Below are 72089 nucleotides of genomic sequence, written 5' to 3'. Positions count from 1 at the left end.
GACCATGGTGCTTGCCTACGGAGCTGTGAGGGGAACGGCACCTCCTTACCTTCAGGCTCTGATCCTACACCCAAACGAGGGCACTACGTTCATCCACCTCTGGCCTGCTAGCCCCCCTACCTCTACGGAAGCACAGTTCCCGCTCAGCCCAGTCAAAGCTATTCGCTGCTCTGGCACCCCAATGGTGGAACAAGCTCCCCCACGATGCCAGGACAGCTGAGTCACTGACCACTTTCCGGAGACACTTGAAACCCTACCTCTTTAAGGAATACCTGGAATAGTATAAAAGTAATCTTTCTAGCCCCCCCCCATAAAAAATCAATAAAGTGGTTGTCCCACTGGCTATCATAAGTTGAATGCACCAATTTGTAAGTCGCTCTGGATAAGAGCGTCTGCTAAAATATGTAAATGTAAAGTGTTGGTCCCATGTTTCATGAGCTGAAATAAAAGATCACAGAAATTTTCCAAACACACAAAAAGGTTATTTCTCTCAAATTCTGTGCACAAATGTGTTTACATCCCTGCTAGTAAGCATTTTGTCCTTTGCCAAGATAATCCATCCACCTGATAGGTGTGGCATATCAATAAGCTGATTAAACAGCATGATCATTACACAGGTGCACCTTGTGCTGGGGACAGTAAAAGGCCACTCTAAAATGTGCAGTTTTGTCACACAACACAATGCCATAGATGTCTCAAGTTTTGAGAGAGTGTGCAATTGGCATGTTGACTGCAGGAATGTCCACCAGAGTTGTTGCCAGAGAATTTAATGTTGATTTCTGTACCATAGGCCGCCTCCAGACCACGTGTATGGCGTCGTGTGGGCGAGCGGTTTGCTGATGTCAACATTGTGAACAGAGTGCCCCATGGTGGTGTTGGGGTTATGGTATGGGCAGGCACAAGCTACAGACAACGAACACAATTGCATTTTATCGAATGGCAATTTGAATGCACAAAAATACTGTGACGAGATGCTGAGGCCCATTGTGAGGCCCATTTTTTTTTTTAGGTATCTGTGACCAACAGATGCATATCTGTATTCCCAGTCATGTGATGAATTTATTTCAATTGACTGATTTCCTCATATGAACTGTAACTCAGTAAAATCAATGAAATTGTTGCATGTTGCGTTTACATTTTTGTTCAGTATAGCATCGCCGCTGATGACGTCACTGTACTGTCTCATTACCATATGACAGAGGGAAGAGAGGTCATGTTGTGAGTGTGAGTATGTGACCATCACTGTTTCACAATGTTTACATAAGAGTTTGTCATTCACAGCATGAACACATCATCCACAGAGTGAGTCACAAACACACACTATTAATATTCACTCTAGCACACACACAACAAAACACATTTTTTTTCTCCAAATGCCAAACACACACAAGGGAATACACACTCTGCATCCATTTGGACAGAGTTCTCACACCTCTGATTTACTATGTTTCTATTAAAACATTAGGTCCAATACATCTGTTCCTCCTCTAGTAGTAAAGCTCTGTTATATGGTTATGAGTGTTGTCAGCCAGAAGATATCTGCATAGTGAGAGGTTCCCCAGGCCTGAAGGAGCAGGTCTGAAGACTGCAGGAGCCAGTTTTGTGTAACAGAGTGAGAGGTGGTGGACAGGAACAGAGTTCCCCCTGTGACTGCCTCTCTGGTGACACAGAGTGGGGCGCTCACTGAGCCAAGGCCTGACGGCAAGTGACACATGGTAGTACTGACGCAGTGTTTTGGACTCCCACTACGGTGTGTGTGTGTGAGTGTGCGTGTGCGTGTGCGTGCTTGTGTGTGTGTGTCTCATACACTCTAAGGACCTGTCATCGTCACAGCAATTTTCTTTATTTTTGACAGTGAATGTTGTCAGATCTTCAACCAAAACCTAATATTAGATAAAGGGAACCTTTATTTAATAAACACAAGTTATGCAACACCCAATTCGTCTGTGCGAAAAAGTAATTGCCCACTCAATAACTGGTTTCGCCACCTTTAGCTGGAATGACTGTAACCAAACGCTTCCGTAGTTGTTTATCAGTCGGGCCAAAATTCATCCACAGCGATGTGGTTGCAGTCATTGCAGCTAAAGGTGGCACAACCAGTTATTGAGTGTAGGGGGTCAATTACTTTTTCACACAGGAGCATTGGGTGTTGCTTAACTTTGTTAATTAAGTAAATGAAATTAGTATAAAAATGGTGTATTATTTGTTCACTCACACAGTAAATCAAAGAGAGTTGAAATCACAGAGTAAAAAAATTTAGGGTTAAATTGACTCAACTGGAGTTATCTTATCATTAGTGTTGATAACCCATGGGGCGGCGCACAGGGTAGGGGAGGGAATGGCCGGCAGGGATGTAGCTCAGTTGGTAGAGCATGGCATTTGCAACGCCAGGGTTGTGGGTTCGATTCCAACGGGGGGCCAGTATGAAAAACATAAAATATTACGTATGCACTAACTGTAAGTCGCTCTGGATAAGAGCGTCTGCTAAATGACTAAAATGTGAGTACTTTTACAGTGACTCCATTCAGAGCAACCAGATACAGGGAGTTAAAACTATGGCGTATCCACAGATGTGGGAGGGGCTTCATTGTCATATTTCCCAGCATGCTCTGTTGCAGGTAGATTAAAAAAATATATATTGTTTTCGCATGTACATTGATTGTTTTTGATCTTATGCTTCACAATGATATGTAACAGATTTTCCTAAACTAATCTGTAAGTGGTTGGATTTATCGCAACCGTGACTGAGAAGGCTGTTCCAGTTTAGATTATCTAGATAGTCTCTAACAGCAGAAATCTACTCTTTGCTCTGACATGTATTCTGAATGTAAGTTGTTGGTGATGTAAATTTGAATATGTAAATAACACTTCACGCCCTTACACCTTAAATGAAAAAAAATTGTGTAGAGTTTGACTCCATAGGAGTTTAATGAACTATTGTGAGATTAAACATTACACCAAAGAATTAACTCTAGAATACTGAACAATACTGCAGAGAGTTAAAAAAGTAACATAATTATTTTCTATTAATACTGTACGCAATGACTGAGAGTTAAATATCAACACTAAATTGAGCATATACAACTGAAAAACTAACTCTGTTGCCAGAGTATGTTTTACTCTTTTTAGACTGGGACCAAATGTTATCTGTGGCATTTTCTTCAGCTAGAGTTACATTTACTCTGTCATTTTTACTGTGCAGGTTCCCTTTATCGAATACTAGGTTTTGATTGAAGATCTGATAACATTCAGTGTCAAAAATATTTTAAAAATATGGAAAATCAGAAAGGGGGCAAATACTTTTTCATGGCACTGTAACAGGTACTCACCGACACCAGGAGTCCCCATCTGGATCCCACACACACACCGTCTGACTCCACATCATCATCACACAGTCTATTCTGGCAAGGCTGTGGAAGGGAGAGGAGGGGAGGATGAGAGGGGTAGATGGGTGAAATGACTTATATAACATTATTTCAACTAATAAATCAACTGTGTTAGAAATTACATTAACTTGTTGGAAATTTGAAAATATCGAAGGATATACTGAATGTATTCATTACACAACTGTGAGAACACTCACAAAGGGATGAAAAATGACCTTGGTGAAATATTGGATCAAAGAGTCTTTTGGCATCGTGGCTGTTTTCTCAGAAATTAAATGCTGATTAATGCTAATGAAGAGGCATGGGTTCTTTCTTTATCAACACTGTAAATTGATTACTAATACATACATCACATGGAGAACTGCAGAACGTTCCCTCCACTGCTGGCTCATGGGGGATTTCTCTCTCTGATGTGGCCATGGTTCAGATGATGTAACCTGTCAATTGATAGCCTACACATCACAGGCGGAAAATACATTAATAACAAGGCTTTTATACATGACACCAAAACAAAGCATACATATTCATTCATTGATGCCACGCATGTACGCATCCACACAGGGACAGACAAACACACACACACACACACACACACACACACACACACAGGTCCTTAGTGTCTGATGACAGGTCCTTAGAGTGTCTGAGACACACACACACACACACACACACACAGGCGTGTTATTGATGACACCAGACATTTGATGTTAGAAGTTTTTTTTTCTGTTCAGTTTTCCACTTTCAATGTGTCTCATAAAGGTTGCTAGACAGATTACTTTCTCTATCTCTTTCTACTGATTATGGCCTACTATTCATTAATTACCTGTGGGGGTGGGTGCCTTTTAACAATGATGATTTGAACACTGCCGCTATACCTCGCTCTCCAAGGTAGGCCTACATAAATTAATTAAATTGAGGAACCAACTGAAGGGAAGAGAAAATTCATCACCTCTTGTGGGACAGTGGAAGTTGATAAGAGTGCTTCTATATTCTTAAAAGTAAAACCAATACCAACATGTTTTCGGCCCACCCCGTAGTCTTCTTTTGACAATCCCCAAGAACCAATCACAAACGGAATACAAAACAAAACATGATGTAATTGGTAAATGAGTTGATCACATGGTTCTGTTCAAAGGAAGCCGACAGGTGTGGATATCACGTTTGCACGTGCAGTGTTATTTTGTTAGTTTTAGTGGTAAGGCGTGTTACAAATGTATGTTCTCTAGTCTAGGTTTAGGAAGAGAAGTAGCCTAGGTCCTAGGCTAAATTGATGACTTTTTATGCTAATGATAGCACCCGAGACAGTATTTATTGGAGAGGTGAGAGTGAGAACGTATCACAGGAAGCAGTAAATCTCCCTGAAGACAGAAAAGGTTATCCGGGATTCGCAGATGTCTTAAATATTTACATAAGGTGCGCTCTGACATTCAATCTCTCTTCGCTTTCTCTTTCTCTCTTTTCCTTCCCCTCTGTAAAATAGTTTACATCCTTCCTCTATTGGAAAACACTGGGGAAACATTATAAATAGTTTTATTAGATATATCAGAGGAAGCCAAATATTTATGCGAGGGAAGGGCGATAGTAGGCTTAGCTTCCCTCGCATTAATGTAGGCCTGTCTCCTCTATGGGGAGAGATGTAGAGCTATCGAACCCAGAAATGTTATGCTTTCCTGTATTTTTCCCAATGGTTCACCGTCGCTCTTCTTCCTGCATCTCTCTGTCGTCATCTTTCTCTGTAGGCTTACAACCAACGGCAGGGAATGGCGGTAGGCCTAGCCTAGATATCTGCACAAGTGGAGAAACAGGGGAAAAAAATGTAATGGATCAATAGAAAAACTGTCATCAGCAGCAGTACAGAAGCAAAGGTTTCCAAGAATGCTGTCATTTCCTCGATAACACAGCTGCTATGTGTTGACTGTGTCCTGTTTGCCCTCTTTTAATCCCATGAATGTTTCCATAATATCTGACTGTAAACAATGTGAATGACCATTCTGCACTGTGAGCCCTTACTTTTACACAGTTAATAGTTTTAAAAAATGTTAAAGGGGTTTATTGGCTACATTATCATCTGCTGCACCTCTGTAATAATTAGATTGAGATTGACACAGTAAATTACCCCTCTGTGGACCTTCCATATTATTTACTCATCAGGTAGTTAATTGTCACTTAACACTTATAACCCTTCATTCGATCGGCTCAGAGGCTCAGAGGCACATAGAGGAATTTGGATCAGGGTGGGGATAATGGGGCGAAGGTCAGGCTGTGTTGTGTGTTGGCTGGCTGACCGGTTTTTGGTTTGTTGTTGCCCTTGCTGTGCTTGAGCCCCTGCCATGTGTGTGGTGATTTGGGCAGGGTGCATAGAGTTGGCCTGGCAAGCCAGTTATCTCCACACACTGACCACCATGACCTTGTGTCTGAGGGTCTTGAAAACGAAAATCCACCACACCAGCAGAAGTAGCTGCTAACTTCATGTGTGGTGGCAAGGGCAGCTGAGCTGAAGGAGCTGTAAATACACAGACGCAGGGATGGACGCAACGCACACACGTGAAACAATCTTGCGGCACAAACACACATGAAACAAACTCTTTTGTCCTTTGATAGCTCTCCCTGTAACAGGTAAAAACGTACCTTTATAACAGTTTACCTACTCAGAGAAAATACTAATACAGAGAAAAGTGCCCCGAGGGGATCGATAGATCTGTACCCATTCTCTCTATATCTTTATAAATACATTTCCTCCTGCAGGCCGCCTGTCCCGCATTAGAATCAGTTTTTCTCTCTATGCGGTCTGATGTGTTGAACTATTATGTATGCCATTATTATGTATGATCCAAATTCCTGTAATTCTCTATATTAGCTCTACTGTTGTAGCAGAGCTGCCTTTGGGGGCAGTGGTGTAGAGTAACATTCCTTTTTCACTCCCTCATTGGCCAGTCTGACGCAGCTAATGACATCATCACCAGGGACATTGTGACCCTGTTTCCCTCACTGCAAACTATAACTATAGCACCGGAACCAACCCACGAGTTTTCAGCAACTCAGCATAAATAAGTAATTAATGCACTATATTTTTCGAGAGTATCTCTGAAAGATTAACTTCTATGTTTTTTGTGCTGCGGCGTGTGTGTGTGTAATCACTGAGTCTATGAACAGCCTAAATGAGTTTCATTCAGCCAACTGTTTTGTTTCAGAGAAACTAGACCAGCATTCTGTATGAAACCCACCACCTCTTTTTCTCTCCTGCTGATTCCTGCATTCTTCCCTCTTTCTCCTTGACGGAAACTTTGATCTTACATCCCACCCTGTATTGTTGATCTTTTTTAACCCAAAGCCCACTCTGTCTCTTCCAGTAGACTAATATTTGTATTTCCTCCACGTCCTTCTCGGCCGCGAACAATCTGATTGGAGCTTTTCAGAAACATTAACTTCCCTTGATGATGTGTGTCACTTGATTATAAATAGTTAAAGATCCTAAACACAATCCCAAATAGTTAACTTGACTGTAAATATTTATCTTTGACCACCATCGTCATGCCTGCTTAGTGGAGTAGTTATTATTGTCATTATTCATATGTGTTATGTTGGAAAGCACCGGGACAGTCATATACTGTAGTTTGCATGATATTCACAAAGGGAATTTCACCTCTAGGAAACACAACATGACTACCTAGATTTAGTCTCTTTCATCAGAATACTGGATTATTTCATTTTCAAATAATCATTGCCTTGTTTTAATTTAATTTTGTATGATGCAGAAACAGACGACAACAAGAGAAATACAATGGTAAGGCATTCTGCTCGTATTCACCTGGGTAATCAATAAATCAACTGGATTAAGGATTTGCAGTGATTTGTTCAGTCAAGGACCTATTGGTCATTTGGCCCTGTGTTGTTCCTGGGCTCTAATAGGCTGTCATCCAGGTGATGGCTGTTACCATGGTCCCCAGGCAGTAGACTGGTTGGTAGAGGGGTCTGGATGAAATGTAAATAGATGGTTTAAGAGGCTCCACTTTGTCATATCATTCTCTTATGTGTATTTATGGCAGTCAGTGTGAGGGTGAGCGTGCGTGTCTATGCGTGTGCGCGTGTGTGTGAGTGCGTGCAAATGTGAGTGTGTGTGTATACTTGAGTGATCATGGAAAGGTGTGTGTGTGTGTGTGTGTGTGTGTGTGTGTGTGTGTGTGTGTGTGTGTGTGTGTGTGTGTGTGTGTGTGTGTGTGTGTGTGTGTGTGTGTGTGTGTGTGTGTGTGTGTGAGTGAAAGTGAGAGACTGAGTGTGAATATACTGTATGTGTGTATCCCTTTTAAATATGGGTAATGTGTGTATGTCATTGTGTGTCGCAGGTGCTGAAGTTGAGTCCAATTTAGCCGGTGTGATGGAAGTCATAATAGTTGTGGAGAGCAGGTCTGATTGAAGTCTGTGTGTAACAATGGGCCCCTGTGAGGCACAGCGGTGTGTGTATGAGTCAGGTCTGAGCCAGCCGGATGGGTAATCAGGATTGAGACTGGAGGATCCGTGCAGGGCTTGTTCAATCAGCAGGTATATGGCTATGCATTTAATGAGCAGCTCATACCACAGATAACTTTCTATCCCTCCCGGAAGCTTGGCCAATATTTCTCACTCTCTTTCTTTCTTTCTTTCTTTCTTTCTTTCTTTCTTTCTTTCTTTCTTTCTTTCTTTCTTTCTTTCTTTCTTTCTTTCTTTCTTTCTTTCTTTCTTTCTTTCTTTCTTTCTTTCTTTCTTTCTTTCTTTCTTTCTCTCTCGCTCCCCCCTCCATCCATCTACCACACTCACACATTCAGAGAGAAAATGACTATGATGTGACACTGGAGGAAATTGCACTAGAGCTCTGTAGATGGCAGTGTAGCACACAGTTCATGCCTGCCACAGTATATACTGTATGTCTGTATGTATGTGTGTGTCTTTGTAAAAACAAACAACTGATAACCAAGATAAATCATTTTACGGGAGGCATGCCATGCATTCCTAAAATAACAGTGTTTAAGCTTACCATTTAGCCTAGTCCTCTTGACATCAACACACACACACAAAATCTAACCCATTTTTTATTTTCTATTATTAGATTTTTTTACAGGACAAATCAGTGGGGGCACGTGCCCCTGTGCCCACTGTGGCTCTGCCTACAGTGGCTTGCGAAAGTATTCACCCCCCTTGGCATTTTTCCTATTTTGCTGCCTTACAACCTGGAATTAAAATTGATTTTTGGGGGGGTTTGTATCATTTGATTTACATAACATGCCTACCACTTTGAAGATGCAAAATAATTTTTCTTGTGAAACAAACAAGAAATAAGACAAAAAAACTGAAAACTTCACCCCCCCAAAGTCAATACTTTGTAGAGCCACCTTTTGCAGCAATTACAGCTGCAAGTCTCTTGGGGTATGTCTCTATAAGCTTGGCACATCTAGCCACTGGGATTTTAGCCCATTCTTCAAGGCAAAACTGCTCCAGCTCCTTCAAATCAAATCAAATCAAATCAAATTTTATTGGTCACATGCGCCGAATATAACAGGTGCAGACATTACAGTGAAATGCTTACTTACAGCCCTTAACCAACAGTGCATTTATTTTTAACAAAAAAAGTAAAAATAAAACAACAACAAAAAAAGTGTTGAGAAAAAAAAGAGCAGAAGTAAAATAAAGTAACAGTAGGGAGGCTATATATACAGGGGGGTACCGTTGCAGAGTCAATGTGCGGGGGCACCGGCTAGTTGAGGTAGTTGAGGTAATATGTACATGTGGGTAGAGTTAAAGTGACTATGCATAAATAATTAACAGAGTAGCAGCAGCGTAAAAAGGATGGGGTGGGGGGGCAGTGCAAATAGTCTGGGTAGCCATGATTAGCTGTTCAGTAGTCTTATGGCTTGGGGGTAGAAGCTGTTGAGAAGTCTTTTGGACCTAGACTTGGCACTCCGGTACCGCTTGCCGTGCGGTAGCAGAGAGAACAGTCTATGACTAGGGTGGCTGGAGTCTTTGACAATTTTGAGGGCCTTCCTCTGACACCGCCTGGTATAGAGGTCCTGGATGGCAGGAAGCTTGGCCCCAGTGATGTACTGGGCCGTACGCACTACCCTCTGTAGTGCCTTGCGGTCGGAGGCCAAGCAGTTGCCATACCAGGCGGTGATGCAACCAGTCAGGATGCTCTCGATGGTGCAGCTGTAGAATTTTTTGAGGATCTGAGGACCCATGCCAAATCTTTTCAGTCTCCTGAGGGGGAATAGGCTTTGTCGTGCCCTCTTCACAACTGTCTTGGTGTGTTTGGACCATGATAGTTTCTTGGTGATGTGGACATCAAGGAACTTGAAGCTCTCAACCTGCTCCACTACAGCCCCATCGTTGAGAATGGTGGCGTGCTCAGTCTTCTTTTTTTTCCTGTAGTCCACAATCATCTCCTTTGTCTTGGTCACGTTGAGGGAGAGGTTGTTGTCCTGGCACCACACGGCCAGGTCTCTGACCTCCTCCCTATAGGCTGTCTCATCGTTGTCGGTGATCAGGCCTACCACTGTTGTGTCGTCGGCAAACTTAATGATGGTGTTGGAGTCGTGCCTGGCCATGCAGTCATGGGTGAACAGAGAGTACAGGAGGGGACTGAGCACGCACTCCTGAGGGGCCCCCGTGTTGAGGATCAGTGTGGCAGATGTGTTGTTACCTACCCTTACCACCTGGTGGCGGCCCGTCAGGAAGTCCAGGATCCAGTTGCAGAGGGAGGTGTTTAGTTACAGGATCCTTAGCTTAGTGATGAGCTTAGAGGGCACTATGGTGTTGAATGCTGAGCTGTAGTCAATGAATAGCATTCTCACGTAGGTGTTCCTCTTGTCCAGGTGGGAAAGGGCAGTGTGGAGTGCAATAGAAATGGCATCATCTGTGGATCTGTTTCGGCGGTATGCAAATTGGAGTGGGTCTAGGGTTTCTGGGATCATGCTGTTGATGTGAGCCATGACCAGCCTTTCAAAGCACTTCATGGCTACAGACGTCAGTGCTACGGGTCGGTAGTCATTTAGGCAGGTTATCTTAGAGTCCTTGGGCACGGGGACTATGGTGGTCTGCTTGAAACATGTTGGTATTACAGACTCAGTCAGGGACATGTTGAAAATGTCAGTGAAGACACTTGCCAGTTGGTCAGCACATGCTCGGAGTACACGTCCTGGTAATCCGTCTGGCCCTGCGGCCTTGTGAATGTTGACCTGCTTAAAAGTCTTACTCACATCGGCTACGGAGAGCGTGATCACATAGTCATCCGGAACAGCTGGTGCTCTCATGCATGCTTCAGTGTTGCTTGCCTCGAGCGAGCATAGAAGTGGTTTAGCTCGTCTGGTAGGCTTGTGTCACTGGGCAGCTCGCGGCTGTGCTTCCCTTTGTAGTTTGTAATAGTTTTCAAGCCCTGCCACATCCGACGAGCGTCAGAGCCAGTGTAGTACGATTCAATCTTAGTCCTGTATTGACTCTTTGCCTGTTTGATGGTTCGTCAGAGGTCATAGCGGGATTTCTTATAGCGTCCGGGTTAGAGTCCCGTTCCTTGAAAGCGGCAGCTCTACCCTTTAGCTCAGTGCGGATGTTTCCTGTAATCCATGGCTTCTGGTTGGGGTATGTACGTACGGTCACTGTGGGGACGACATCATCGATGCACTTATTAATGAAGCCAGTGACTGATGTGGTGTACTCCTCAATGCTGTCTGAAGAATCCCGGAACATGTTCCAGTCTGTGCTAGCAAAACAGTCCTGTAGCTTAGCATCTGCGTCATCTGACCACTTTTTTATTAACCGAAGTCACTGGTGCTTCCTGCTTTAGTTTTTGCTTATAAGCAGGAATCAGGAGGATAGAGTTATGGTCAGATTTGCCAAATGGAGGGCGAGGGAGAGCTTTGTATGCATCTCTGTGTGTGGAGTAAAGGTGGTCTAGAGTTATTTTTCCTCTGGTTGCACATTTAACATGCTGGTAGAAATTAGGTAGAACAGATTTAAGTTTCCCTGCATTAAAGTCCCCGGCCACTAGGAGCGCTGCATCTGGATGAGCGTTTTCCTGTTGATTTATGGCCTTGTACAACTCATTCAGTGCAATCTTAATGCCAGCATTGGTTTGTGGTGGTAAATAGACAGCTATGAAAAATATAGATGAAAACTCTCTTGGTAAATAGTGTGGTCTACAGCATATTATAAGATACTCTACCTCAGGTGAGCAAAACCTCGAGACTTCCTTAGTATTTGATTTTGTGCACCAGCTGTTGTTTACAAATATACACAGACCGCCACCCCTTGTCTTACCGGAGTCAGCCGTTCTATCCTGCCGATGTAGCGTATAGCCCGCTAGCTATATGATATCCATGTCGTCGTTCAGCCACGACTCTGTGAAACATAAGATATTACAGTTTTTAATGTCCCGTTGGTAGGATAACCGTAATCTTAGGTCATCCAATTTATTTTCAAATGATTGAACGTTGGCTAATAGGATTGATGGAAGAGGCAGTTTACTCGCTCGCCGTCGGATCCCTTACAAGGCACCCCGATCTACGTCCACGATATCTCCGTCTCTTCCTCACGCGAATGACGGGGATTTGGGCCTTGTCGGGTGTCTGTATGATATCCTTCGCGGCCGCCTCGTTGAAGAAAAAATCTTCGTCCAATACGAGGTGAGTAATCGCTGTCCTGATATCCAGAAGCTCTTTTTGGTTATAAGAGACGATGGCAGAAACATTATGTACAAAATAAATTACAAATAACGCGGAAAAACACACATAATAGTACAATTGGTTAGAGGGCTGTAAAACGGCAGCCATCTTCTCCGGCGCTGTTTACCATCATGTCCTTCAAGTTGGATGGGTTCCGCTGGTGTACAGCAATCTTTAAGTCATACCACAGATTCTCAATTGGATTCAGGTCTGGGCTTTAACTAGGCCATTCCAAGACATTTAAATGTTTCCCCTTAAACCACTTGAGTGTTGCTTTAACAGTATGCTTAGGGTCATTGTCCTGCTGGAAGGTGAACCTCCGTCCCAGTCTCAAATCTCTGGAAGACTGAAACAGGTTTCCCTCAAGAATTTCCCTCTATTTAGCGCCATCCATCATTCCTTCAATCTGACCAGTTTCCCAGTCCCTACCGATGAAAAACATCCCCACAGCATGATGCTGCCACCACCATGCTTCACTGTGGGGATGGTGTTCTCTGGGTGATGAGAGGTGTTGGGTTTGCGCCAGACACAGCGTTTTCCTTGATGGCCAAAAAGCTCAATTTTAGTCTCATCTGAAGAGAGTACCTTCTTCCATATGTTTGGGGAGTCTCCCACATGCCTTTTGGGGAACGTTGCTTATTTTTTTCTTGAAGCAACAGCTTTTTTTCTGGCTACTCTTCCATAAAGCCCAGCTCTGTGGAGTGTATGGTTTAAAGTGGTCCTATGGACAGATACTCCAATCTCCGCTGTGGAGCTTTGCAGCTCCTTCAGGGTTATATTTGGTCTCTTTGTTGCCTCTCTGATTAATGCCCTCCTTGCCTGGTCCGTGAGTTTTGGTGGGCGGCTCTCTCTTGGCAGGTATGTTGTGGTGACATATTCTTTCTATTTTTTAATAATGGATTTAATGGTGCTCTGTGGGATGTTTCTGATACTTCTCCACAACTTTGTCCCTGACCTGTTTGGAGAGCTCCTTGGTCGTCATGGTGCCACTTGTTTGATGGTGTCCCTTGCTTAGTGGTGTTGCAGACTCTGGGGCCTTTCAGAACAGGTGTATATATACTGAGATCATGTGACAGATCATGTGACACTTAGATTGCACACAGGTGGACTTTATTTAACTAATTATGTGACTTCTGAAGGTAATTGGTTGCACCAGATCTTATTTAGGGGCTTCATAGCAAAGGGGGTGAATTCATATGCACGCACCACCTTTCCTTTATTTATTTTTTTGAATTTTCTGAAACAAGTTATTTCTTTCATTTCACTTCACCAATTTGGACTATTTTGTGTATGTCCATTACATGAAATCCAAATAGAAATCAATTTAAATTACAGGTTGTAATGCAACAAAATAGGAAAAACACCAAGGGGGATGAATACTTTTGCAAGGCACTGTATGTGTGTGTATATGCACGTGTGAGTGTGTCTCTGATGAGGAGTGATGGAAACAGAAGATTCCTTCTCATCCGCTCCATGTGCTGTTTTGGAGGACAGGCCCGCTCTGTCAGCCAGAATAAACTAAAGTCCTGAATTCATTTGCATTCATGTACATCTCTAAATGTCTTCTGCTGTGTTCCTCAAACAGAGACATCACTGTGAGGAGCCACATGTTCCTGAGTGAGCTGGGCAAAAAGGGAGATACAGGGAAGGAGTTGAATATACATAGCACTATGGTCTATAGGGAAAGGGGAAGAGATTCTTAGAGGGATATTGATGGACACAAGAAAGAGGGACAGCGAGGATAAAAGGAGAGGGGAGGAGCGAGAGAGGAAAACAGATAAGATATTGATATAGAGAGAATAAAGTGAGTTTAGCGAGGGGAAGAAGGGAGAGATAAAGTCAGAGTGAGCTGAGAGGGAAATAGAGAGAGAGAGCTGGGAGAAAAAAGAGGGACGGATGTGACCCAGCGGTTAGTCATGTCCCCTGTGGGGTCTGGGGGCCAGCGGCCCCTCTCTCGCTCTCTCTGGGTCTGTCGGGCGCACCGCTCCACTCTGCTCTCCTCTGCTCTCCACTGCTCTTTTCTCCTCCACATCTGGAGTCAGTTTAATGTCACCAGAGCCAGGGCCCACGCCATGACACCTCCCCCCAAAAATGCACAGGATCAGAGTTTTCAGAGAGAAAGGGATAAACAGTCAGCGTCTACTTTTCATATTTTTCAGCACCTTTACATCTCTGGAAGGAGGAAGGAGAGTGTGTCTGTGTGTGTTAGTCTGTGTGTAATTCTTGCATATAGGTACATACTTTTTTTGCATATTGTGTGTAGTAAATGAGCAGTCTGAGGCATACCTCATGTATGATACAGCAGCCTTGTAAATGACCTGACCTCAATAGACTAACCTCAAATGGCTAAATATCTTAAACTACTCTGAGTTTGAGTCAACACTAAAACATCTTATTGGAAAGGAAATGTGTTAATTTAGATTTAAGCAAAAACACATTTATGAAAGTACAATTAGTTTGCACAACTGTTTGATGATTCTCAGCATACCTCTGGGTTGGTTTCAGACACAGGGTAAAGATAGATAGATAGATAGATAGGTAGATAGGTAGATAGATAGATAGATAGATAGATAGATAGATAGATAGATAGATAGATAGATAGATAGATAGATAGATAGATAGATAGATAGATAGATAGATAGATAGATAGATAGATAGATAGATAGATAGATAGATAGATAGATAGATAGATAGATAGATAGATAGATAGATAGATAGATAGATAGATAGATAGATAGATAGATAGATAGATAGATAGATAGATAGATAGATAGATAGATAGAAAGGGATTTAGGATAGTCTGTATTCTCTGCTTTACAGTTTGTGGTACAGTACACACATCTCTGATTAGGTAATCATGCCCACACCACAACAGGGCAACCACTGGAAATAGGACAAGCTGAGATGCTCAACTGAATATTTATCCAGAGCTGGTTGCATAACCATCTAAATAACCATCCCAAATATTGTTTGAATTAATGTATAAGGACAGAAGGAAAATGTATACGGCTCATGCATATATATGTGCGCACCCTCATGTCTGAGAAGATGGCTTCACATAAATCTTCTCTGTGTGTGTCTATGTGTGTGTCTGTGAGGTTGTGTGTTCATGTGTGTGTGTGTGTTTATACATGTACGTCTGTGTGTCATCAGTGTTGTGGCCCAGGGGATTAGGGGTTAGCAGACACCTCTGGAAATGTGTTTAACAACAGGAGGCGCTGATGACGGATTTGAACGCTGGTCAGTCACCGGAGCAGATAAACACGCCATTCATCTTGTGTTGTCAGGGAGATGACCCCAGTGTCCACACCGAGACCGTTCCCTAATGGCCCCACATGGCAGTGATCCCCCACCAAGCAGGCTGCTAACCGGCTGCAGGTTTCAGGATCCAATACTTTGAAATGGTCAGCCATGGTGCAGAGAACAGAGAAAGAAAAGGGGACTGGGGAGATTAATGGTGGGTTTGGGGGTTGTAGGTGCTGATCACTGTAACATTGAGGCTGTGTGTTGATGTGGGGGCATAAGTGTGCCTTATGTATGCAAGGAGTTCCTGATACGATATGCTTTGAGTGGGTATGTGTTTTGTATTATGCCGTGTAATGGCAAGAAGTTTAATGTCTGTGTGTTTTGACGTTGTCTATGTGTGTACGTGCTGTGAAAGTGTATGATTCAGCAGTGTGCGTGTGTGTATGTTTATTGCATACCTGCGTGCATGTGTGTATTGGACTTTGAGGTCTGCCTGTGGGGGGGTCACTGGGGAAGGAGGGAGTTCCTTGGCACCAGGCCTTTAACAGTAAAATATCTCAGAGGCTGTCTGTCATAAACCTAATGACTTCAGCAGACTGAGCCTGGCTTTTGGCTTTTCCCCACTGCTGACACCAACACCCATAAAATGCTGCATGTTTGGAATGCAGAACCTGATTTTGTGGAAAAGAACAGCAACAGACAGATCACAGAGAAGCCTTGAACACTCACTAAAGCGGTTAGACGACTGTTGCATTAGATTCTCTCTGAAACCCAGACCCAGAGTAGGTTCCATTGCTGTGGTTCTGGGCTGGCTGTAGCCTGAGCCCCATGTAGACCCAGAGACAGAGACAGTGAAGGGGTGATGAATTAAAGGTCCAATGCAGCTGTTTTTATCTCAATATCAAATCATTTCTGGGTCAAAATTATGTACCTTACTGTGATAGTTTTAAATTAAAATGGTCAAAAAGAAACAAAAATAGCTTCTTAGTAAAGAGCAATTTCTCAAGCAAGACTCTTGCTAGGACTGTCTGGGAGTGGTCTGAGTGGGGAGGCGAAAACTAAAAAGAGAGGTCTGGCGATGTCACCAGGCAGGCCAAAACTCCATCCCACCAAAACAGGCTGACAGTTCAGGCAGTATTTTCAAACAGCTCTTACACTAAAAGGGCGTTATCATAATTTTCACAATTTTACAGTATTATTCCAACCTCATAGTGTGGAAATATATATAAAACACAGGAAAATCACATTAAAGCCCAGTCGGTCAGTCTGTTTAGCAGGATGGTGGGTGTCCCAGGTCCAGTTGGGCCTGGGAAGGAGGCTGGATGAAAGATGGGCCGCTACGACTGTCACAGTGTTTACACCAGGTCAGCACAGCATATCAGTCCCCCTGACCTCTAACCCCTCACCCCAGGGTGAAGTTAGGGTCAGTTTACCAGGCTCAGAAACAGAGCAGAATCCAAACCTCAAACAGCCTATCAGTGATGTCCCACAGGCCTGAAACAAGTCTAAAAGGAAGAAGAGAGAGAGAGAGTGTGAGTGACTGAGTGAGTTGGTGAGAGACAAAGTCTGAAAAGTTAGTCTACTTGAACATTTTGGAAAGTTTGTTGAGAGAGTGAAAACAATAAATGAGACAGAGAGTAAAAGTGCATTTTTCAGGAGATGATAGAAGAGTAGATTAAAATCATGTACAGTAAAATAATAGGTTCAAGAAGTTAATGTAAAATAATATAAGTTAATGTGATGTAACAACTTTTGAAGCAACATGTGATAACATGAAACTACCATTGTGAAAACGTGAACACATTTGAATTTGTTTTCTCGTGAAATAAATGTGACAACATGGGGATACAAAATGTTAACATGTGATACCATGAAACTACACCTGACAAACTGTAAGCACGTGAAAACCCAGGTGTCAAATGTAATTGAGAATATTTTACTTTAAAATTCATAATTTACATTAATTCAATTTAAACAGTCATGGTCCCCTGCAGGTTTTGTCTAGTTCCCGGTTTGTTCCAGGGACGTACCCAAGAAGGTCTTTAGGACATTATAAAAACATTATGTCATGGTACCCTGGAGGTTTTTGTCTAGTTGCAGTGAAAATACAGTAAATCTACAACAAGTGAGTGTATTTGTACAGCTAAATCAAGGTGTTAATGGACAGTATGCTGCTGTATGCTGATTATTTGGGACTCATCCTCACTTGGGATTTGAACTCTCAACCTTTAGGTTGAAAGCTACCTGAAGTGCCTGCAGCGTCACCAGGTCTGGCGACATAAAGGAGATTGGCTATACATACAGTTGAAGTCGGAAGTTTACATACACCTTAGCCAAATACATTTAAACTCAGTTTTTCACAATTCCTGACATTTAATCCTAGTAAAAATTCCCTGTTTTAGGTCAGTTAGGATCACCACTTTATTTTAAGAATGTGAAATGTCAGAATAATAGTAGAGAGAATGATTTATTTCAGCTTTTATTTATTTCATCACATTCCCAGTGGGTGAGAAGTTTACATACACTCAATTAGTATTTGGTAGCATTGCCTTTAAATTGTTTAACTTGGGTCAAACGTTTCAGGTAGCCTTCCACAAGCTTCCCACAATAAGTTGGGTGAATTTTGGCTCATTCCTTCTGACAGAGCTGGTGTAACTGAGTCAGGTTTGTAGGCCTCCTTGCTCGCACATGCTTTTTCAGTTCTGCCCACACATTTTCTATAGGATTGAGGTCAGGGTTTTGTGATGGCCACTCCAATACCTTGACTTTGGTTTCCTTAAGCCATTTTGCCACAACTTTGGAAGTATGCTTGGGGTCATTGTCCATTTGGAAGACCCATTTGCGTTCTAGCTTTAACTTCCTGACTGATGTCTTGAGATGTTGCTTCAATATAGCCACATCATTTTCCTTCCTCATGATGCCATCTATTTTGTGAAGTGCACCAGTCCCTCCTGCAGCAAAGCACCCCCACAGCATGATGCTGCCACCCCCGTGCCTCACGGTTGGGATGGTGTTCTTCGGCTTGCAAGCAACCCCCTTTTTCCTCCAAACATAACGATGGTCATTATGGCCAAACAGTTCTATTTTTGTTTCATCAGACCAGAGAACATTTCTCCAAAAAGTACGATCTTTGTCCCCATGTGCAGTGCAAACCGTAGCCTGGCTTTTTTATGGTGGTTTTGGAGCAGTGGCTTCTTCCTTGCTGAGCGACCTTTCAGGTTATGTCGATATAGGACTCGTTTTACTGTGGATATAGATACTTTTGAACCTGTTTCCTCCTGCATCTTCACAAGGTCCTTTGCTGTTGTTCTGGGATTGATTTGCACTTGTCGCCCCAAAGTACGTTCATCTCTAGGAGACAGAACGTGTCTCCTTCCTGAGCGGTATGACGGCTGCGTGGTCCCACGGTGTTATATACTTGCGTACTATTGTTTGTACAGATGAATGTGGTACCTTCAGGCATTTGGAAATTGCTCCCAAGGATGAACCAGACTTGTGGAGGACTACCATTTTTTTCTGAGGTCTTGGCTGATTTCTTTTGATTTTCCCATGATGTCAAGCAAAGAGGCACTGAGTTTGAAGGTAGGCCTTGAAATACATCCACAGGTACACCTCCAATTGACTCAAATGATGTCAATTAGCCTATCAGAAGCTTCTAAAGCCATGACATCATTTTCTGGAATTTTCCAAGCTGTTTAAAGGCACAGTCAACTTAGTGTATGTAAACTTCTGACCCACTGGAATTGTGATACAGTGAATTATAAGTGAAATAATCTGTCTGTAAACAATTGTTGGAAAAATTACTTGTGTCATGCACAAAGTAGATGTCCTAACCGACTTGCCAAAACGATAGTTTGTTAACAAGAAATTTGTGGAGTGGTTGAAAAACGAGTTTTAATGACTCCAACCTAATGTAACAGTGTTGCTTCCGTCCCTCTCCTCGCCCCTACCTGGGCTTGAACCAGGGACCCTCTGCACACATTGACAACAGTCACCCTCGAAGCACCGTTACCAGTCGCTCCACAAAAGCCACGGCCCTTGCAGAGCAAGGGAAACAACTACTTCAAGGTCTCAGAGCGAGTGACGTCACCAATTGAAATGCTACTAGTGCGCACCGCTAACTAGCTAGCCATTTCTCTGCACACATCGACAACAGTCACCCTCGAAGCACCGTTACCCGTCGCTCCACAAAAGCCCCGGCCCTTGCAGAGCAAGGGAAACAACTACTTCAAGGTCTCAGAGCGAGTGACGTCACCAATTGAAATGCTACTAGTGCGCACCGCTAACTAGCTAGCCATTTCTCTGCACACATCGACAACAGTCACCCTCGAAGCACCGTTACCCGTCGCTCCACAAAAGCCGCGGCCCTTGCAGAGCAAGGGAAACAACTACTTCAAGGTCTCAGAGTGAGTGACATCACCGATTGAAATGCTACTAGTGCGCACTGCTAACTAGCTAGCCATTTCATACCGGTTACACTAAGTGTATGTAAACTTCCGACTCCAACTGTACATTGCCAAAAATACATTTCTGCACTTTACCTAACGCATATACAACAACTTGAAGGTGTTATTTCTATAAAATGGCAGTATGCTGCTGTATTCTGATTTCAATTAGTGTAAAACATATTGTAACATTTTGCGCTGTGACCACACTTGGGACCATAACTGGGATTTGAATGTATAACCTCTTGGTCACTAGCAACCTGAAATGTCCTGCTACATGTCCTGCTACACCACCAGTTCTGTGAGCATAAAAGAGATATAGCCACAGACTTATTGGCAAGATCACATTTCTGCACTTTGCTAAAAGCTGCCCAGAATCAAGTAAATAGTTGTCCAATTATCACCACCAATGTAAAATTAGCAGTGTTCAAGGACACTTGACATAGAATATACATGAATACTTAGGGGATTGAACTTGCGACCTCTTGGTTGAGTGCATCGATGTTTCTGCAGTATCACCAGTTCCGTACTTATTGCTTGGAACATGTATTAATATAAAATAAGGGTATGGGTTGGGTACAGTGTTGTTCCCTCGGGTACTTCACAGGTACACATATGAACTCACATGGTACAGTTCGGTACCTTGTAGGTATAATGGGATATTTTTAACCTAATATTTTGAATATAAGGTATGATCATCACTGCGCTTTGATAGGTGGGGGCAATGTACTGGTGGTCAAATATATGTATTTGATGGTTATGCCAATGCAAGTTGAGCACGTCTTTTGCGTCTCTTCTGAAAACTTTGTAAGAGCATGTGTCATTAATGAGCTGCACTGTAGAGGTTAGTGTGCATTTTCCAGTAAATTAATGGCAACTTGTTGCCGAAATGTGTAATTTCTTAACTGAAAACTATTTGTCAGTATGTTATTGTCAGTTTCACAATAACTTGCTGGCAGAACCTACAGGCAATGTGCTGTCACTAGCAATACATGCCAGTAACCTACTGTGTTGACAACATGCAACATTACTTGCTGATTGGCAGTAGTGATGGGGAAATGAAGCGTTGAGGCTTTCCAGTCAATTGTGTCGAAAATAGGTTCATTACTCAAGACTTTGATCAACACAGTGTTCACTAGTGGCACCTGCTGGTCAAAGGAATTTAGAGCAGCCAGATTATTATAGATGACCTCCCACACATGGCTGTCCCTTGGATGTACACAGAGAGCTAAAATTAATAATATGCATGTCAATCTCTCCTGGCTCAAAGTGGAGGAGAGATTGACTTCATCATTACTTGTATTTGTGAGAGGTATTGACATGTTGAATGCACCGAGCTGTCTGTTTGGACACACATGCATACCCCACAAGACATGCCACCAGAGGTCTCTTCACAGTCCCCAAGTCCAGAACAGACTATGGGAGGCGCACAGTACTACATGGAGGCCATGAATACATGGAACTCTATTCCACATCAAGTAAAATTAGATTTAAAAAACAGATAAACATCAATTAAAATTAGATTTAAAAAACAGATAAAGATACACCTTATGGAACAGCGGGGACTGTGAAGCAACTAATGGGGATCCATAATAAATACAAATACACTGTAGTGCGCGTGCAGAGTAGCCTTTTTGTCTTTTACTGAAACTAGTGCCAAACCAATCAGGTGGTTGTTCAAGGAAGCGAAGCTTCGGACGTCATTGATCACGTGCTTCTGATAAAGTGATACAGGCATTGGCACACTGCTTCGAAGTAAACTGCTTAGCAATTTCGACGCATGCCTCGGCGCTCCAGTATCAAACAAAACATCATTAACTAGCAGCATGCTGTAGCAGCGGCAGTCTATCAGAATATTGGAATATTGGCTTTCAGTTAGCTCTTTTTGGTCTCCCATGAGAAGGAATGTCATCCTAGTTAATGTGCTCTGTTGTATTCTGTTCATAAACACTATGCTAATACACGGTCTGGTATCACAAACACTTATGTCAGCCTTTAACAAGGCTGGAGAACAAAGGCCCATACAATTTATAGCTAGTCACCCTGTCATTGTACTACGCACTTCCCTGCCACATCATCAGGTCAGTAAGAATGACAGATCAGCTACAGTAAGTTACTGTGACTTTTATAATAACCCACTTGCAGCTACAGTGAGGGAAAAAAGTATTTGATCCCCTGCTGATTTTGTACGTTTGCCCACTGACAAAGAAATGATCAGTCTATAATTTTAATGGTAGGTTTATTTGAACAGTGAGAGACAGAATAACAACAAAAAAATCCAGAAAAACGCATGTCAACAATGTTATAAATTGATTTGCATTTTAATGAGGGAAATAAGTATTTGACCCCTCTGCAAAACATGACTTAGTACTTGGTGGCAAAACCCTTGTTGGCAATCACAGAGGTCAGATGTTTGTTGTAGTTGGCCACCAGGTTTACACACATCTCAGGAGGGATTTTGTCCCACTCCTCATTGCAGATCTTCTCCAAGTCATTAAGGTTTCGAGGCTGACATTTGGCAACTCGAACCTTCAGCTCCCTCCACAGATTTTCTATGGGATTAAGGTCTGGAGACTGGCTAGGCCACTACATGACCTTAATGTGCCTCTTCTTGAGCCACTCCTTTGTTGCCTTGGCCGTGTGTTTTGGGTCATTGTCATGCTGGAATACCCATCTTCAATAAACTGGCTGAGGGAAGGAGGTTCTCACCCAGGATTTGACGGTACATGGCCCCGTCCATCATCCCTTTGATGCGGTGAAGTTGTCCTGTCCCCTTAGCAGAAAAACACCCCCAAAGCATAATGTATCCACCTCCATGTTTGACGGTGGGGATGGTGTTCTTGGGGTCATAGGCAGCATTCCTCCTCCTCCAAACACGGCGAGTTGAGTTGATGCCAAACAGCTCCATTTTGGTCTCATCTCACCACAACACTTTCACCCAGTTCTACTCTGAATCATTCAGATGTTCATTGGCAAACTTCAGACGGGCATGTATATGTGCTTTCTTGAGCAGGGGGACCTTGCGGGCGCTGCAGGATTTCAGTCCTTCACGGCGTAGTGTGTTACCAATTGTTTTCTTGGTGACTATGGTCCCAGCTGCCTTGAGATCATTGACAAGATCCTCCCATGTAGTTCTGGGCTGATTCCTCACCGTTCTCATGATCATTGCAATTCCACAAGGTGAGATATTGCATGGAGCCCCAGGCCGAGAGAGATTGACAGTTGTTTTGTGTTTCTTCCATTTGCGAATAATCACACCAATTGTTGTCACCTTCTCACCAAGCTGCTTGGAGATGGTCTTGTAGCCCATTCCAGCCTTGTGTAGGTCTACAATCCTGTCCCTGACATCCTTGGAGAGCTCTTTGGTCTTGGCCATGGTGGAGAGTTTGGAATCTGATTGATTGATTGCTTCTGTGGACAGGTGTCTTTTATACAGGTAACAAACTGAGATTAGGAGCACTCCTTTAAGAGTGTGCTCCTAATCTCAGCTTGTTACCTGTATAAAAGACACCTGGGAGCCAGAAATCTTTCTGATTGAGAGGGGGTCAAATACTTATTTCCCTCATTAAAATGCAAATCAATTTATAACATTTTTTACATGTGTTTTTCTGGATTTTTTTGTTGTTATTCTGTCTCTCACTGTTCAAATAAACCTACCATTAAAATTATAGACTGATCATTTCTTTGTCAGTGGGCAAACATGCAAAATCAGCAGGGGATCAAATACTTTTTTCCCTCACTGTAGTTGTCAGTAAGTTATTGAAAATTAAACATTAACTTTCTATGAACCAACTGCCATTAAGCTACTGGAACAGCACAAACAATCTCTTACAAAGACTACAGAATTAACAGTGTCGAAAGATGTGTTCAAACATCAGCAACATATAGATAAACCACTTAAACTGGTACAACATTTCCACTGACAGTTGGCACAAATACAACCTATTTTAGACTATGCCCCCAAATATGCTAATGAGCCCCCACCAGCACATTGACCACACCTACATTTCAAAGTGCATTGAGGATTGTACCTTATATTGAATATATTGGGTAATTTTTTTTTACCATTATACTAGATTATCCGCACCTTTGAAGGAGCCTTTTGTAAACCGGGAACAACATTGTACCGTAACCGTACAATAATTTTTATTTCAATGTGTGGATATATGTTCTTGGCAACAAATTTAAATAAGTATCTGGTGGCACTGCTGAGACATTAATGCACTCCCGACCAAAAGGTTGCTAGTTCAAATCCCGAGAGCATTTATAAGAACTTAGTGTCCAGTGTCCCTGAGCACTGCTAGCTTTTCGTTGGTGTTGTCAGATAATCACACAATTATTGACTTGATTCGGGGAGACTTTTAGCAGTGCAGAAATGTATTCTTGCCAATAAATCGGTGGCCAATCTCTGTCATGGCCACAGACCTGGTGGCCTAGTGGGTTGCTGGCATCCCCCTTAAGGAAAAACCACATGATTTCACATGTGGAAAACATTTGTTTTTGGAACACTTCACATGTGACATTTCACATGTAAAAATTTGTTTTTGGAACATTTCACATCAGATCATGTTTTCACATGCTTACATTTTGTCACGTGTAGTTTCATGTTTGCATCCCCATGTGTCACATGTGCAGTTTCATGTTATCACATAAGATCATGTCTTACATATGACCCCACCCAGATTTGAACTCTTAACCTCTGGATTTGAGGTGTGCTGATCTTTCTGCTGCACCACAAAGTCTGTAGCATTCCCCTACACATTCGAGACACAATTATAGGGACAAAATGGAGGGGCAATTCAGCAGGTCGGCCATGACGCATATGTGACAGGGGCTTCAAACGATCACGGATTACAAAAAGAAAGCCGCTGCCTAAATACCTTTTTCTCAAGCTTCGAGCAAAACAACTCTGAGCTGCCGAGGAGAGCCCATGAGGACAACGAGGGCGACATGCTAACGGTCTCCATGGAGGACGTATGTAAGTAATTAAAACGTGTTAACCCACGCAAGGCTGCCGGCCCAGACGGCATCCCTAGCCATGCCCCCAGAGCATGTGCAGACCAGCTAGCTGTTGAGTTTTCGGACATTTTCTAGGGACCTCAGCCACCCGAGCCATGGCCTGTTTTCCCCGCTTCCATATTTCAGACGCGGGCAGTACAGGAGGATCATGGCTAAAATTAACAGACTGGCCAATAGCTTTTACCCCCAGACCATCTACCCCCCCCCCCCTCCCCACCCCAACGGACAATTACCCTGCCCACACCCCAAAGGACATTTATATTTATCATTGTCACAGTTGTAAACATGTATATATTATTAATATTATTATTATTTAATTGTTGTGAGTTCAAATCCAAGTTGAGGACAGGTTGAATAATAATTAAACATACACATGTAGTCAACGTGTGTCAAATATGTATGTTAAACACTCTGTTAAAAGCACTGTGTGTGTATCATAAAGGCTCATTTTTCTTGTCATATGTGAAGTGTCCCAAAAACACATGTGAAATGTCAAATAATGTGTTTTTTCCATAAGGGTAATCAAGGAACAGTAAATGAAAAAAGAGAGAAATGTGAAAGAAAGGGTTAAGTTAGAAAAATAGGGTGGGAGGGGTGGCATGACTAAATTTGTTAACCCTCTAATAAGTAATATCAGACCCTGAAGCATGGTTAATTTTACAGCTCCAGTTCCTTATCTACTCCCCCAGAGAGATTGGAGGGGTGGGGTTGGTTGGACCTCACACTAGGTCCCTGGAGGGGTGTAGGATTGGCTCAGGAGGTTTTCAGAGCCAACAGTGTAATTTCCGCCAATAACTCATTATCATGATCCTGTAGCAGGGGGGCATTGAGACCCATTAACACCTGGCAAATAATTAACACATAATTACTTCTGTCTCTATTTAGATAAGCAGCAGGGTCACAATGATGGCTATCATTTTCAGCCTCATCTTCATCATCATCTTCAGTTGTGGTATCCAGACAGCACCCTCCAAATCTTCACTGAGAAAGTTGACTAGCAGAAGGACTTAGGCAATTATTCTGGCCACAACTTTAATAGGGCCTTGAGGTGAGATCCTGTTCAGTAGGGATGATGTTAATCTCAGTAGCGCCTGACTCTGGAGGAGCAGGTTGGCAGGCGGATGAGAGGTAGTGGTGATTGTGACTGACCGAGAGGTCATCAACATTTCAAGCAGATCCCCATCTTGGACGGGTCACCTCCTCAGGAGACACCACAGACAGACCACGTCTGCAGCCCGGATACCAGAGCCCGGTCCGTCAACCACCGTCACCATGGTAACCAGACTGCCAGGAGAGGGACAGGAGATGATGAGTTGTCGTGTTTTAATTGAATGCTCAAGGTATTTGTAAGTGAACTGTCAAAGGTAGATATGTGAAAATGAATAGTTATCTGGAGGTGAGCTTGAAGTTTCATGTCAAGAGGGCTATTCCATTATATTATTTTTCTGACGTTGATTTTACAGTCAGCCTGTCACAGGGGATGTGTTGTTTGGTATAAATGAAGTTGACACTTTTAATTAATTTAGATTATGATTGATTTTTAATTAACACACTAAGTTACATTGATCATGAAATCTACGAAAATTGTAATAACTGTTTTACACATCAACACACCAATTCCACAACTCCATTGAGAAAGTCACTCAGTTCATTTAGTCAAGTTATTTTGATCCTAAAACAATACTCGCTGGCTCCATAATATCATTCCAAAAATAATCTGAATGTAGTATATTGTTTAAATTAACAAAGTAGCATTGTTTCTGCCTTCATAATCAGCGCCAAATTTCCATATTTCCGCTCCACTGCGCACACTAAATCCAATGGGGTTACAAATGGACAAATGCTGAATAATCCTTTTATCTTTGAAGACTGCTTGGTTTCTGTTTAAATTCTATGTTAATCTGCGTCTAAAATTCATGTCAAAGTTGTCTGTAATCGAGTGAATTAGAAAGATTATAAAACCAAACAAACCAAAACCTTTGCTGCACTAAACTTTTGGAGAGGAAGTATGCTATATATTGAAATTGTACAAAAGAGTGCTTTGCTGACCAGCGGATTAGATCAGGCCGAATGTTGATTGTCCCTGAAGCCAACAGAACCACAATGGCTGTTTTCATAGCAGAGCTGGTTGCATCACAGAAACCAAGCCCCCAGGTATCCTCTCTCACGGGCTAAAGAGACCTCATTGTCACCCCACTGATGACTTTTCAATGGCTCTCTCTAGGAAACAACGTAATGTTCCACTGACAAGGCTCTGCACTGGGTCCACTAAAGCACAACAGCATAAGCCTTCCACTATATAAACAGTACATAACCCAGGAAAATATCACACAAACCCGTCATAAACAGTCGTAAGAAGCTAGGTGTGTAGTTTGTAGGTCAACTTCTAATAATGATTTATCACTGCCTGTGGTTGAGGGCTAAAATACTGTCAATTAACAAAAGCTTCGCCAGTGAAGTCTACAGTGCCGCTTACCCTCATGCTCAGATTCTATCCCACATAATAACGATAGAGGGCAGTATTTCCTTGTTCAATGCTGCTCTGACAGTGGTAGTTTAGCTGGATAGTGAAATAAAATGGGCCTCATATACAGGCACTGGATTCAAATTGTCAAAAATTAAAGTCTGGTATTTTTTTTACCAACTCCTTTTGCATATTATATCTGTAACTTTATAACATGACAGTTGTAGTATACTATTTGTGAATGTGATATTTTTTTTTGTTATATCTAACAGCTAGGTCTTTATATTTAATTTGTGTGAGCCATTATAATCAGGTCCAAAGGATGTTGCAATTTTGATAGTTCAGATTTTCCTTAGATTGGTACTTATACAATAACACAACATGCTACTTACACGTAACATATTTATTACTGAAATCATTGTTTTATTTCTGATGCAAATGCTTGCTGGCTTGACAAGTTCACAAGGTCACACAAACAGAGCTGTCCATTTGTTATCCTGTGGTCCTCAGTGTGTTGTTACCCAGTCATCTGATTATATGTGCTCAGCCAACATGAAAAATAGCATTTGACAAGCTACGTGTCAGAATTGCCACCATATGTACCATGTAGATGCTGATTCATACCACTGTCAGCAACATGTTTGACAACAAAACAATCCACTAATAATGCTCAGTGTAAACAGATATTTTACGATGGTGAATTAATGTAAATCCACAGTTTGAATACATCAGAACTGTAATGGGTCTTAACCTTGGTCAGACAAGGTTGTCCCTCATTGGATGTTGACGTATCAATCATGGCTTTTCTTTATAGTGACCCTGGCCAGTTTGATGTACCTGAGTAGGTTGATGGATTAAGATGGAGATGCTAATAGACAGGTTTAATCAGGAGGTTGACACCAGATTGTTCTGACTAGGATCAGGACGTCACCAGTCACCACTGTCCATCTCATTTTAAAGACTTATTCTTGACATCCCCCACTCTTTCCCCCCCTTCTCATTCTACTCTTTCTTACTCATTCCTTCCATCTGTGCACTGTCCCTATGAAACAACATAATTGACTCATTATTACCTCAGTCAGGACAACTGCTTGGTGTGTAAAACACTGCCCAGAATCATAATTGTATTCCCACTCCACCACTGAAAAGGAAGCTGTCAGCAGTACCACTAGAAAGTGAAAACTGTTAAAGGGATACTTTGGGATTTTGGCAATAAGGCCCTTTATCTACTTCCCCAGATTCAGATGAACTTGTGGATACAATTTTTATGTCTTTGCGTGCAGTTTGAAGGAAGATGCTAACTAGCGTTAGCGCAATGACTAGAAGTCTTTGGGTATCTGCTAGCATGCTAGTAGATACCCATAGACTCCCAGTCATTGTGCTAATGCTAGTTAGCATGGGCTCACGAAACGACCTCTAACTTCCTTCGTACTGGACACAGAGACAAAAAAATGGTATCCACAAGTTAATCTAACTCTGGGGAAAAATATAAAGGGCCTCATTGCCAAAATCCCAAAATATCCCTTTAAGGCTTTTATCTTCATGGTCAAGGATAAAACATGTTCATTCTCATACAAGTGTGTGTGTGCTGCTCCTACACTGGGTGGTGGAGTTACTTAACTACTCTTACTGATTTATTATCCTAATGAGTTTAAACCTTTCTCCTGAACTGAGCTTGAGAAAAATGTTTCAATAGAACCTTATTCCATCTGCAGGCCCTTCATAGGATCTCCTTTTCAGAGAGCTTCATTGAGGTGTTAGCCTTTCTCTCTCACTCTTGAGGATGTGTGTCTGTCTCTCTTAAGGAACTTACTAAGAGTGCTGCAGTCTTTGTAAGCTGCCTCATTTACCAAGAGTGCCTCTTTCCCCTACGAGGCTCCTGGCCCGCCCAGCCATGTACGACACAGTACAACACAACTGACTGACACTGTGAGTGATGCGGTATTGGAAATATAATTGTTATGAAACAAAACAAAAACACACAGAAATCTGATCAAGAGAAAAGAACAGTCTGTTGTCCATGTGTCTCACACGTGTCTCACACTTGACATTCTCCTCTTTCACAAGGTCTTTGCTAGGCCGTGACACATTTGATTATGTAAAAATGGCATTATCACACAATTTGTACTATACTAGCTCTCCAAAAGGGGAAACAGCCAGCACATTGGATGTAGGACATGGTCCTATCACCTTGAAGGGGAAATCTGTTATGATCTCTACTCATTTTGACATCATTCTGAAGCTTGTGCTCCTCCTCACCCTCTCAGTGCTGCTCTAGCATGATGATGACATCACAGCACAACACTAAGCTTGCTTTGAAAAGTTTCCATCCGCTGGACACATCGAGGCCCACATCATCATTATAGTCCGGTATCCAGAATGAGGTGGAGGTCATGGGGTAAAAGGTAAGTTCAGGATAAGGTCAGCCAACAGGGAATGAGTTTCACCGAGCCACGACCTTTACTGGCAACCAGGAGAAACACTTACAGCATCACTCCAAGAGATTAGGAGGCAAATCCCTCTACTCGTGGCATTTTGCCTCTGCCTCTTTCTTTGACAAGACAAAGGTTGGACTGTGACAGCTAGTAACTTCATATGGTTAGTTCTGTGGTGTGTTTAGTATCAATGTACCCGTGAATGCTTGTGTGTGCTTTTTTCTTACTCTCAAACACAGTCAGTCCAACTCGGACACACACACTGCCTCCCTTAAGAGTCCAGAGGAGCAGACAGGACAGACAGAAATGACAGGACCAAGGGAGGGCAGTGGTGTCAGGACAGCCCCAGTCCAGACTAAACAGTAACCAGACAGGGACAGAGTTTACACAACTGCACAAGGAACCGAGAGACAAGACCAATATACACATGCATATACCTTGCACATATAAAGACCAACACTTAATCACTCACACACACCTTCTCGCCATCAGATAAACACACCTACATGTATTCATATTCGTAGGCCTACACATAAACACATACAGTGCCTTGTAAAAGTATTCATCCCCCTTGGCGTTTTTCCTATTTTGTTGCATTACAACCTGTAATTTAAATTGATTTTTATTTGGATTTCATGTAATGGACATACGGAAAATAGTCCAAATTGGTGAAGTGAAATGAAATAAATAACTTGTTTCAGAAAATTCAAAAAAATAAATAGCAGAAAAGTGGTGCGTGCATATGTATTCACCCTCTTTGCTATGAAGCCCCTAAATAAGATCTGGTGCAACCAATTACCTTCAGAAGTCACGTAATTAGTTAAATAAAGTCCACCTGTGTGCAATCTAAGTGTCACATGATCTGTCACATGATCTCAGTATATATACACCTGTTCTGAAAGGCCCCAGAGTCTGCAACACCACTAAGTACAGATCAGGGTTGGGTTATAAAAAAAAATCAGAAACTTTCAACATCCCACGGAGCACCATTAAATCCATTATTAAGAAATGGAAAGAATATGGCACCACAACAAACCTGCCAAGAGAGGGCCACCCACGAAAACGGACCAGGCAAGGAGGGCATTAATCAGATAGGCAACAAAGAGACCAAAGATAACCCTGAAGGAGCTGCAAAGCTCCACAGCGGAGATTGGAGTATCTGTCCATAGGACCACTTTAAGCCATACACTCCACAGAGCTGGGCTTTACGGAAGAGTGGCCAGAAAAAAGCCATTGCTTCAAGAAAAAAATAAGCAAACACATTTGGTGTTCCCCAAAAGGCATGTGGGAGACTCCCCAAACATATGGAAGAATGTACTCTCTTCAGATGAGACTAAAATTGAGCTTTTTGGCCATCAAGGAAAACGCTATGTCTGGCGCAAACCCAACACCTCTCATTACCCCGAGAACACCATCCCCACAGTGAAGCATGGTGGTGGCAGCATCATGCTGTGGGGATGTTTTTCATCGGTAGGGACTGGGAAACTGGTCAGAATTGAAGGAATGATGGATGGCGCTAAATACAGGGAAATTCTTGAGTCTTCCAGAGATTTGAGACTGGGACAGAGGTTCATCTTCCAGCAGGACAATGACCCTAAGCATACTGCTAAAGCAACACTCGATTGGTTTAAGGGGAAACATTTAAATGTCTTGGAATGGCCTAGTCAAAGCCCATACCTCAATCCAATTGAGAATCTGTGGTATGACTTAAAGATTGCTGTACACCAGCGGAACCCATCCAACTTGAAGGAGCTGGAGCAGTTTTTCCTTGAAGAATGGGCAAAAATCCTAGTGGCTAGATGTGCCAAGCTTATAGAGACCCCAAGAGACCTGCAGCTGTAATTGTTGCAAAAGGTGGCTCTACAAAGTATTGACTTTGGTGGGGGGTGAATAGTTATGCACGCTCAAGTTTTCAGTTTTTGGTGTCTTATTTCTTGTTTGTTTCGCAAGAAAAAATATTTTGCATCTTCAAAGTAGTAGGCATGTTGTGTAAATCAAATGATACAAACCCCCCAAAAAATCCATTTTAATTCCAGGTTGTAAGGCAACAAAATAGGAAAAATGCCAAGGGGGTTGAAAACTTTCGCAAGCCATTGTAGGTTGGAAAAGCAATGTTTCCTTTGCATAATCGGCGTAATTGCTACACCTTTGCATCTGTGTGTATGTGTTTCAGTCTGTGTGTGTGTATGTGAATTCAGTATGTTTTTGTTGCCTAGTTGGCCTGTCTGCGTGGTCTGTCTCTGTCGCTCTCTGTGGCTCTCTGTGGTGTGTGGTGTATAATAGGAGGTTCAGAATAGGAGATTCAGAACCCCTCTGTGTCCTGGTGCTCTGCCAGTAACCCAAAACGCCTCGTCTTCGCTGTTGGTTTAGCTGTTGATCTCTGGAAGTGGTGCGGGAGGATCAGCGCTGCTTTGGGAGTTACATAAATCATGGGATATGGTCGTTTTTATTGTGGTCTGCTATTGTCTGCTGCTCCACGAATGCTTTGCTGTTTTTCCCCACGCTAAAAAAAGGCATCTTACATGTTGAAAAGTCCCACACTTCCAGACATACAGTATATAACTATGTTATGTACAAGAGGACTCAGTCAAACAATATCCTCTAGTCTACATCTTTGTGCCATAAATAAGAGATTAAGCCACATACTGTATAGACACACAGAAAAGCACTGACAATCCTTGGTTTGTCTAATGAGTCATGCTCTCTAATCAGAGACTTTATGAGTTATGAGGACATAAGTTACAGCCAGGGTATAAAAATAATGGTGGCTTGTGTGGAGAACATGGGAAATTAATATTCATTCCTTCATGTTTTAGCACAGGGAGAATCAAGCTATAGTATTTAGCTACAATATAGGTGTTACCCAAGGGTTCATTTAGCTGAATTGTATTTCTCATCAGTGATGATAAACGTTCTTTTTAGGGGCAATAACACGTTACATACAAACCATCTTTTTACTCTGTTTTTGCCAGGATCCTGTGAATTGCACTGCATGCACTTTTCTAAAGTTTCTGTGTCTCCCTGCACATGGGAGTTTCAGTAAAAGGCTTTTGGAAGTAAAGATCATTCACCTGATTAAGTTTTAGTTTACAAACACCCAGAAAACAGAAAGTGTCGGCAGCATTCACACAAAACAGACAGCACAGAGATGTTGTTCCGCCACATCAGTACCAGTGTGTGTCTTTGACCTCCAGGCCTCCAGGCTTATCCTGCCTGCAGTGTTGTCACTCTGTATGGGGGTGTCCAATATACCGCATATACCGCCCTCCACCCCACCCTACCCCGACCCGCCTGTAATAAAAAGCGGTATGAATGTATGTCTTACTTCTCTTCTACTCATGTATGTGGGTGGCAGAATTAGGCAGGGGGATAGAGAAGGGCCATTTAAATAGAAAACCGTGTCCAGTTTAACCAAACTGCTCTAAGCCGATTTTTTTGGGGTCACACTGGCACCAATGGGGGATTTGTTTTGTTCAGATCAATGTCTGATTGAGATCTTCCTCTCTCCCATGGCCTCCCTCTGTCCTCAGAGAAAGCTTCCAAAGTCGTGTGATTTGTACTTGGGTGAGAAGAAAGGCTCTCCCCTCCCATTGGACGACAAAGACACACATTAGCTCAGTTTTGCTGTTTTTCTCTCCCCCAGCAGTAAAGCTCCCGGCCTAAAGGATCAAATGTATGAAGACATAGCGAATGATGGCACCCCCACGTCTTCCTGTCTTGTCAGGAGATCAGCTGTTAGTTCTACAGCTACTGCAGAGGAGGTGCAAGACAGGTGTCTGCAGCAAGTATGTATCGGTCTCCAAGTATGCCTGTGAGTATTTTTACTGGTGAATTATGTCTGTGTGTCTAAGTGTGATATGCTGTTATATGTTTATATGACAGTCTGTCGACCATGTGGTGTCACATTGAGGGAAGGTTTGGCATTACTTCCCACAGGGTTGGAAGGGTTGGACAGATAACTTGGAACCACACCTCTGCTGTCTAGTAACGTCTAGCTGGTACAATCCATGACATATCAACAGAACTCTATACACTTGGGTGAGCAGAACGGGTTCAACAGCCCACAGTTCATATGCTTCTACATCTAAGGTATAGGTGGCAGTATAGGCTACATCTACTGGTATGTATGTTGCCATGTTCTAGGTACCATAGCCTACTGTATCTCCTGGCAAAGCTCAACATGTCATTATCCATAGTCAGAAACAAAGAAACAAATGCACATACAAACAAACGTAGCGAACCATAATTAACGGTGGCGTTGTTGGTTATCTGAATGACACTGTAATCAGTTTTTCTTTCCGTCTGTCCACCGACCAAACACACCTTTATTACCAAAATAAAAGACTCAATCACAAATGTGTCAGATGGACATTCACACTCTCAGCTCTGTGTACACAAACACACAAGCTCCGCTCAGCAAGGGGGAGAGGGAAGACATAAACAAACATGTTTACTCTGAACGTTTCCCAGCAGCAAGCTTGAATATTGGAAGAAAAGGACCCATGATTGTTTATCTCAGTGAATATTTAGCTGACAGAAAAATATGTTGTATATTGTCAAGAAAATGATGACTTAGTAAATATGAAATATCAATTTAGTTTATATTTGCAGTTGAGTATAAATAGTGTTTCACATTAGTTCTGGTAAAATGACTAGAGCTTTAGATCACAATGTTCAAAGCGGAGTATAGACTTCATGGAATTAAGTCACACATTTCAAATGCTGGAGCTGATTGGTCATTTCTGTCCTTTGAATAACATTGTTTGGTGACACACCCAATTAACTTTTGTATCTGGAGTATCTTAATCTATTTTCCAGTTGAAAACCAGTTACAGCATTGGCATCTGGGAATGGTTGACCACTGGTGTACTGATAGATCAGGGTCAAATGTTAGAGGTTAAATCTGGAATGGGGGAGATCTGTAAAATTCAACTGTAACCCCAATGTCAGGCAGCAAAGCAGACCTCCTGACTAACTGGAGAGTAGAAAAACAAAGATACAATTCTAAAGTACAGTAAAAACCCACCAGACAGGGGTAAAAACATGGCCTCAGATGCATGGATGCACTGCATTATAGGATGGCAATGGCTTTGCCCGTCCTACCCACCTACTCAGCCCTGGTATGGTGAGGTCAAAACAAGCCAACCCAAGGTGCCTCACAGTCACCCTACAGCTGTATGAAGGAACAGGAGCTCCAGAAACAGAATCTCCAGATATAAGCAACCTTTGATTGGCTAATTAAGTTAAGAGCGAGCATGGATGAATTGGCCCAAGAGGTCATTATGGCTGGGTGGGTGGGGGGGGGGGGGGGAGCAACCATTAGCAATCTGCTCACAGCTGCAGGGTTGGGGAGAAACCGAGCTGTGTTGATGTTTGTGTTTGTGTGTTTGTTTCTGTGAGTGTGTGTATGTGTGTGTGTGAGAGAGCGAGAGGGAGAGAGAGAGTGTCTGAAGGGAAATAGAGTGGTATAGAAGTTTTATAAAAAGGAAGAAAATAATTGGGAGATGAGAGGCATTTGAGGACTGAAAAGAGGACACCCTTTCCTAAATTATCCAGACACCACACCACTACTAAAATTTAATAAGTATAGGTATGTAACTCAGAGTCAGCAGATTCCAGTTCACACAGGGTTCAGAGTACACAAATAATTTATGTGATAAAAAAGCGCTGGTGCTTAAAATGGACTTGGTCCAACATCCATACACTTTATACTTCCCTTCCATTCACTTCAAATGTATCTAGCCTCTTATAAAGCCTTATGTCAGACATCTATCTGACAGGGCAGAAATTCAGCGTTTGTTTGACTCGTCTAGAGCTGGTTTTCAGTGTGAGAGGGGGAGATTGACAGTGCACCTGTGAGCTGTCAGTGGACTCCAGACTCTGAAGAGAAGGGAGGAGGAAGGAGGGAAGGGGGAGGGAGGAGAGAAGGGGGAGGGAGGAGAGAAGGGGTGTAGCGGGGGGGGCTCTTCCTAGGCTCTGCAAATCACTTCATTTCTCACTTGAGTGCCTCTCTTTGGGCCTTAATCAACCCCCCCTCCCCATCTAACTGCTTCAGATTGAAATTCCTTCACTCAGCGAGACCCTGGGCCCCAGTCCCCGTCCCCGTCCCCCGCGCTCGGCACACACAAAGGGGCGTTCAAAATACATTAACACCAAATCAATAGGAAACAGTAAAACAATAAAACAAATCTCCTAAACAACATAATCTAGATGGCCTGATGAGAAGAGAAATGAAATTAATAAGAGAGGGCGTGGCATTTAGGGAGGGAAGAAGAATCAGCCCCATTAAATCCCAGCCCCCCTTAAACAGCCATTAGATGGAGAAGGGGATGGGAGGGGAAGTGTGCTGGACTATACAGAGCTCTATAGGGAAGGTAGAGGAACTGATCCCTAGAGTACACACACACATTTCGTTTTTATTGTGTTACGCATGCAAAGTAAATGTAACAAACTATAGAAAACAAGCACATGAATTCAGGCTTTTGAATGTGTAATATTTTTAGTATTGTTTAGTTTTTTAATTAGAAGTTTACTTATTGCATGTATACATTTGTCTTGACCAAAGAGTTAATCAATTTAAATGGTTACCTATACCAATAGCCCGACTGCAATTTACCATAGACATAAACCATGGGAGCTTTATGGGGGGTTCCACCAGCCATTAAATCCACAATTATCTTAATAACCAGACTCAAATGGAACGTACACCTGTAAATACTGTCTACAACTATATAAGTGAGATCCTGGAACATATCCAGTATTTATCCAAACGCCTTCCTTAAGTTGAAGTGCTCATTGTCTCTGGCTCTTGTCTAGCCTTTATCCAAACACTCTGCCTTACTTTATGAGCTCATGGTCTATGTCTTCTACAGCAGAATGCACTGGTCTGAAGCATCTCTGAGGACTAAGTCTGTCTGGGAGAGGTAGAGAGGGGGAGAGTAGGGGAATGGAGGAGAGATGCACCTGTGATCAGAGATGGAAAATGGAACATCCCTAGAACTGGTTCTGACACACCAAGTTGGGCTAGTTTGGGCTGACAGTGAGATGGCGCCGACAGACATGGTAGCTCTGCTTCTAGCTCCTAAGCAACTTTTCAGTATTTTGTTTTTTTGTGTGTTATTTCTTACGTTATTAGCCCAGAATGTTTTTTGTGTTATTACATACAGCCGGAAATAACTTTGGGATATCAGAGTATAATAATAATAATATGCCATTTAGCAGACGCTTTTATCCAAAGCGACTTACAGTCATGCGTGCATACATTTTTTGTGTATGGGTGGTCCCGGGGATCGAACCCACTACCTTGGCGTTCCAAGCGCCGTGCTCTACCAGCTGAGCTAGAGTGGCGGTAACTCACCAGCATTATGACTAGGAATACGACTTCCCGAATTGGATCCTTTGTTCGTACCCCCCAGGGCAATTTAACTTATCCCAGAGGCTGCTTCAAGATGCCGCCGGCAGAGCAGAGGTATTCGGAGTGGACTTCTAGTCTGACTCAGGAGGTGTACACACCATTCACCACTTCCGAGGATTTAACTTGCTAATGTTCAGTCTCTGGACAATAAAGTAGATGAGCTCAGGTCGTGGATCTCCTTCCAGAGAGACATCAGGGACTGTAACATACTCTGTTTCACGGAATAATGGCTCTCTCTGGATATACTGTCCCCGTCCATACAGCTAGCTGGGTTCTCAGTACATCGTGCAGACACTGACTGTAGTACTCACGCTGGTAAAACACTCGACCACTGCTACCTCCCCTTTCGAAATGTCTACAAGGCCCTCCCCCGCCCTCCCTTTGGCAAATCAGATCACGACTTCATTTTGCTCCTCCATTCCTATAGGCAGAAACTCAAATAGGAAGTACCCGTGCTAAGGTCTATTCAATGCTGGTCTGACCAATCATAATCCATGCTTCAAGATTGTTTTGATCACGCGGATTGGGATATGTTCTGGTAGCCTCTGAGAATAACATTGACGTATACACGGACACGGTGACTGAGTTCAACAGGAAGTGTATAGGGGATGTTGTTCCCACTGTGACTATTAAAACCTACCCAAACCAGAAACCGTGGATAGATGGCAGCATTCACGCAAAACTGAATGCGTGAACCACCACATTTAACCATGGCAAGGTGACTGGAAATATGGTTGAATACAAAACGGTGTAGTTATTCCCTCTGTAAGGCAATCAAACAGGCAAGATGTCAGCACAGAGACAAAGTGGAGTCGCAATTCAACGGCTCAGACACGAGACATATGAAACAGGGTCAACAGACAATCACGGATTACAAAGGGAAAACCAACAACGTCGCGGACACCGACGTCTTGCTCCCGGACAAGCTAAACACCTTCTTCGCCCGCTTTAAGGATAACACAGTGCCACTGACGTGGCCCGCTCCCAAGGACTGTGGGCTCTTGTTCTCCGTGGCGGACGTGAGTAAGACATTTAAGCGTGTTAACCCTCGCAAGGCTGCTGGCCCAGACGGCATCCCTAGCCGCGTCTTCAGAGCATATTCAATCTCTCCCTATCCCAGTCTGCTGTCCACACTTGCTTCAAAATATCCACCATTGTTCCTGTGCCCAAGAAAGCAAAGGTAACTGAACTAAATGATTATTGCCCCGTAGCACTCACTTCTGTCATCATGAAGTGCTTTGAGAGGCTAGTTAAGGATCATATCACCTCTACCTTACCTGACACCCTAGACCCACTTCAATTTGCTTACCGCCCCAATAGATCCACAGACGATGCAATCGCCATAGCACTACACACTGCCCTATCCCATCTGGACAAGAGGAATACCTACGTAAGAATGCTGTTCATTGACTATAGCTCAGCCTTGAACACCATAGTAACCTCCAAGCTCATCATTAAGCTCAGGGCCCTGGGTCTCAACCCCGCCCTTTGCAACTGGGTCCTGGACTTCCTGACAGGCCTCCCCCAGGTGGTGAAGGTAGGAAACAACACCTCCACTTCGCTGATCCTCAACACAGGGGCCCCACAAGGGTGCATGCTCAGCCCCCTCCTGTATTCGCTGTTCACCCATGACTGTGTGGCCACCCATGCCTCCAACTCAATCATCAAGTTTGCAGACGACACAACAATGACGAGACAGCCTACAGGGAGGAGTTAAGGGCCCTGGCGGAGTGGTGCCAGGAAAATAACCTCTCTCTCAAAGTCAACAAAATGAAAGAGCTGATCGTGGACTTCAGGAAACAGCAGAGGGAGCACGCCCCTATCCACATCGATGGGACCGCTGTGGAGAAGGTGGAAAGCTTCAAGTTCCTCGGCGTACACATCACTGACAATCTGAAATGGTCCACACACACAGACAGTGTGGTGAAGAAGGTGCAACAGCGCCTCTTCAACCTCAGGAGGCTGAAGAAATTCAGCTTGGCCCCTAAGACCCTCACAAACTTTTACAGCATCCTGTGGGGCTGTATCACCGCCTGGTACGGCAAATGCACCGCCCGCAACCACAGGGCTCTCCAGAGGGTGGTGCGGTCTGCCCAACGCATTCCCGGGGGCACACTGCCTGCCCTCCAGGACACCTACAGAACCCGATGTCACAGGAAGGCCAAAAAGATAATCAAGGACATCAACCACCTGAGCCACGGCCTGTTCACCCCGCTATCATCCAGAAGGTGAGGTCAGTACAGGTGCATTAAAGCTGGGACCGAGACACTGAAAAACAGCTTCTATCTCAAGGCCATCAGACTGTTAAATAGCCATCACTAGCAGGCTACCACCCGTTTACTCAATCCTGCACCTTAGAGGCTGCTGCCCTATATACATAGACATGGAATCACTGGCCACTTTAATAATGGAACACTAGTCACTTTAACAATGTTTACATACTGCTTTACTCATCTCATATGTATATACTGTATTCTATTCTACTGCATTTTAGTCAATGCCACACCGACATTGCTCATCCTAATATTTATATTTCTTAATTCCATTCTTTTACTTTTAGATTTGTGTGTGTTGTTAGATACTACTGCATTGTTGGAGCTAGGAACACAAGCATTTCGCTACACCCACAATAACATCTGCTAAAAAATGTGTATGTGACCAATACATTTTGATTTGGTTTGATTTGAAAAGAGGCAGAGATAGTGATGGAGGGGGAAGATGGAGAGGGGGAAGCTGGAGAGAGGGAATATAGTCAACTAAATGAATTGTGGGTTAGAAGCTCTCACTCTCATACTTGTGTGAATGTGTTGGTGTTATAATATGTATGTGTTTGAATCATGGTATGTTTCAGAGTTGTGGTTTATGCGTTGGTGTTTGTGTTTCTATGTGTTTCTGCTCTCTGGTCTATCTGACAGAGTAGAGGTGGATCTGCTAGGCTGCTGTGCATCTAACTGGGTAATTAGCATGGACCTGGAACACTGGCCACCACAGCCCTGTCAATGACCCCTGACCTCCAGGGCATGATCAGGCCATTGAGAGGAGGTGTAGCGCTGCTTTAATTAGGAGGTCATTAAAAAGACGCCCCAGCCCCACATGGGAGCATATAAGGCCATTTCAGCTCACAGACTGAATGACACATATACATACACTCACACAGACACTTTTATAGGCAATTGGTTTAAATACATTCACACTCAAAAACATGGACACACATATCCACAATTTTACCTCACTACACAGACACCAAGTCTGTAACAAAAGGCCTAACAGCTTTTGAATAGCGAGTTGGCATTTCTATGACTTTTAGCACGAGAAGGTCAAACCAAAGTTACTGTCTTCTCAGAGAGAGAATAAAAAATAACTGTTGGACATAGGTTAGCTGTAAGAAGCCGTAGACTGCCAATACTCCCAGGAACAGCCAGTGTGGAGGGAAGTGTTGCAAAAAGAGTGCAGAGGGGTGAAAAAGAGGGTGATGAAGAGAAAAATGGAAAGAGTAAAACACCAGACAGGCAGAGAGAGGGAGAGAAACAGAGAGCAGGATAGAGGGTAGCGAGAGGTGAAACAACAATGTCAAATAAAGTATAAAGGTGGGGAAAGAATCGACGACAAGGCAAAGGGGGGAGAGAGAGAGAGTCCAGTGCCCTCTTTGTTCAAGTCTCTGATTTCACACTTGCACAAAGAGCTTTGGGGACGTTTCATCCTTTTCACGTTTCTTCTGCGTTTATTCAGCGTTATTCAGGAGCGCAGGCAGTGTCTCTCCTGTATGAGAGAGAGTGCTGCCTGGAGAGGAGTCAGCTCCATTCACAGCTTTATAAATCACCTCAGCATGCACGGACCGTGGCCAATCGGCCAATTACACCCCCCTGACACACCAGGGCCGATAAAGAAGGCCTGGGACAATGGGATCACAGGCCAGATAAACGACCCTTTAGTGAAGGTGCCCACAAAACAGGCCAAAACCGCGCGCCCCACTTACGTATTCCATCATGCTGTTGCACTCACATTTCCTCTTGCTCAGCCACCGCGGCATGCACCGTTGGGTGGAAGGAGAGGGAGAGAAAGAGGAGAGGAAGAGAGGGAGTGAGAGAGAAAAATGAGAGAAAACTGACTCCACGCTCTGACACTGCTAAACCCCCCACCCATGGCCACTTTCAGACTTTTGGATGAACAAAAGCATCTGTTGCCATACTGTGCCGCTCAGACCCCCGTACACAAACACACACCCGGGTCGGCCGGAGAGCTAGCGGATGGGGAAAAAGGCAGCATTGGGCCGTATGCAGCTGCGGCTGCTCACCTTGTGGCACAGCCCATTGTTCTGCCATTCCAGGAGCTTCTCCAACCATCTTCACGTCTGGGGGACAAGTGAGAGAGTTAGAGAGAGAGAGGGGCACAGAACTGCAGCTGCTGAATGAATAGAAGAGGGGATGATGAGGGGATGAGATGGGTGGGATTGAGAGAAGGGAGAAGATAAGGGGAGCAGCTGCAGGGTGGTCCTGCCCCTCTATCCCTCCACCTCCAGTGTCCCAGCCCACTAACCAGGAAACAAACAGCCAGGCCTCTCCCAACCTGACTGACCCACTCTGGGAACAGAACAGACACCACCCTATGACACATAGGGAGACATAGGACGAATGGAGAGAGAGTGGTGGGGTAAAGGGGGCTGGAAGAGATGGAGAAAAGTAGAGGCTGTGTGTTTAAACGGCCAGCTTCAGTCAGCTGATTCTAGCCATCCCTTCTGGTTAGTTCTAGTCGGGCAGCTTAGTCTCCCATTCAGAGGACCCCCACTTTTGTTAGTGTCTTATTGGTCAAGGTCATGCCAAATACTTATCACCACATCTCCTTCAGCCTATCAGGGGCCTTGATTCCCGGGACTTCAGTTTCAGTTAGCCTATGACCCAGCACGCTGTGTGGTCAGAAATGTGCTTTCCCCATCCTGATGAGCACTTCCACAGTTTTTCCCTCCTGCTGAACGTTTCCTCCTGTGGACTGAATCCCTGTATGTCTGATGTTTCATTGTGCATGCATCTAAACAAGCACATAGTCAATGTCAGTTCTCACTGGACATGATTCTCAGTTATCTGAACCATGAGTGATCAGATGTGTGTGTGAATGTGGACATCTTCTTCCATTAAACTCCCATTAACCTGGACATCCGCCTTATCCTTGGTCTGACTGGACATTCTGTAGTGGTTGCTACCAGCCTTAAGCCAGCACCTAAGGTTTCTTATTATATTCATAGTCCTTCAATTCTCTACAACCCTACCCCTATTTTTCACTGTGTGAAGGAGTGTGTATATGTACACAAACAAACCAGGTTCCGGTATAATAAGTTTAGCACAGTAAAGTACATTACTAGATGTTAATGTGGGTATGTAGGCCCATGGTACATCTCTTAACTTTGTTTGAGAAAGGCTAAGGGATTGTCACGGATCCCCCCGGTACTGCTATTCATTCCGTTCACCAGCTCCGGAAGTCTACGTTTTACATTTACATTTACGTCATTTAGCAGACGCTCTTATCCAGAGTGACTTACAAATTGATGCATTCACCTTATAGCCAGTGGGATAACCACTTTACAATGTTTTTTGTTTTTTTTTGGGGGGGTAAGGGGGGGGTAGAAGGATTACTTTATCCTATCCCAGGTATTCCTTAAAGAGGTGGGGTTTCAAATGTCTCCGGAAGGTGGTGAGTGACTCCGCTGTCCTGGCGTCGTGAGGGAGCTTGTTCCACCATTGGGGTGCCAGAGCAGCGAACAGTTTTGACTGGGCTGAGCGGGAACTGTGCTTCCGCAGAGGTAGGGGAGCCAGCAGGCCAGAGGTGGATGAACGCAATGCCCTCGTTTGGGTGTAGGGACTGATCAGAGCCTGAAGGTACGGAGGTGCCGTTCCCCTCACAGCTCCGTAGGCAAGCACCATGGTCTTGTAGCAGATGCGAGCTTCAACTGGAAGCCAGTGGAGTGTGCGGAGGAGCGGGGTGACATGAGAGAACTTGGGAAGGTTGAACACCAGACGGGCTGCGGCATTCTGGGTGAGTTGTAGGGGTTTAATGGCACAGGCAGGGATCCCAGCCAACAGCGAGTTGCAGTAATCCAGACGGGAGATGACAAGTGCCTGGATTAGGACCTGTGCCGCTTCCTGTGTAAGGCAGGGTCGTACTCTCCCGAATGTTGTAGAGCATGAACCTACAGGATCGGGTCACCGCCTTGATGTTAGCGGAGAACGACAGGGTGTTGTCCAGGGTCACGCCAAGGCTCTTCGCACTCTGGGAGGAGGACACAATGGAGTTGTCAACCGTGATGGCGAGATCATGGAACGGGCAGTCCTTCCCCGGGAGGAAGAGCAGCTCCGTCTTGCCAAGGTTCAGCTTGAGGAGGTGATCCGTCATCCATACTGATATGTCTGCCAGACATGCCACTGATATGTCTGCCAGACACGCCACCTGGTTATCAGAAGGGGGAAAGGAGAAGATTAGTTGTGTGTCGTCTACGTCACTGGTCTTCTAGGCGTCACTGACCTAGATCATTACCACCAACCCAGGACTCTCTTGTCTCATTACGCACACCTGGTTCCCATTTCCCTGATTAGTATGTGTATATATGTGCCCTCTGTTCCTCATTGTCCTTGTTGAATATTGTCCCATGTCCATTGGTATCGTGAGTACCGTGTATTGTGCTCTTGTTATTACGGGTCTCGTCCCGTGTGTTGTTTAGAGGATTACATCTCACCTTTTGTTTGGGTTACATCCCTGTGGTATATATATACGTGTTTGTTCTGGGCTTCGTCCCTGTCGTTTTTCATGACGTACCTTGTGTTGGGTGGAGTAATAAAAAACCCTAATACGTATTCCTGCGCCTGTCTTCTAATCATTATACAAAGTGACAGGGATTGATTAAGAGATGGCTGAGTTATTGATAAATCGGGAAATCTGATTTGTAAATCCACTTCACAATGGCCTTGAAACTTTTTAGGGTCATCAAATACATCACCATGATGAACCATGTTAAGTTTGGCATTTAAAAAAAGGAAACTATTAACAATTCACTTGTTTGACTATGTAATGCTAATGCTTAAAATAATCATAAAAAATCTTCTTCTCATGGACTAAAAGTCAAATTCACTCCAACTGTGGTCTGGACTGATCACAATAGTCCCTAAATAACTTTGATGCATTCAAAGATGGCCACACTATACCAGTAGATGCCTATCAGCACATAAGCTAATATGCAAAAATCTTCTGCTCATGAACCATAGGACCCGAATTTGTAGGCCCATGGTACATGTCTTAACTCAGTTTGTGAAAAGCTAAGGGATTGGTCAAAAGATGGCTGAGTTAAAAATTTGATTTTATGTGTCCATTTCAACCACTGTAATCCCCTCCACAGTGGCCTTTCAACTTTGAACTTGTCATCGCTATCATGGATGTCCCTAAGATGGACCACACTGAATTTGGTATTGAAATCTTAAGAAACAAGGAAACTATTAACAACTAATTATGCTCAAAATCTTCTGCAATCTTCTCCTCATGAAACATACGCCAGATTAACTCCAGATTTTGTATTTAGACTCATGATTGCATATGAAGGGAGATAGTTCCTACATGATAGAATGTTTGCTTTGTTATCCAACTGATCTTTTGTCCTTTCTGTCATCCTGTGAACCCCGTTCATTGCTGCTCACAGTTATATTTTTAACAGTTTCACTGTTAAGATTTACTATGAAGTAAAAAGCTGGTATTTGCCTGGTATTTATAAAGAAATTATGTGAAAACAATAAGTACTTACTTAAGAATTTATCTCAATTGGTAATGTTGTGTCGAGTAAACGTTGCTAATTATGCTGTGTGACCAAGGAGAACCGCTGACGCTGTATTTTCATCATAAAGGTTTATTCATAACAAAGGGTTACAGCGTCGATTTACAGATACCTGCAGATATCTGGAGAATAATCGCCCCATCTCAAATCTGATTATTCTGTCGTCCTTTGTCCCAACCTAGTATTTATAATCTTTACCCTGCTGTGGGTGGTTTCCCATACAGACCAATCACCTGTCTCCACACAACAGACTTCCTCTGTTCTATGGGGTGTCCCCCTAAAACTACTCCCTGGGCTAAATAAACCTCCTATCAGGTTCCATTTGAAAACGTTAGCAAAGTCATAATTCCTCAGATACTACAGTAACTAATTAGCACCACATGGAATGTACTGGTACTTGGTATAATGAGTCTCACAGAAAAAATTAAAATTTATATTTTTTGTATTTATTTATATTCCAAAAATATATAAATCAACCAAAATATCTAAGTAGAAATGCTAATAACTATGTTTACAACAAAAAAGTGTCTGCAAAAGAAAGAGTGATGACAGGCCGATAAAAGGCTGAGGCAGGTGATGGTAGGATCCATACAGCTGCATATGCAGAGATGGTGTCACCATGTTCAGCCCTCTCAACCCCTCTCATACCCTCCTCCCAGACACCCCCTCTGGGGTGGGCTAGCAATATGTCACCCACCCAAGTGCATGATCACCAGCATTTACCATAATAATACTAAAAACTCCATACTATCACCCTCACTCCACTTCATGTAAACTCCACAGAATACACTCATTTAAACAGTGTACTTGAAACTACTATGAAACGCCAGCCCAAACAGCCACAGTCACTTGTATACCCAAAAGTCCTCCTGAACAAAAAGCTGTCGATTACACAACATACCAGCTTCTTGTTAAATGGAAGAGTTAAAGCCCTTTTAAAAGAGCTCCACCACTGGGGTTTGATGTTTTTCTGATTAGTAGATAAGGTCTAAGCCAAAGATCCCTATATCATCATTGTAGACATACCTATTCTAGATTTACAGTAGACCTAGAAACATTTCCTCTCCTGTGTATTGTTGGCTTACAGTGGAACTGACAGCATTTTAGCAACATGAAATCTTATAAAGAAATGTTCATATACACCCACAGGAAAAATAATACATTTAAAAAAAAGAATCTGACAGGCAAGCACTTAGATATGGTCATTGTCACGTTTTCATAAATTATTAGAATGTTTGGGAATTACATACAGTGCATTCGGAAAATATTAATACCCCTTCCCTTTTTCCACATTTTGTTACTTTACAGCCTTATTCTAAAATTGATTACATTATTTTTTCCCTCATCAATCTACACACAATACCCCATAATGACAAAGTAAAAACAGGTTTTTATAATTTTTTGAAAATGATTTACATAACTATTCAGACCCTTTGCTAAGAGACTCGAAACTGAGCTCAGGTGCTTCCTGTTTCCATTGATAATCCTTGAGATGTTTCTACAACTTCATTGGTAAATTCAATTGATTGAACATGATTTGGAAAGGCACACCTGTCTATGTGAGGTCCCACAGTTGAAAATGCATATCAGAGCAAAAACAAAGTCATGAGGCCGAAGGAATTGTCCGTAGAGCTCCGAGACTGGATTGTGTCGAGGCACAGATCTGGGGAAGGGTACCAAAAAATGTCTGCAGCATTGAAAGTCCCCAAGAACACAGTGGCCTCCATCATTCTTAAATGGAAGAAGTTTGGAACCACCAAGACTCTTCCTAGAGCTGGCCGCCCGGCCAAACTGAGCAATTGGGGGAGAAGAGCCTTGGTCAGAGTGGTGACCAAGAACCCGGTGGTCACTCTGACAGAGCTCCAGAGTTCCTCTGTGGAGATGGGAGAACCTTCCAGAAGGACAACCATCTCTGCAGCACTCCACCAATTAGGCCTTTATGGTAGAGTGGCCAGACGGAAGCCACTCCTCAGTAAAAGGCACATGACAGCCCGCTTGGAGTTTTCCAAAAGGCACCTTAAGACCAGTCTCTCAGACCATGAGAAACAAGATTCTCTGGTCTGATGAAACCAAGATTGAACTCTTTGGCCTGAATGCCAAGCGTCACGTCTGGAGGAAACCTGGCACCATCCCTACGTTGAAGCATGGTGGTGGCCGCATCATGCTGTGGGGAAGTTTTTCAGCGGCATGGACTGGGAGACTAGTCAGAATTGAGGGAAAGATTAATGGAGCAAAGTACAGAGAGATCCTTGATGAAAACCTGCTCCAGAGCTCTCAGCACGACCCTAAGCACACAGCCAAGACAACGCAGGAGTGGCTTCGGGACAAGTCTCTGAATGCCCTTGAGTGCCCAGACTTGAACCCGATCGAACATCTCTGGAGAGACCTGAAAATAGCTTTGCAGCGACACTCCCCATCCAACCTGACAGAGCTTGAGAGGATCTGCAGAGAAGAAGACTCGAGGCTATAATCACTGCCAAAGGTGCTTCAATAAAGTACTGAGTAAAGGGTCTGAATTCTTATGTAAATGTGATATTTCAGTTGTTTATTTTTTAATACATTTACAAAAATTTCTAAAAACCTGTTTTTGCTTTGTCATTATGGGGTATTGTGTGTAGATTGATGAGGAAAATGAACTATTTAATCAATTTTAGAATAAGGCTGTAACGTAATAAAATGTGGAAAAAGCCAAGGGGTCTAAATACTTTCAGAATACACTGTACTCAGGCATTTGTAAAAATTATATAGCAATATAGAGTGGGAAAGCGGCCATAGACACTGCAGTAAGTAAAACCGTATAAAAACATCTGTCTTGTCCAGGACCAGAGTCTACGCAGATCGGTGCATCACAGCCAATCAGAGCTACAATAGGCGTCTATTTGCCACACAGGCCTGCCATCATTTACTTTGAACTGGACTGTGTGGTTACAGGCAGTTGCAACAGCACGACTTTAGATCATTAGAACGCATTCGCCAAAAGCCACAAAATACATCTGAATGGATTTCTGCAAATATGTCAATACCAAGTCCTCTTACATTTGGGAACTTTACAGTTCTATTGATCAAACAACCAAGAAAAGGTAGGTTCTCTCTCCCTCAGTTATGCACATCAACAACAAAAAGATCAACAACTAATGTTAGCCAGAGAAAGATTAGTTTAAATCTAACGAATGAATATTAGATAAACCCTCTGAAACTTTTTCAGCTAGTTGGCTGTCAAAATTGCACTGATAAACGATGGGGAATTGTAGCCTGCTCGTCCTTCTGCAGCTTGTCTGCCAATGCATGCTTGTCCCAACCAAGCACCCAAGCTAACTGGCTAAAGTTGGCTTGGGTGCTAGCTAGCTACTTCCAGACACAAATGAGAGAACACCTTACACTGACCATTTTACTCTCTGTAGCATGGCTGGTTAGGCTGTTTACATGTTATCTAGAGCGTTCTTGACTGACTATTACTTTTTTTTGCCTACGTTTATTGACACTAGTCATATTCAGTGGGTGTTGCGCGTTCGTAAATTCATCAGTTGTTCTGCACTCTGGCACAATCGGAGTAGATAGCAAGAGTGAATTTGCGAATGCAATAGATATGCTAACTGGATAACAGTCGTTTAAGTTCTTGCTAGCTAACCAAATGACACCTGCATCTGTAGCTGTGTACAGTATAGCCCCCGAAAAATGATATGAGGGGAAAAAGTCAGTCACTCACCCACTCCTCCAATGACATGACATGACATCCTCCTAGCAGCTAGCTAGCTAACGATCTAGCTAACATTAGGCTCTGTTTTTTTAAAACTTGCTATATAAATAGATACGCTAGCCTATTAGCCACATTATGGCTGACTTGTGATCATTGCCCTTGATAGTTTGATTTTATTGACATTCCCAGCCTTAGTTACATTCATCTGTTTTTTCCCAAAATATTGAGCCATTGAAACTGAAACAGTGCATCCCGAATGGAGGCAGCAAACAATGTACCAGGCTAGCTGTGATTTACAACCTGATAGCAATATTTTTTGGACTACCAAGAAATGTATTGGTGAACTATACTGAACAAAAATATAAATGCATCATGCAACAATTTCAATGATTTTACTGAGTTACAGTTTATATAAGGAAATCAGTCAATTGAAATAAATTCATTAGGCCCTAATCTATGGATTTCACATGACTCACAGATATGGGTGGGCCTTGGAGGGCATAGGCCCACCCACTTGGGAGCCAGGCCCACCCATTGGGGAGCCAGGCCCAGCCAATCAGAATGAGTTTTTTCCCACAAAAGGGCATTATTACAGACAGAAATACTCCTCAGTTTCATCAGCTGTCCGGGTGGCTGATCTCAGATGATCCCGCAGGTGAAGAAGCTGGATGTAGAGGTCCTGGGCTGGCATGGTTACACGTGGTCTGCAGCTGTGAGGCCAGTTGGACGTACTGCCAAATTCTCTAAAACGACATTGGAGGCGGCTTATGGTAGAGAAATGAACATTACATTATCTGGCAACAGCTCTGGTGGACATTCCTGCAGTCAGCATGCCAATGGCACGCTCCCTCAAAACTTGAGACATCTGTGGCATTGTGTTGTGTGACAAAACTGCACATTTTAGAGTGGCTTTTTATTGTCCCCAGCACAAGGTGCACTTGTGTAATGATAATGCTGCTTTTTGTGTGTATGAAAAATGTCTGCGAACTTTTATTTTCAGCTTATGAAAACATATTTATATTTTTGTTCAGTATATATTTGTCACACTCTGGCTCCAGGACTTGTGTATTTGAGCCAGGGTGTATGTTGTTTTGTTGGGTTTTGGGTGATTGTTTATGTTTGCATGTCTGTCACGTTTATTTCTAGGTTGGGAGTTCTGGGTGTCTATTTCTAGGTCGTTGATTGGTGTCGTGTGACTCCCAATCGGAGGTAACGAGTGTCAGCTGTCGGCTCGTTATCTCTGATTGGGAGCCATATTTAAACTGTTGTGTTTCACTGTTTGTTTGTGGGTTTTTGTTCCATGTTTCTGTCAGTGTTACAGAGGACTTCACTATCATCATTTGTTGTTTTTTCGTGGTTGCTTTATTAAATAAAGTCATTATGTTCACTCCACGCGCTGCGTATTGGTCCGCTTCTTCAGACGATCGTGACAGAAAAACCCACCAAAAAAAGGACCAAGCAGCGTGTCAAGCGGCAACAGGATCCACCTACACAGGATTTATATCCACCCATAAAGGATTCATGGACATGGGAGGAGATACTGGATGGTAAGGGTCCTTGGGCACAACCGGGAGAATATCGCCTCCCTCGTGAAGAGCTGGAGGCAGCTAAAGCCGAGAGGAGGCGATATGAGGAGGCAGCACGGAGGCAAGGCTGGAAGCCCGGGAGTACTACCCAAAAAAAATTTTTGGGGGGCACATGGCTTGGGCGCCTGGGCAGCAGGAGGCTGCCACAGGGAGATGTGGAGAGAAGGCTATCGGATTACGGGAGCCATTGGCGAGTAGAGGGAGGGAAGTTGTTGTCGCACGGCATGAGAGACTGAAGTGTGTTACCAGTCCGGTCCGGCCCGTTCCTGATCCCCAGTTAAGGCCAGTGGTGTGTGTTCCCGGTACGGACCGGCCTGTTCCTGCTCCTAGCACGTATCCTACGGGGTGCGTCACCAGCCCAGCCCGGCCTGTTCCTTCAGAGCCGTCCGCCAGACCCGTCAGCCAGCCATGAGCAGCCAGATCCGTCAGCCAGCCATGAGCAGCCAGATCCGTCAGCCAGCCATGAGCAGCCAGATCCGTCAACCAGCCATGAGCAGCCAGATCCGTCAGCCAGCCATGAGCAGCCAGATCCGTCAGCCAGCCATGAGCAGCCAGACCCGTCAGCCAGCCACGAGCAGCCAGACCCGTCAGCCAGCCACGAGCAGCCAGATCCGTCAGCCAGCCATGAGCAGCCAGATCCGTCAGCCAGCCATGAGCAGCCAGATTCGTCAGCCAGCCATGAGCAGCCAGATCCGTCAGCCAGCCATGAGCAGCCAGATCCGTCAGCCAGCCATGAGCAGCCAGATCCGTCAGCCAGCCATGAGCAGCCAGATCCGTCAGCCAGCCACGAGCAGCCAGACCCGTCAGCCAGCCATGAGCAGCCAGATCCGTCAGCCAGCCACGAGCAGCCAGATCCGTCAGCTAGCCATGAGCAGCCAGATCCGTCAGCCAGCCATGAGCAGCCAGATCCGTCAGCCAGCCATGAGCAGCCAGATCCGTCAGCCAGCCATGAGCAGCCAGATCCGTTAGCCAGCCATGAGCAGCCAGATCCGTCAGCCAGCCATGAGCAGCCAGATCCGTCAGCCAGCCATGAGCAGCCAGATCCGTCAGCCAGCCATGAGCAGCCAGACCCGTCAGCCAGCCATGAGCAGCCAGATCCGTCAGCCAGCCATGAGCAGCCAGATCCGTCAGCTAGCCATGAGCAGCCAGATCCGTCAGCCAGCCATGAGCAGCCAGATCCGTCAGCCAGCCATGAGCAGCCAGATCCGTCAGCCAGCCATGAGCAGCCAGATCCGTTAGCCAGCCATGAGCCGTCCAGCCAGGATCCGCCAGAGCCGTCCAGCCAGGATCCGCCAGAGCCGTCCAGCCAGGATCCGCCAGAGCCGTCCAGCCAGGATCCGCCAGAGCCGTCCAGCCAGGATCCGCCAGAGCCAGCCAGCCAGGATCCGCCAGAGCCGTCCAGCCAGGATCCGTCAGCCAGCCATGAGCCGTCCAGCCAGGATCCGCCAGAGCCGTCCAGCCAGGATCCGCCAGAGCCGTCCAGCCAGGATCCGCCAGAGCCGTCCAGCCAGGATCCGCCAGAGCCGTCCAGCCAGGATCCGCCAGAGCCGTCCAGCCAGGGATCCGCCAGAGCCGTCCAGCCGGGATCCGCCAGAGCCGTCCAGCCGGGATCCGCCAGAGCCGTCCAGCCAGGATCCGCCAGCCAGCCAGGATCCGCCAGAGCCAGCCAGCCAGGATCCGCCAGAGCCGTCCAGCCAGGATCCGCCAGAGCCGCCCAGCCGGGATCCGCCAGAGCCGCCCAGCCGGGATCCGCCAGAGCCGTCCAGCCGGGATCCGCCAGAGCCGTCCAGCCGGGATCCGCCAGTGCCGTCCAGCCGGGATCCGCCAGAGCCGTCCAGCCGGGATCCGCCAGAGCCGTCCAGCCGGGATCCGCCAGAGCCGTCCAGCCGGGATCCGCCAGAGCTGTCCAGCCAGGATCCGCCAGCCAGCCAGGATCCGCCAGAGCCAGCCAGCCGGGATCCGCCAGAGCCGTCCAGCCGGGATCCGCCAGAGCCGTCCAGCCGGGGATCCGCCAGAGCCGTCCAGCCGGGATCCGCCAGAGCCGCCCAGCCGGGATCCGCCAGAGCCGTCCAGCCAGGATCCGCCAGAGCCGCCCAGCCAGGATCTGCCAGAGCTGTCCAGCCAGGATCCGCCAGCCAGCCAGGATCCGCCAGAGCCGTCCAGCCAGGATCCGCCAGAGCCGTCCAGCCAGGATCCGCCAGAGCCGTCCAGCCGGGATCCGCCAGAGTCGTCCAGCCGGGACCCGCCAGAGCCGTCCAGCCGGGATCCGCCAGTGCCGTCCAGCCGGGATCCGCCAGAGCCGTCCAGCCGGGATCCGCCAGAGCCGTCCAGCCGGGATCCGCCAGAGCCGTCCAGCCGGGATCCGCCAGAGCCGTCCAGCCGGGATCCGCCAGAGCCGTCCAGCCGGGATCCGCCAGAGCCGACCAGCCAGGAGCCACCAGAGCCGTCCAGCCAGTATCCGCCATTCAGCCTGGTACTGCCCCTTAGTCCGGTACTGCCCCTTAGTCCGGTGCTGCCCCTTAGTCCGGTGCTGCCCCTTAGTCCGGTGCCGCCCCTTAACCCAGTGGGGGTTTAGTTGGGGGGTGGTCATGTGGAGGAGGCTAGGGAAGCGGGTGGTGACTAAGGTGGGATGGGGACCACGACCAGGGGCAGAACCGCCACCGTGGACAGACGCCCACCCAGACCCTCACCTAGACTGTATGCTGGTGCGCCCGGAGTTCGCACCTTTAGGGGGGGGTACTGTCACACTCTGGCTCCAGGACTTGTGTATTTGAGCCAGGGTGTATGTTGTTTTGTTGGGTTTTGGGTGATTGTTTATGTTTGCATGTCTGTCACGTTTATTTCTAGGTTGGGAGTTCTGGGTGTCTATTTCTAGGTCGTTGATTGGTGTCGTGTGACTCCCAATCGGAGGTAACGAGTGTCAGCTGTCGGCTCGTTATCTCTGATTGGGAGCCATATTTAAACTGTTGTGTTTCACTGTTTGTTTGTGGGTTTTTGTTCCATGTTTCTGTCAGTGTTACAGAGGACTTCACTATCGTCATTTGTTGTTTTTTCGTGGTTGCTTTATTAAATAAAGTCATTATGTTCACTCCACGCGCTGCGTATTGGTCCGCTTCTTCAGACGATCGTGACAATATTAATCATTTATTGAACTGCATCCATCTATTCTGCCAACAATGCCTTAGTGTACGTTGTGGAATGTTGAGGCAAATATAACCTATTTTTAAAACCTCTTATAAAGTTTGTTTTGTAGCATAAACTGGGAATTTGATATTTTTGATTGATATTATGATTGTCTGTTTGTTTCTTATCTGCATAGTAGTTCAAACACTGTCAGTACCATGTTAAGAGAGAAGACTTTTAAGAGTCTGTTTAACATTCACGTTCAGTCGCTCATTCCCTCGTCTCGCCCCCAAAATCTTTGTTTGGCCCGCTCCTCTAAAAGCCCTGGAGTGTCAGGAGGGGCGGGAGGGGCGGGGGGGATCGATTTGATTCTAATCGGACCATGAAAAGAACATGATCTAACTGCTTTCAGGCCAGAGTAAATTTAGGCCCACTCCTTTTTTCTCCCCATCTCCCTCTCTCTCCCCATCTTATTTCAAATACAATGAAGCTGACCAATTTAAAAAGCTTTGAATGTCTCATCAATAACTTTGTGAATACAGGGTAGAGAGATTTGGAGAGGTCCGTAGAGAGAAAACGAGGGAGGGAGGAGAAAAAAGGGGTGAAAAAATGGGAAAAGGGCCAGGGAGCAGACATAGAAATTCCAAGAGCTGTTTAAGCGTGGGTGGGTTCATTTGCATGACATCGATGTCTGAATGGGCCTGACCTCTCGGACCGCCCCAGCGCTAGGCTGAGCTGCAGCCTGATGCGCAGAATTGACTCAGCTCATTGACTCTGAATAGATACTCTGTCAAAGGGAGGGACCTTGCAACACTCAGCTGGACCGACCAGACGGCATCTGCAGACCGCCTGTCTGACACCCAGCTACCTCACACATAGGTCTTACTCTGTATACCTCACAAATACACACAAGTCTACATGTACATTGCCATCAGAAAGTATTCACACCCCTTGACTTTTTCCACATTACAAATTAATAAAAACATTTAAGCTGTAATGTCTTGAGTCAATAAGTATTCAATCCCTTCGTTATGGCAAGCCTAAATCAGTTCAGGAGACTCACTCTGTGTGCAATAATAGTGTTTAACATTCTTTTTTAATGACTACCTCATCTCTGTACCCCACACATACAATTATCTGTAAGGTCCCTCCGTCGAGCAGTACATTTCAAGCACAGATTCAACCACAAAGACCAGAAAGGTTTTCCAATGCATCACAAAGAAGGGCACCTATTGGTGAAAATAAAAAAAGCAGACATTGAATATATCCCCTTGAGCATGGTGAAGTTATTAATTACACTTTGGATGGTGTATCAATACACCCAGTCACTACAAAGATACAGGCGTCCTTCCTAACTAATTTGCCGGAGAGGAAGGAAACCACTCAGGCATTTCACCATGAGGTGAATGGTGACTTTAAAACAGTTACAGAGTTGAATGGCTGTGATAGGAGAAAACGGAGGATGGATCAACAACATTGTAGTTACTCCAATATCAATGTTCCTGCTAAGCTACAAGCGTGCGCCCATGCAGAGAAGCACGAGATTGAACTTCAATCAACTTTCTAGAGTTTTCCCCCTTAGTTAACACTATCAGCGTTTACCTTTACTGTGGGAATTGTGATCGAATCAATGCAATATTAGCCACTTTCAATCCAACATACCAAAACAAAACTAACTATGCAAAACTAACTATTTTGTTGTAGGCAGAACTCATTAGAGTAAGATTATATAGAGTACCACAGTATGAGTCATAATACCCATAAAACCTAGATGTCAAACAGGGAAATGTTTACAATCATTTTTACACCATTCATTTTTCCCATAAGGGATTTTACAAACACCTAAAATAAGGGCTGCATTTCGTGTAGGCTTTCCCTGCCGTGTTTTGATAACCATGTAAATCTCTCTCGGACAAGGTGACTTTTATCAATATATTTGCCTGTATTTACCCCGCCCCAAAATGAAATGATAATTTGCTGCTAATGTGACTATCATACAGAACTACAAATGCAATACCTGTTAGCAAAGGTGTCAGCAAAAGATGACGTGCAGGAACAGGAGCATGCAGGGATTTGTAGTCTTGCATGATGTCTACTTTTGATGCTAATTTTTTATTCTGAGAGTATATAGAGCTGAATATATTGATAAAAGTCACCTTGTCCGAGAGAGATTTACACGGTTATCAAAACGTCACGCCAGGTTAAGCCTACACAAAACACAGCCCTTATTTTAAGTATTTCTAAAATCTCCTATGGGAAAAATTAATGGTGGAAAAACAATTGGAACAATTTCCTGTTTGACCTCAAAGTTTTATAGGTATTATGACACGTCCACTGTGGGGCTCTATTGCATTGACACGCACGACTCAGCCCTTACTCTACACAGACCGGTGCGGCATAACCAATCAGAGCTGCAGTAGGCTTATATGGATCTGTGACATTCACTTTGAACTGGACTGTGTTTACAGCATGAGTGGTCATGAGTAGATGTGCTTGTTTTGAGATCGAAGCCAGAGCTACATAATATAATATAATATAATATGCCATTTAGCAGACGCTTTTATCCAAAGCGACTTACAGTCATGACTTACAGTCATATAGCCCAGCTATATATCATTTTATTTGTGGTCAGCAATGGGGGAGTGATTGCTTCCTGCAAGAGCACAAAACGTGTACATTTCTAGACATCTTTGAAAGGCAAGTCTATTTTCTTTGTCTTAAAGGGGCAGTGTTGTATTTTGAGACAGGCTAAGCTAAGTAGCCAATAGGCTGAGGGTAGAATCATTTGTCTGATTCTCTGTAATAATGGTATGGGAATAATAATGCATTTTATTTTGTAAAGTGGTTTCTTGCATTAAACAACACAACATTTTCAGTCACCTCTTCGTCTGAAGGACAAGTGGATAAACAGGTTAATGTCAAGCCCTACATGTTTTTTTTTCAAAAGTCTCATGGAATGAACACCACACATTGGCTGCTACTGTAGGCTGAATGATAGAACAGCTATTTCCATTTTAAAATGTTATGGGATGCATTTTCTCCATTGTGTTTGATTATGATCAAATAACCACAGTAGCCTACTTGACCACTGTCACAGTAAACGCGCGCTGGAAGTTGCACAGAATTTTCACAACGTTCAAGTTTGCACTCAGCAGACCTGAAATATGTTTAAGGGAATATTGTCCACAATACTAACCTACATGACAGAAAAAAGGAAGCCTGTACAGAATAAAAATATTCCAAAACATGCATCCTGTTTGCAATAAGGCACTAAAGTAAAAATATGTTCAAGCATGGTGTTGGCTGTATCATGTTATGGGTATGTTTGTCATCATCAAAGACAAGGGAGTTTTTTAAATAAAAATAAATGGAATAGAGCTAAGCACAGGCAAAATCCTAGATGAAAACCTGGTTCAGTCTGCTTTCCAATAGACACTGGAAGATGAATTCACCTTTCAGGAGGACAATAACCTAAAACACAAGGCCAAATATACACTGGAGTTGCTTACCAAGACGACATTGAATGTTACTGAGTGGCCTAGTTCCAGTTTTGACTTAAATCGACTTGAAAATATATGTCAAGACATGAAAATTGCAATGATCAATCTAGCAAATAATCAACAACCAACTTGACTGCTCTTGAATAATTTTTATATGAATAATGTGCAAATATTGTACAATCCAGGTGAGCAAAGCTCTTAGAGACTTACCCAGAAGGACTCACAGCTGTAATCGCTGCCAAAGGTGCTTCTACAAAGTATTGACTCAGGGGTGTGAATACTTATGTAAATTAGATATTTCTGTATTTCACTTTCAATACATTTGCAAAAATGTTCACTTTGTCATTATGGGGTATTGTGTGTAGATGGGTGAGAAAGAAAATCTATTTAATTCATTTTGAATTCAGGCTATTTTAAATGTGTAATAAGTCACGGGGCATGAATATTTTCTGAAGGCACTGTATGTTAATATATAGGTCTACCTGAAATATACACATCTAACATTCTGTATCTCCATCTTACTCAAACTTACTGCCTCAATCTCTCTCACACACTCGCACGCATCCACGCACTCACCCCCCCCCCCACACACACACACAAAGCTCTACAAAACACATGCACACCCCTTTTTCTCTCTCACACACATACACACACACTCTGACAGGTGCAGAAAAGCCCTTGCACGTGCAGACACCATTAACACGCTTCATTTGATAGCTCTATGATTCACAGTAACAGGAAGGTGAGAGGACATAGAGCGGGTGTAGAGGGCGTGGGGAGTGTAGGCACTGCAGTCTGCATACAAATATCATCCCCCACAAACCCCCTACATGGACACAAACACTTGGAGTTGTGACACTGTGCAAACACAAAGCTCAGATGGCTTAGAAAACCCTCTCCATTTATCAGCCTGGCATAGACTAGGAAGATGATGCAGGCATGAGCTCCTGTCCCTGACCTCAGCTCTGTGCCCAGCTAACAACAAACGTTCCCACAACTTTAGAAAACGTTCCCTTAAGAGTCTCATTAGGTCATTAACTAATGTTTTCATAGGAATGTTCCTGTGATGTGCAAGGAATGTTTCCAAGAGACCATTCCCTTAATGTCAAATAGAACTTATCCAGAACGTGATTACCATGTTCTCAGAACTTAAGATATTAAAGTTCAAGATGCGTATCATGGGAACGTTGCAGGAACATTCATGTGTCCAGTTTTCTGTGGGTCAGGAGAATGTTCCATCAACGTCCCACCAAACAAACACAGAACATGGTTGCCTTGTTCTCAGAACATAAGATATTAATGTTCTAAACACGTTTTGTGGGAGCGTTGCAAGAACATGTATGTGTCCCCAAAAAATTAAATCATTACACATGACATCTTGTTACTGTTGTCGAGCCATTCAAGGCCATGATTGGTGAAACACTGATCCATTCATAGCTCTTTGTCTGCTGGCAAGGTTATGGATGCTCACACACACAATGCTTTTAACATACAGTGTTTTTAAATTACATATATGTCACACTTTGACATACATGATTACATTGTGCATGTTAATTCATAGAGTAATTATTATTCAACACGTCCTCAGCTGGGATTTGAACTCACAACCTCTTGGTTCAGGGTACTCCGAGGTTCTTGCTACGACACTATGTTCACGTTGGGTATCAGTTAATCTGACTATTCTCCCATCATTGATTTTACTGACTTATTTAATCAATTTAAGGGCTTTCTGTATAGTTGTCTAATGTTGGTGGAGCATATGAACCTGTTTAAATGATACTCCTGAAGATTTTCTTGAGTGTACTTTTAACAGAGCTGAAATTTACTTCAAAGTGCATTCACCCTATTGCTTATCTCTATCAAAGTGTTTCAGGGAGGAGGGGTTAGGGTTTATTCTGGACAGGGTCTAACTAAACTCAGCAAAAAAAGAAACGTCCTCTCACTGTCAACTGCGTTTATTTTCAGCAAACTTAAACATGTGTAAATATTTCTATGAACATAACAAGATTCAACAACTGAGACATAAACTGAACAAGTTCCACAGACATGTGACTAACAGAAATGGAATGATGTGTCCCTGAACAAAGGGGGGGTCAAAAGCAAAAGTAACAGTCAGTATCTGGTGTGGCCACCAGCTGTATTAAGTACTGCAGTGCATCGCCTCCTCATGGACTGCACCAGATTTGCCTGTTCTTGCTGTGAGATGTTATCCCAATCTTTCACCAAGGCACCTGCAAGTTCCCAGACATTTATTGGGGGAATGGCCCTAGCCCTCACCCTCCGATCCAACAGGTCCCAGACGTGCCTAATGGGATTGAGATCCGGGCTCTTCGCTGGCCAACACTGACATTCCTGTCTTGCAGGAAATCATGCACAGAACAAGCAGTATGGCTGGTGGCATTGTCATGCTGCAGGGTTATGTCAGGATGAGCCTGCAGGAAGGGTACCACATGAGGGAGGAGGATGTATTCCCTGTAACGCACAGCGTTGAGATTGCCTGCAATGAAAACAAGCTCAGTCCGATGATGCTGTGATACAACGCCCCAGACCATGACGGACCCTCCACCTCCAAATCGATCCCGTGTACAGGCCTCGGTGTAAAGCTCATTCCTTCGACGATAAACGCGAATCCGACCATCACCCCTGGTGAGACAAAACCGCGACTCATCAGTGAAGAGCACTTTATGCCAGTCCTGTCTGGTCCAGCGACGGTGGGTTTGTGCCCATAGGCAACATTGTTGCCGGTGATGTCTGGTGAGGACCTGCCTTACAACAGGCCTACAAGCCCTCAGTCCAGCCTCTCTCAGCCTATTGCGGACAGTCTGAGCACTGATGGAGGGATTGTGCATTCCTGGTGTAACTCGGGCAGTTGTTGTTGCCATCCTGTACCTGTCCCGCAGGTGTGATGTTCGGATGTACCGATCCTGTGCAGGTGTTGTTACACGTGGTCTGCCACTGCATCTTTATTTTAGTGTTTTTCAGAGTCAGTAGAAAGGCCTCTTTAGTGTCCTAAGTTTTCATAACTTACCATCTGTAAGCTGTTAGTGTCTTAACAACCGTTCCACAGGTGCATGTTCATTAACTGTTTATGGTTCATTGAACAAGCATGGGAAACAGTGTTTAAACCCTTTACAATGAAGATCTGTGAAGTTATTTGGATTTTTACAAATTACCTTTGAAAGACAGGGTCCTGAAAAAGGGATGTTTCTTTTTTTGCTGAGTTTATACTGGCCGAATAAGCACGGACCTAGAGATCCCCTATTGGGACAGTGGTAAGGGCGTTCGTCATTGGTGCTGGTGGTCTGGGTTGAGACTGCTGGGGGAGTCACCCTACTCTCACATATTTTATTTATTTTTTAGATCAGCTTTAATATTGTAACTTCCATCAATGTAATTGTCTGCATCACTTCCAATCCCCTATATGGTTCTTTTCAGCCAACAAGTGCTCAGCAAGTCCTTCAAGACTGTTGGAAAAATATTTCAGGTGAAGCTGGTTGAGAGAATGCCAAGAATGTGCAAAGCTGTCATAAAGGCAAAGGGTGGCTATTTGAAGAATCTGAAATATAAAATATATTTTGATTTGTTTAACACTTTTTTGGTTACTACATGATTCCATATGTGTTATTTAATAGTTTTGATGTCTTCACTATAATTCTACAATGTAAAACATTTTAAAAATAAAGAAAAACCCTTAAATGAGTAGGTGTGTCCAAACTTTTGACTGGTACTGTATGTTAATGTCATTATTGGCGTTTTGAATTGTATTTATCAGACATTTCAATTGTTTATATGAAAATGTCACTAGAACACTTGGAAATATTACTTATGCATATTTGCTTATTATTATTATGTGTATAGATTTATCCTCTTTCACACATTTCTGGAACTTTGGCTTCCAGCTTTGTGCCTTTGTACAAGACCTCCAGATGCTTTTTCAGGATTTACGTGTTTCTGGACAAAGAGGTCAGTGCTGCCTTTGCAGATTTTGCATTTGACTAAAAGGTTGTTCTCTTTCTCTCCGATTAACTCAAAGTAATAGGAGCATTTACACAAGGAAAAGGTTAAGCGGGGTAACAACACAGCTGCCATCGGCTTTACGATAGCCCATTGGAAACGAGTTCGCTTACAGCATGAATCCCACTAACAGGAGACAAAGCTTTAGAATATATATATATAACACATACGTATGCTTCTGAAAGTAATATACAGGTTACTTGACTAATAATATTACAATATTTGAAGACAGTAACTCGTTATATTACTCCGCTACTCATAAAAGTAATATATTACTGGGAGTAATATATTATCCCCAACACTGGTCCCAAGTGATTCTGTTGCAATTTGTCTATTTTTCCACATAAAAACTTGGAGATGGAACTCTGTGTTGTGTATTGTTTTGGTATAACTGGCATCATCATTGCTTAAATGGTAAATATGAGAAAGAACAGACATGCTACTGTAAATACACACATTTCTGATATTCTGAGAATATGACAACCATGTTCTATGTATGTTTCTATTAGAAGCAAAACTACCACCTGGACCATGTTTCAGCAACAAATTAGGAATGTTACAGATAGAAATGCAAGGACGAGAGCTGATTTGATTCCTTATCAGAGACACGTTTGTTCTACATGGTATATATCCACGACTGCGTGGCCACACACGACTCCAACACCATCATCAAGTTTGCTGATGACGGTGGTAGGCCTGATCACCGACGCCAATGAGACAGCCTATAGGGAGGAGGTCGGAGACTTAGTGTGGTGCCAGGACAACAGCCTTTCCCTCAACATCAGTAAGACCATGGAGCTGATCCTGGACTACAGGATAAAGAGGGGAGAGCACACCCCCATCCACATTGACGGGGTTGTAGTGGAGCGGGTCTAAAGCTTCAGGTTTCTTGGCGTCCACATCACTAAGGACTTAACATGGTCCACACACACACACACAGTCGTGAAGAGGGCACGACAGTGCCTCTTCCCCCTCAGAAGGCTGAAAATATTTGGCAGAGGGTGGTGCGGACAGCCCAATACATCACAGGGCCGAGCTCCCTGCCATCCAGGACCTCTATATCAGGTGGTGTCAGAGGAAGGCCCGAAGAATTGCCGGCAAACACTACCGGAGCATCGACTCTCAGACCAACAGGCTTGGAGACAGCTTCTACCCCTAAGCCATAACTGCTAAATAGCCATAAGACTGCTAAATAGTTAATTAAATGGTTACCCGGACTATCTGCATTGACCCTATCTTGCACTGACTCAATGCACAATTACAACACTATACAGTGGGGAGAACAAGTATTTGATACACTGCTGATTTTGCAGGTTTTCCTACTTACAAAGCATGTAGAAGTCTGTCATTTTTATCATAGGTACACTTCAACTGTGAGAGACGGAATCTAAAACAAAAATTCAGAAAATCACATTGTATGATTTTTAAGTAATTAATTTGCATTTTATTGCATGACATAAGTATTTGATCACCTACCAACCAGTAAGAATTCCGGCTCTCACAGACCTGTTAGTTTTTCTTTAAGAAGCCCTCCTGTTCTCCACTCATTACCTGTATTAACTGCACCTGTTTGAACTCGTTACCTGTATAAAAGACACCTGTCCACACACTCAATCAAACAGACTCCAACCTCTCCACAATGGCCAAGACCAGAGAGCTGTGTAAGGACATCAGGGATAAAATTGTAGACCTGCACAAGGCTGGGATGGGCTACAGGACAATAGGCAAGCAGCTTGGTGAGAAGGCAACAATTGTTGGCGCAATTATTAGAAAATGGAAGAAGTTCAAGATGACGGTCAATCACCCTCGGTCTGGGGCTCCATGCAAGATCTCACCTCGTGGGGCATCAATGATCATGAGGAAGGTGAGGGATCAGCCCAGAACTACACGGCAGGACCTGGTCAATGAACTGAAGAGAGCTGGGACCACAGTCTCAAAGAAAACCATTAGTAACACACTACGCCGTCATGGATTAAAATCCTGCAGCGCACGCAAGGTCCCCCTGCTCAAGCCAGCGCATGTCCAGGCCCGTCTGAAGTTTGCCAATGACCATCTGGATGATCCAGAGGAGGAATGGGAGAAGGTCATGTGGTCTGATGAGACAAAAATATAGCTTTTTGGTCTAAACTCCACTCGCCGTGTTTGGAGGAAGAAGAAGGATGAGTACAACCCCAAGAACACCATCCCAATCGTGAAGCAGGGAGGTGGAAACATCATTCTTTGGGGATGCTTTTCTGCAAAGGGGACAGGACGACTGCACCGTATTGAGGGGAGGATGGATGGGGCCATGTATCGCGAGATCTTGGCCAACAACCTCTTTCCCTCAGTAAGAGCATTGAAGATGGGTCGTGGCTGGGTCTTCCAGCATGACAACGACCCGAAACACACAGCCAGGGCAACTAAGGAGTGGCTCCGTAAGAAGCATCTCAAGGTCCTGGAGTGGCCTAGCCAGTCTCCAGACCTGAACCCAATAGAAAATCTTTGGAGGGAGCTGAAAGTCCGTATTGCCCAGCGACAGCCCCCGAAACCTGAAGGATCTGGAGAAGGTCTGTATGGAGGAGTGGGCCAAAATCCCTGCTGCAGTGTGTGCAAACCTGGTCAAGATCTACAGGAAACGTATGATCTCTGTAATTGCAAACAAAGGTTTCTGTACCAAATATTAAGTTCTGCTTTTCTGATGTATCAAATACTTATGTCATGCAATAAAATGCAAATTAATTACTTAAAAATCATACAATGTGATTTTCAGGATTTTTGTTTTAGATTCCATCTCTCACAGTTGAAGTGTACCTATGATAAAAATTACAGACCTCTACATGCTTTGTAAGTAGGAAAACCTGCAAAATCAGCAGTGTATCAAATACTTGTTCTCCCCACTGTATATAGATGGGTTGGTTGTTTAGCAACAAAACTGACGCGTGCGCAACTATGTGGCAAAACAGACGGGGGTTGTCTTAGATTGTTGACAACATATAAACTATATTTAGTCTCCAATGTTTATTCAAAAAACAAATACATTTGCACAATGAGCACTTGTTGTCTCTCAGATACATCCATACAGTTGTTGGTCAGCTAGCTAGCAAATGTTTTGCCATATTAGCATAGCAATGACATCAGTCAAAACACCTCAAAACAAGACACGGTATCAAGAACAAGATAAAACTAGCTGAAATGAGCCACCTACGATTCCCCACATGGCAGCTTCTGGTCATTGCTGCTAGCTATCTGGTCATCCAGAATCACAACACATGGACCTCTGGCCCATTGAAGCCTGCACATAGTTTTCATGAAGTTGTCAGCTAACACGTCGATCAACACTATATACCCACTCACTCACACACATTACACTGACACTCTCACACAAAACCCACACACATCCCCATACACTACATACGCACAAACACATAACACACACGTACGTATACCGACACAACACAAACACGCGCGCGTACACACACAAACACACACACACACACACACACTTTTACACTCATCATATGGTGCTTCTACTCTGTTCTTTATTTTACTCTTATTATTATCTATCCTGATGCCGTCACTTTACCCTGCCTTCATGTACATATCTACCTCATATACCTCATATCCCTGCACATTGATCTGGTACTGGTAGTCCCTGTATATACTGTAGCTTCATTCTTGTGTATTTTATTCCTTTTGTGTTACTATTTTTCTTTTTATAATTGTTTAACTCTGAATCGTTGGGAAGGGCTCGTAAGCAAGCATTTCTTGGTAATGTCTACACCCGTTGTATTCGACGCATGTGACAAATCAAATCAAATTTGATTTGATATGCGGTGTGGATTTTAAAAAGATGATAGATTTCTCTTTGATATGCTCAACTACCTAGAATTCTACCGATTCCAATCGTTCAATGAGAAACTAATTTAAATTAGATCAGATAGGTGTTGTAACGGTTGCTAAATAATGACAGGAACATATATTGCTAAGAATGTGAGAGCAGAGTGATTCCCCTAGCGGGTCTCAAACCAAGGCCACCAGCACCAGTGACGAACACCCTAACCACTGTCCCAATAAGGGATATCGCTAGGGCATGTGCTTATTGGGCCAGTATAGTTAGGCCCTGTCCAGAATAAACCCTAACCCCTCCTCCCTAGGCACTTGTGTAGATCTGAAACCCCTTGATAGGTGTAAGTATCACAAGTAACACTGACTCTTACTAAACTAGAGACTGCCATTCTTTTTATATTATGTATCAGCAGGTCTTATTATATTTTATCATGCCTATTTATGAGTGCCTTTTAGTCACATGTGCTGTGAGTGCCTTTTAGCCACGAGTGCCTTTTACTTAATTTCTGACATTCTCATGTGTGAAATTGAATTGCATTAACTATTTGTTTGATTGCATGGTGTGCTGTGATCCCCCAGATTGGCATGGACTACACTGACTTGAGACAGCTGTTGCCAATTCCCTATCACCTCCTCCCTCCCCAAACTAATTGCTAAACACGCCCCAGAACTAGAATTAAAAGGACCTGGAACTTATCTTCAGAGTGCCATTTAGACCGGGGACCTCTCGACTGACGGATATCCACCTAGTTGCTGCTGCGCCTCTCTGCCTGCTGTGGGACAAATACACAAAAATGAGGAACATTTAATTTTTTTCCCCCTTGTCTCATCGCTGAAACTCCCCAACAGGCTCAGGAGGCTAAGGTCAAGTCATGCATCCTCCGAAACATGACCCGCCAAACCACGCTTCTTAACACCCGCCCGCACCAATGAGTCGGAGGAAACACCATTCAACTGACAACCAAGGTCAGCCTGCAGGCGCCCGGCCCGCCACAAGGAGTCGACAGAGCACGATGAGCTAAGTAAAGCCCCCCCCGGCAAAGCCCTCCCCTAACCCGGACAACGCTGGGCCAATTGTGCACTGCCCTATTGGACTCCCGATCACAGACAATTGTGATACAGCCCTGGATCGAACCCGGGTCTGTAGTGACGCCTCTAGCACCGCAATGCAGTGCCTTAGACTGCTGCGCCACTCGGGAGGCCCAGGAACATGTTCCTAATATTGAGTTGCACCTCCTCTTGAGTCCCAAGTGTGGTCACAGTACAAACTAATACAATATTTGTATTTATACTAATTTAAATCAGAATACAGTAGCATACTGTCATTGTATAGAAATAACAACTTCAAGTTGTTGTATATACTTTAGGCATGGGTACCTTGTGGCTCAGTTGGTAGAGCATGGCACTTGCAACGCCAGGGTTGTGGGTTCGATACACATGGGGGACCAATACGAAACTGTATGCACTCACTAATGTAAGTCTCTCTGGATAAGACCATCTGCTAAAATTCAAATTATAAAAATAAGGTTAAGTGCAACATTTTTGTGGGAGTATGTTATTCATCCAAGTGGATGAGGACATGATTGGGACATATTATTCTCCCTAAGCAGACAGGTTGCCTCCCACAATGTTAACAGTGTTCCAGCTGTTGCTGTAGGTCTGGGATTTCCTAGACTAGTAGGTATATATGAGGACTGGAGGCTGCAGTAATGTTGAGATGCTAGTAGGGAGAGCTCTGGTTTAGAACACTGGAACCAAAGATACTGCCCTTTCATCTGTGCTGGAACCTTCAGTAGCACTCGGATGCAGCTGATGAGGAGTGATGGACATGGGTGGGTAAATGGAATGGGTGCTAACTGAATGACATCATGGAACTTTGACCAGTTGTATACAGATCTCAGAAGGGCAAGGCAACACATTCTAAGAAATGGTTTACGTTCTAAATAGTATAGTCAACACATTGTTCTGTATGTGGTATTGTTCTGTATGTGTATGACTGTAAATATCACATTGGAAATGGGACACATGTAGCTTATTTAAAAAATGTAGGCCTACTCCTCAAATGAAGAAAGGCAAATAGATATGCAGTCTTGCACAATTTCTATTGAGTTGGAGTCCTGCTCTAGGATCAGGCACCCCCCCCACACACCTCCTTCCGTTCCATATAATTATGATCTAAAAGGCAAAACTGATCCTAGATCAGCACTCCTACTCTCTCTGTGAAAACAGACCTTGGACTGTGGTTTCATGTATTTTAGTTCAATTTAATTATTCGCATGTTTAAAAATGTATTTCAGTAATACCAAGATACACTTTAGTTTTTTCTGGGCCCATCCATTTGGTTTTTACAGCCTTTTCTTTTTTTGTTACATGTACATTCTACACACATTTGCATGGCACAATTTTACTTTTTACAGTAGTTACATAGCAAGAATAAAGTAATTTGATATTTTGATATACATTACACCTAGAGAGATAGTACTTATACATTATAAATCATGTTTTCAGTCATAACTATTATAGAACATGAGCTTTTAAACCCACCCCTTAGCTACTCGCAGTCCATCCCACCTATCTCCGTAAACCGCCCTCTTATGATTACCATGTGCCATATATTTTTCAACTGTGCCCTGATTTTTCACATCAATTCTGAACCTGTCTAATCGCATGGTATCTACGGATTGTAAGTATTTTTAATAAATATTTTTACCAAAAGTATTATTATATTGGTGATTGACTATGGTTTTCCAAATCTCCCAACAGTGCTATTTGTAGGGATCATTTTAGATTCTGAACCTGTGACCAGAAACAAGCTACATGGGGCAATACCAAAACAAGTGATCTAATGATTCTGTCTGTTCATAACAAAATCTGCAGAGCTGAGATGGTTGTATGCCCCATATACAGTTGGGAGAACAAGTATTTGATACACTGCCGATTTTGCAGGTTTTCCTACTTACAAAGTATGTAGAGGTCTGTAATTGTTATCATAGGTACACTTCAACTGTGAGAGACGGAATCTAAAACAAAAATCCAGAAAATCACATTGTATGATTTTTAAGTAATTAATTTGCATTTTATTGCATGACATAAGTATTTGATACATCAGAAAAGCAGAACTTAATATTTGGTACAGAAACCTTTGTTTGCAATTACAGAGATCATATGTTTCCTGTAGGTCTTGACCAGGTTTGCACACACTGCAGCAGGGATTTTGGCCCACTCCTCCATACAGACCTTCTCCAGATCCTTCAGGTTTCGGGGCTGTCGCTGGGCAAAACAGACTTTCAGCTCCCTCCAAAGACTTTCTATTGGGTTCAGGTCTGGAGACTGGCTAGGCCACTCCAGGACCTTGAGATGCTTCTTACGGAGCCACTCCTTAGTTGCCCTGGCTGTGTGTTTCGGGTCGTTGTCATGCTGGAAGACCCAGCCACGACCCATCTTCAATGCTCTTACTGAGGGAAGGAGGTTGTTGGCCAAGATCTCGCGATACATGGCCCCATCCATCCTCCCCTCAATACGGTGCAGTCGTCCTGTCCCCTTTGCAGAAAAGCATCCCCAAAGAATGATGTTTCCACCTCCATGCTTCACGGTTGGGATGGTGTTCTTGGGGTTGTACACATCCTTCTTCTTCCTCCAAACACGGCGAGTGGAGTTTAGACCAAAAAGCTCTATTTTTGTCTCATCAGACCACATGACCTTCTCCCATTCCTTCTCTGGATCATCCAGATGGTCATTGGCAAACTTCAGACGGGCCTGGACATGCGCTGGCTTGAGCAGGGGGACCTTGTGTGCGCTGCAGGATTTTAATCCATGACGGCATAGTGTGTTACTAATGGTTTTCTTTGAGACTGTGGTCCCAGGTCTCTTCAGGTCATTGACCAGGTCCTGCCGTGTAGTTCTGGGCTGATCCCTCACCTTCCTCATGATCATTGATGCCCCACGAGGTGAGATCTTGCATGGAGCCCCAGACCGAGGGTGATTGACCGTCATCTTGAACTTCCATTTTCTAATAATTGCACCAACAGTTTTTGCCTTCTCACCAAGCTGCTTGCCTATTGTCCTGTAGCCCATGCCAGCCTTGTGCAGGTCTACAATTTTATCCCTGATGTCCTTACACAGCTCTCTGGTCTTGGCCATTGTGGAGAGGTTGGAGTCTGTTTGATTGAGTGTGTGGACAGGTGTCTTTTATACAGGTAACGAGTTCAAACAGGTGCAGTTAATACAGGTAATGAGTGGAGAACAGGAGGGCTTCTTAAATAAAAACTAACAGGTCTGTGAGAGCCGGAATTCTTACTGGTTGGCAGGTGATCAAATACTTATGTCATGCAATAAAATGCAAATTAATTACTTAAAAATCATACAATGTGATTTTCTGAATTTTTGTTTTAGATTCCGTCTCTCACAGTTGAAGTGTACCTATGATAAAAATTACAGACCTCTACATGCTTTGTAAGTAGGAAAACCTGCAAAATTGGCAGTGTATCAAATACTTGTTCTCCCCACTGTACATAACATTCTGTTTGTGGCAAGAATTTTGTATAATAATTGAAAAACTCTACGTTTTGAATCAAGTGTTGTTTTGCGTATCAGTTCATAAACCATGTGCCACTGAATCGGCACATCGAAAAATCTCTTCCCAACTATTTTGCAACCTGTATGGCGCCGTGGTCAACATTTTGGTCCTCAAGTAAAACTGATATTTACCTATTTTCTGACATTTTTTGTGCCAATTTTGGTCTTTAGTAAAGGGCAAACACAATTTCCCTTTCTTCTCCCCCATCCACTTGCCGCCTCCATTTTTGCAGTAATGCTACAATCAGTTGGTTGTAATTTTGGATAGAGCAAACATTTCCATACATGTTTGTTAACCGCACATGTGACATAACTCCACCTTTCCTATTCATAATAACATTAACAAAGATTAAGCATTTCTTTCCATAATATATATATATATATATATATATCAATTAGTATATTTGAATTTAACCATATTATTTGTAGTAATATTTTTTCTGTCTTTCTTTTTATGGCTTGTTTTAGAAAGGGCGATATTTTGAAAAAGGTTCCATTTTCAATGAACTGAAAGTGAGAAGTTGTAATCTGGATTAAGGGAAAGGGCCAATTATTGAACAAGGATGAGCCATTTTTACTAATCTACTGGAGAACCAGTTCGGGTTTAAGTATAACTTTTGTATGACTGATGCTTTTAGTGAAAGGTTTAATGCTTTAATTTTTAATCATTTTAGCCCCCCGAACTCATGTTCATTATATAAATAAACACTTTTTATTTTGTCTGGCTTGCCATTACATTTTACATTACATTTTAGTCATTTAGCAGACGCTCTTATCCAGAACGACTTACAGGAGCAATTAGGGTTAAGTGCCTTGCTCAAGGACACATCGACATATTTTTTACCTAGACGGCTCGGGGATTAGAACCAGCGACCTTTCACAATGCTCTTAACCACTAAGCTACCTGCAAATAAAGTGAAATATTTTTTGCTCAAACAATTTAAAAGAAAAATCATTCAGAGTAGGCAGGGCAATACGTAAATAGGTAAACTGGGATATGACTAAAGAATTAGTCAGGGTGATTTTTACTAACGTTCTGTAAAAATGTGTTGTAAATTCCTTTATTTCTTTAGGGATATGAATACCAAGTATGTCGACTTCACCGTCAGACCATTTTATTGGTAAACTACACGGTAATGTAAAACGTGTATATTTTTTAGTGATCCAATACGTAATATGGTACACTTATCATAGTTCGGTTGTAATCCAGAGAGGCTAGAAAAATTATCTAGATCCTCTATGAGGCTGTGCAGGGATCCAGATTGCGGATTTAAGAGGACATTTGAGTCATCAGCATACAATGACCCCTTTGTTTTTAAGCCCTGGATTTCTAGCCCCTCTATATTATTGTTGGATCTGATTTGAATAGCTAACATTTCGATGGCCATAATGAATAAATGCGCCGACAATGGACCACATTGTTTTACTCCTCTTGACAGTTTAATACTTTCTGAGAAGTAACCATTATTTATTATTTTTACACCTGGGGTTACTATACATAACTTTAACCCATTGTATAAGATATTCTCCAAAATTAAAATAGTCCAGGCATTTATATATAAGTTCTAGTCATACTTTATCAAAAGCCTTTTCAAAATCTGCTATGAATACCAGGTTTCCCAGATTTTTCATAGTGTATTTGTCTTATATTATCTCCAATGTATCTTCCATGTAAAAAACCTGTCTGATCAGGATGAATAATATCCGACAACACCTTTAATTCTATGTGCTATGCATTTTGCTAGGATTTTTGCATCACAACACTGAAGTGTAAGGGGCCTCCAGTTTTTAAAAGAAAGACTGGGTCTTTATACTTACCACCTGGGTGCTGTTTCAGTAATAGTGAAATCAAACCTTCTTCCTGAGTACCTGATAGTTTACCATTTTTATAGAAGTGGTTAAAACATGTTAATAGTGAATCTCAGCAATTTGGCCCTCACACAAGCCTTTCTGTACAGCTGTTAAATTCACACTATTATTAGGAGAAAAATCCTTACAGTTAACTTCAGTTAGTGGAAATGGAAGCGACAGAAAATAGAACATATGCCTTAAAGTACTTTGCTTCCTCTTTCAAAATATAATTTGGTGAATCATGGAAGACTCCGTCATTTGTAACAAGTTTCTGTAAATTCCTTTTGGTAGCATTTCTATGTTGAAGATATTTTTTAAGAATGTGGTGCATTTTTCACCCTTTTCCATCCAATTCGCTTTATTTTTTATTATACATTATACTTGATCGTTCCAGAATAAGTTCCTCCGTTTCTTTTTGTTTTTCCTCTAACTTATTCTGTGCCTCTATGGTACAGTTTGTATTGCTATACATCTGTACCTTTTTTGTTTTAACCTCTTAAGGATCGGACCCTTTTTTTTCAATTTTTGCCTAAAATGACATAACCAAATCTAACTGCCTGTAGCTCAGGACCTGAAGCAATGATATGCATATTCTTGATACCATTTGAAAGGAAACACTTTGAAGTTTGTGGAAATGTGAAATTAATGTAGGAGAATATAACACATTAGATCTGGTCAAAGATAATACAAACAAAAAAACATGCGTTTTCTATTTATTTATTTTTGTTCCATCATCTTTGAAATGCAAGAGAAAGGCCACAATATAAAATTGCAGTTAGGCGCAATTTAGATTTTGGCCACTAGACGACAGCAGTGTGTGTGCAAAGTTTCAGATTGATCCAGTGAAGCATTGCAATACTGGACTATTTTGTATGAAGTCTGCCCAAATGTGCCAAATTGGTCAATTGATTCATTTTCATTTTACCATATCATTTTTATAAGTTTATACACTCCCAGAAATGTCTTACATGATGGATCATTAGCTTATACACTAACTTTCACACATCTAGAT

The sequence above is a fragment of the Coregonus clupeaformis genome, chromosome 26 (genome assembly GCF_020615455.1).
Source record: "Coregonus clupeaformis isolate EN_2021a chromosome 26, ASM2061545v1, whole genome shotgun sequence".
NCBI classification, from domain to species: Eukaryota; Metazoa; Chordata; class Actinopteri; order Salmoniformes; family Salmonidae; genus Coregonus; species Coregonus clupeaformis.
This window is presented reverse-complemented; position numbering follows the sequence as displayed.